General features: G+C 48.5%; 18 non-coding genes across 18 annotated transcripts; all 18 read right to left on the minus strand.

Annotated features, from left to right (window-relative positions):
- Positions 1 to 1,162: 1,162 nt before the first annotated feature.
- TRNAP-AGG (transfer RNA proline (anticodon AGG)) lies at positions 1,163 to 1,234 on the minus strand. The gene has a single exon. It is a non-coding gene; the product is annotated as a tRNA-Pro (tRNA).
- Positions 1,235 to 8,294: 7,060 nt separating this feature from the next.
- On the minus strand, positions 8,295 to 8,366 carry TRNAP-AGG (transfer RNA proline (anticodon AGG)). Its single transcript has one exon. It is a non-coding gene; the product is annotated as a tRNA-Pro (tRNA).
- A 7,061-nt stretch (positions 8,367 to 15,427) lies between these two features.
- On the minus strand, positions 15,428 to 15,499 carry TRNAP-AGG (transfer RNA proline (anticodon AGG)). The gene has a single exon. It is a non-coding gene; the product is annotated as a tRNA-Pro (tRNA).
- Positions 15,500 to 22,571: 7,072 nt separating this feature from the next.
- Positions 22,572 to 22,643, minus strand: TRNAP-AGG (transfer RNA proline (anticodon AGG)). The gene has a single exon. It is a non-coding gene; the product is annotated as a tRNA-Pro (tRNA).
- Positions 22,644 to 25,670: 3,027 nt separating this feature from the next.
- TRNAV-CAC (transfer RNA valine (anticodon CAC)) lies at positions 25,671 to 25,743 on the minus strand. Its single transcript has one exon. It is a non-coding gene; the product is annotated as a tRNA-Val (tRNA).
- A 3,487-nt stretch (positions 25,744 to 29,230) lies between these two features.
- TRNAV-CAC (transfer RNA valine (anticodon CAC)) lies at positions 29,231 to 29,303 on the minus strand. Its single transcript has one exon. It is a non-coding gene; the product is annotated as a tRNA-Val (tRNA).
- A 3,500-nt stretch (positions 29,304 to 32,803) lies between these two features.
- TRNAV-CAC (transfer RNA valine (anticodon CAC)) lies at positions 32,804 to 32,876 on the minus strand. Its single transcript has one exon. It is a non-coding gene; the product is annotated as a tRNA-Val (tRNA).
- Positions 32,877 to 33,264: 388 nt separating this feature from the next.
- Positions 33,265 to 33,336, minus strand: TRNAP-AGG (transfer RNA proline (anticodon AGG)). Its single transcript has one exon. It is a non-coding gene; the product is annotated as a tRNA-Pro (tRNA).
- A 6,607-nt stretch (positions 33,337 to 39,943) lies between these two features.
- Positions 39,944 to 40,016, minus strand: TRNAV-CAC (transfer RNA valine (anticodon CAC)). The gene has a single exon. It is a non-coding gene; the product is annotated as a tRNA-Val (tRNA).
- Positions 40,017 to 47,089: 7,073 nt separating this feature from the next.
- On the minus strand, positions 47,090 to 47,162 carry TRNAV-CAC (transfer RNA valine (anticodon CAC)). Its single transcript has one exon. It is a non-coding gene; the product is annotated as a tRNA-Val (tRNA).
- Positions 47,163 to 47,550: 388 nt separating this feature from the next.
- Positions 47,551 to 47,622, minus strand: TRNAP-AGG (transfer RNA proline (anticodon AGG)). Its single transcript has one exon. It is a non-coding gene; the product is annotated as a tRNA-Pro (tRNA).
- A 3,047-nt stretch (positions 47,623 to 50,669) lies between these two features.
- On the minus strand, positions 50,670 to 50,742 carry TRNAV-CAC (transfer RNA valine (anticodon CAC)). Its single transcript has one exon. It is a non-coding gene; the product is annotated as a tRNA-Val (tRNA).
- A 3,971-nt stretch (positions 50,743 to 54,713) lies between these two features.
- Positions 54,714 to 54,785, minus strand: TRNAP-AGG (transfer RNA proline (anticodon AGG)). Its single transcript has one exon. It is a non-coding gene; the product is annotated as a tRNA-Pro (tRNA).
- Positions 54,786 to 57,835: 3,050 nt separating this feature from the next.
- On the minus strand, positions 57,836 to 57,908 carry TRNAV-CAC (transfer RNA valine (anticodon CAC)). The gene has a single exon. It is a non-coding gene; the product is annotated as a tRNA-Val (tRNA).
- Positions 57,909 to 58,296: 388 nt separating this feature from the next.
- TRNAP-AGG (transfer RNA proline (anticodon AGG)) lies at positions 58,297 to 58,368 on the minus strand. Its single transcript has one exon. It is a non-coding gene; the product is annotated as a tRNA-Pro (tRNA).
- A 3,511-nt stretch (positions 58,369 to 61,879) lies between these two features.
- On the minus strand, positions 61,880 to 61,951 carry TRNAP-AGG (transfer RNA proline (anticodon AGG)). Its single transcript has one exon. It is a non-coding gene; the product is annotated as a tRNA-Pro (tRNA).
- A 3,510-nt stretch (positions 61,952 to 65,461) lies between these two features.
- Positions 65,462 to 65,533, minus strand: TRNAP-AGG (transfer RNA proline (anticodon AGG)). Its single transcript has one exon. It is a non-coding gene; the product is annotated as a tRNA-Pro (tRNA).
- A 3,050-nt stretch (positions 65,534 to 68,583) lies between these two features.
- On the minus strand, positions 68,584 to 68,656 carry TRNAV-CAC (transfer RNA valine (anticodon CAC)). Its single transcript has one exon. It is a non-coding gene; the product is annotated as a tRNA-Val (tRNA).
- Between the last annotated feature and the right edge of the window lie 1,303 nt (positions 68,657 to 69,959).

A 69,959-nucleotide genomic window follows, 5' to 3' on the forward strand; every position in this document is an offset into this window, starting at 1 on the left:
GGGGCAGTGTCTTCTTTGCCCAAAAGGTGGCAGGAGAGCCTCACTTCAAACGATAGAATCAACTGCTTAAGTAGAAAGCAGCATGGTAGTTACTGTCATAAAGTGCAGCTCTAACAGAAGGTGTGCCTGAGACGCCCCTTCCAGTGATACACAGAATTTTGATTGAGGGCCAAGCCGATGGGTTGGTGGATTTCTACTCACATGCCACAGCAGCTTCCAAAGATAGTGGTGTGAGGAGCTGGCTCTGCAAGCAGAGCAAGATTTAAGGGAAGAAAATACACCTGTCAGAAGTGGGATTTGAACCCACGCCTCCATGAAGAGACCAGAAGGCTCAGCTTCACTGAAGATCAAGCTCTCTTGAGTCTGGCGCCTTAGACCACTCGGCCATCCTGACAGCCAAAGCAGTGTGCAGGTCGGACTCTTCAGTCTGCACTTGTTGATTTTGCCGCTTGCAATGTTCCTATCAAAGTCACAGCTTTAAAGGCCCCACAATATAACATGGCCAAGAAAAAAAAAAAAAAACAGAACAAGAAACAATGCACATGCACGACCACCGAGGGATGCAGATAACTTTTTAGCGTCCTGCAATAGTAAAGCACGTTTTACACAGGTCACAAGTTTTTAAAGGTCATTTCTGTCTAAGTGTGCATTGAGAGAGACTGAGGTTTTAGGGAGCAAACACAAAAGCTGCTGCTGCCAAGTGTTTCTGCCCGGTCTCAAACCGGGGACTTTTCGCGTGTGAGGCGAATGTGATAACCACTACACTACAGAAACAAGCTTGCTGATTTGACTGAAGGAGCACAGTTCCCCTCATATGTTTGCACGATTTCCTCTATACTTTATCAGCAGTTGCTCGGAATGCGAGGGGTAAGTGCGAAAATTGCAGCGGTGTCGGACAGCATGCATACACTCAGACGTCCTGAAAAATCCCACAGCTGCGGGCAGAGACAGACAAATATCTGATGCCTAAATGCCAGGAAGGAGAGCCTGTGAAATCATCACACAGGGCGCACTGAGAGCAAGCAGGAAGGAAGCCAAGGTATTGTAATCCATTTTTCGCCTGAGGCAAAAAATATGTTTTGCGCAACAATGCTTCGAGTGGAATGAGAAATGTTGAGGGGTTGTGTATTTTGAGCAGGATTTGATTGTTTTCCGCTAAAATGGGCTCGTCCGGGATTTGAACCCGGGACCTCTCGCACCCTAAGCGAGAATCATACCCCTAGACCAACGTGCCTGGGCACAGAAATGCAACGGCTCCGACCCTGCTCGGAGGGTTGGTGACAGAGAGTGGGAGACTACATCCCAAAGCAAGAAACTGCACATGGTGCTCTCTTCTGCAGTACGACTAGAGTCATTTGCATGGTCTTCATCGAACATGACATAAAAAGCCTCTATTCTTTAGACATTTTGGCCCAGATTTACAAGAAAATGACTAAGCGCGACGCTGTGCCAAATTTGCAAGCCCCACGCGCCGTCATTTTCAAAATGCAGGAAAGCGCCGTATTTAGTAGAATACAGCGCACCCCTGTGCTTCCCCCTGCGCCAGCTCTAAATTAGCTGCTGAGCGCCAACGCAGCCGTTCTTGCACCATGGTACAAGGATGACTGCGTTGAGGGGGAAATTGTTTTTGTGCAGGAAGGGACACCTTCCTGCCCAAAAAAAAAATCTTCAATGGTGATTTGCTCTTACTTCTATGTGTGCTGCAGAATGCATCACACATAGAAAGAGCAAAAACAAGGAGAAATGAAAACATTTCTCCTCAGTGCGCCACTCTAACGACACCCCTGGGATGGCGTTGGATTTTGGCGCTGACGCAGATTTACGCCAACTCCTAAATCTGGAGCAGCATCAAAATGCTATGGTGTTGCTGTGGCACACTCCCAACAACACCCATTTCACGCCCCTTCCAGGGAACGCGCTGCGTGCTAAGGGGCCGTATTTACAAGGTGGTGTTAAGCCACAAAAAGTGGCTGAACGCCATCTTGTAAATACCACGCAGTGCATAGTGCCACCGGGGCGTCACTAAAAGTGATGCTCCGGTGGCGATAGGGCCTTGTAAGTCTGGCACTTTATTTGCTCAAGGTGTGTGTTCTTGGTGAGGGCAGGAAAGCTATTTTCGCTCTCGTACCTTCCTTCCTTGGCTGGCTTGAATGCTGTAGGCTCAGGCTTCATTGCAAAGGTCAAACAGTGAGCAACTGACTGCTGCAAGCTGGCGCACCTCCTCTTGGTGAGCTGTGACAGATGCCCCAGGAGCGTAGTACCTCACGATGGTGAGGGATAGACACAGTCTCTTTTATCTCAGCTTGCCTGTCAGGTGAGGCAGGAAATGCAAATACTGTGAAAAAGCCCAGCGACTCGAACCAGGGACCTTTCGCATGTGAGGTGCGCATGATAACCACTACACTACACAAACAGACACACTTGCCGGCTTGCTTCATGTGGCTATGCATTGTACTGGAACCACCTCACTATGGAAACAGACACACCTGCTTGCTTTATGTGGCTATGCATTGGACTGGGATGCAAGGATGAGGGCCAATGTTCATGACGCTCAAAGCTGAGCCTTCCGGAACACGATCTCTTCCCTTGGAAGAAAGGAACTGGGATCACTTTCATTCCAAGAGGTGATTTCAGAACTGGACCCGAAATTACCATGGAGAAGCACTGTGCATTTAATGTTCCTACGAGCACTGCTGCTCCAGCACAGAAAAGCAGTTGCAAAGAAATCTCGCATACCTTCATGATGCTGAACCGTCTCGACGCCAGTATAAAGCATGTATTGCATTGCAACATGACATCTTACAAGAGTGAAAAGCAGAAATACTCCTGTTTAAAACACAGACTGAACCTATAAAGGTAGGGGTTTGTCTGGGATTTGAACCGAGGTCCTCTCACACCCGAAGCGAGAATCATACCCCTATACCAACTAGACTGCCGCTGCATAGTCATTTGAAACATCTTCTGAAGCGTCTTTCAGAAAAGCAGGGCCATTTGGAGGCTCTCTCTCTCTAAGCGTGCCATAGCAATTGATGTTTTCTGTCAAGGATTTTTTGTTTGTCTCTAGCAAGGCAAGAGGTAGTCAAAATGCCCTGTGCCAGTGAGCTGAACTAGGGCACTGATGTGAAAAGCAGACCCTTTCTGTTAGTTGTAACCCGCTGCAAGTCATGGACCCTTGCACCTTAGACTTCCCAACCAGAAGCACTGAAGGGCCTGCTAGCTCTTGAGCCAGAGGAGCATGCCTCTTGGATTCAAGCATACTTGCTCGATCAGCGCTCGATCAGGCGAGATTTATATTAGTGGCTCATAGGCCTGAAACACTCACCTGGGAGACGCAGGGTGGCTGATTTCCCGGAATGGCCCTTGATGGGGAAATCACCTCCTTTCCCCCGCCTCATTTCAGAATTGTGTGCTAGTCGCATGACAGTGTTCAGGGGTTCATGGGTACTGCCTACTCCCAGCTGCCTCTCTGTCTTCTTCATGTAAATTGCAAGTCACGAGGAGGCACCATTGCCAATATGCTCCGCCCACCTAACCAAGAAACCTAGTTTGAGCTTGTCTGCCTGTGTTGTTGCAGGGGCAGTATCTTCTTTGCCCAAAAGGTGGCAGGAGAGCCTCACTTCAAACGATAGAATCAACTGCTTAAGTAGAAAGCAGCATGGTAGTTACTGTCATAAAGTGCAGCTCTAACAGAAGGTGTGCCTGAGACGCCCCTTCCAGTAATACACAGAATTTTGATTGAGGGCCCAGCCGATGGGTTGGTGGATTTCTACTCACATGCCACAGCAACTTCCAAAGATAGTGGTGTGAGGAGCTGGCTCTGCAAGCAGAGCAAGATTTAAGGGAAGAAAATACACATGTCAGAAGTGGGATTTGAACCCACGCCTCCATGAAGAGACCAGAAGGCTCAGCTTCACTGAAGATCAAGCTCTCTTGAGTCTGGCGCCTTAGACCACTCGACCATCCTGACAGCCAAAACAGTGTGCAGGTCGGACTCTTCAGTCTGCACTTGTTGATTTTGCCACTTGCAATGTTCCTATCAAAGTCACAGCTTTAAAGGCCCCACAATATAACATGGCCAAGAAAAAAAAAAAACAGAACAAGAAACAATGCACATGCACGACCACCGAGGGATACAGATAACTTTTTAGCGTCCTGCAATAGTAAAGCACGTTTTACACAGGTCACAAGTTTTTAAAGGTCATTTCTGTCTAAGTGTGCATTGAGAGAGACTGAGGTTTTAGGGAGCAAACACAAAAGCTGCTGCTGCCAAGTGTTTCTGCCCGGTCTCAAACCGGGGACTTTTCGCGTGTGAGGCGAACGTGATAACCACTACACTACAGAAACAAGCTTGCTGATTTGACTGAAGGAGCACAGTTCCCCTCATATGTTTGCACGATTTCCTCTATACTTTATCAGCAGTTGCTCGGAATGCGAGGGGTAAGTGTGAAAATTGCAGCGGTGTCAGCCAGCATGCATACACTCAGACGTCCTGAAAAATCCCACAGCTGCGGGCAGAGACAGACAAATATCTGATGCCTAAATGCCAGGAAGGAGAGCCTGTGAAATCATCACACAGGGCGCACTGAGAGCAAGCAGGAAGGAAGCCAAGGCATTGTAATCCATTTTTCGCCTGAGGCAAAAAATATGTTTTGCGCAACAATGCTTCGAGTGGAATGAGAAATGTTGAGGGGTTGTGTATTTTGAGCAGGATTTGATTGTTTTCCGCTAAAATGGGCTCGTCTGGGATTTGAACCCGGGACCTCTCACACCCTAAGCGAAAATCATACCCCTAGACCAACGAGCCTGGGCACAGAAATGCAACGGCTCCGACCCTGCTCGGAGGTTTGGTGACAGAGAGTGGGAGACTTCATCCCAAAGCAAGAAACTGCACATGGTGCTCTCTTCTGCAGTACGACTAGAGTCATTTGCATGGTCTTCATCGAACATGACATAAAAAGCCTCTATCCTTTAGACATTTTGGCCCAGATTTACAAGAAAATGACTAAGCGCGACGCTGTTCCAAATTTGCAAGCCCCACGCGCCGCCATTTTCAAAATGCAGGGAAGCGCCATATTTAGTAGAATACAGCGCACCCCTGTGCTTCCCCCTGCGCCAGCTCTAAATTAGCTGCTGAGCGCCAATGCAGCCGTTCTTGCACCATGGTACAAGGATGACTGCGTTGAGGGGGAAAATGTTTTTGTGCAGGAAGGGACACCTTCCTGCCCAAAAACAAAATCTTCAATGGTGATTTGCTCTTACTTCTATGTGTGCTGCAGAATGCATCACACATAGAAAGAGCAAAAACAAGGAGAAATGAAAACATTTCTTCTCAGTGCGCCACTCTAACGACACCCCTGGGATGGCGTTGGATTTTGGCGCTGACGCAGATTTACGCCAACTCCTAAATCTGGAGCAGCATCAAAATGCTATGGTGTTGCTGTGGCACACTCCCAACAACACCCATTGCACGCCCCTTCCAGGGAACGCGCTGCGTGCTAAGGGGCCGTATTTACAAGGTGGTGTTAAGCCACAAAAAGTGGCTGAACGCCATCTTGTAAATACCGCGCAGTGCATAGTGCCACCGGGGCGTCACTAAAAGTGATGCTCCGGTGGCGATAGGGCCTTGTAAGTCTGGCACTTTATTTGCTCAAGGTGTGTGTTCTTGGTGAGGGCAGGAAAGCTATTTTCGCTCTCGTACCTTCCTTCCTTGGCTGGCTTGAATGCTGTAGGCTCAGGCTTCATTGCAAAGGTCAAACAGTGAGCAACTGACTGCCGTAAGCTGGCGCAACTCCTCTTGGTGAGCTGTGACAGATGCCCCAGGAGCGTAGTACCTCACGATGGTGAGGGATAGACACAGTCTCTTTTATCTCAGCTTGCCTGTCAGGTGAGGCAGGAAATGCAAATACTGTGAAAAAGCCCAGCAACTCGAACCAGGGACCTTTCGCATGTGAGGTGCGCATGATAACCACTACACTACACAAACAGACACACTTGCCGGCTTGCTTCATGTGGCTATGCATTGTACTGGAACCACCACACTATGGACACAGACACACCTGCTTGCTTTATGTGGCTATGCATTGGACTGGGATGCAAGGATGAGGGCCAATGTTCATGACGCTCAAAGCTGAGCCTTCCGGAACACGATCTCTTCCCTTGGAAGAAAGGAACTGGGATCACTTTCATTCCAAGAGGTGATTTCAGAACTGGACCCGAAATTACCATGGAGAAGCAGTGTGCATTTAATGTTCCTACGAGCACTGCTGCTCCAGCACAGAAAAGCAGTTGCAAAGAAATCTCGCATACCTTCATGATGCTGAACCGTCTCGACGCCAGTATAAAGCATGTATTGCATTGCAACATGACATCTTACAAGAGTGAAAAGCAGAAATACTCCTGTTTAAAACACAGACTGAACCTATAAAGGTAGGGGTTTGTCTGGGATTTGAACTGAGGTCCTCTCACACCCGAAGCGAGAATCATACCCCTATACCAACTAGACTGCCGCTGCATAGTCATTTGAAACATCTTCTGAAGCGTCTTTCAGAAAAGCAGGGCCATTTGGAGGCTCTCTCTCTCTAAGCGTGCCATAGCAATTGATGTTTTCTGTCAAGGATTTTTTGTTTGTCTCTAGCAAGGCAAGAGGTAGTCAAAATGCCCTGTGCCAGTGAGCTGAACTAGGGCACTGATGTGAAAAGCAGACCCTTTCTGGTAGTTGTAACCCGCTGCAAGTCATGGACCCTTGCACCTTAGACTTCCCAACCAGAAGCACTGAAGGGCCTACTAGCTCTTGAGCCAGAGGAGCATGCCTCTTGGATTCAAGCACACTTGCTCGATCAGGCGAGATTTATATTAGTGGCTCATAGGCCTGAATCACTCACCTGGGAGACGCAGGGTGGCTGATTTCCCGGAATGGCCCTTGATGGGGAAATCACCTCCTTTCCCCCGCCTCATTTCAGAATTGTGTGCTAGTCGCAAGACAGTGTTCAGGGGTTCATGGGTACTGCCTACTCCCAGCTGCCTCTCTGTCTTCTTCCTGTAAATTGCAAGTCACGAGGAGGCACCATTGCCAATATGCTCCGCCCACCTAACCAAGAAACCTAGTTTGAGCTTGTCTGCCTGTGTTGTTGCAGGGGCAGTGTCTTCTTTGCCCAAAAGGTGGCAGGAGAGCCTCACTTCAAACGATAGAATCAACTGCTTAAGTAGAAAGCAGCATGGTAGTTACTGTCATAAAGTGCAGCTCTAACAGAAGGTGTGCCTGAGACGCCCCTTCCAGTGCTACACAGAATTTTGATTGAGGGCCCAGCCGATGGGTTGGTGGATTTCTACTCACATGCCACAGCAGCTTCCAAAGATAGTGGTGTGAGGAGCTGGCTCTGCAAGCAGAGCAAGATTTAAGGGAAGAAAATACACCTGTCAGAAGTGGGATTTGAACCCACGCCTCCATGAAGAGACCAGAAGGCTCAGCTTCACTGAAGATCAAGCTCTCTTGAGTCTGGCGCCTTAGACCACTCGGCCATCCTGACAGCCAAAGCAGTGTGCAGGTCGGACTCTTCAGTCTGCACTTGTTGATTTTGCCGCTTGCAATGTTCCTATCAAAGTCACAGCTTTAAAGGCCCCACAATATAACATGGCCAAGAAAAAAAAAAATAAACAGAACAAGAAACAATGCACATGCACGACCACCGAGGGATGCAGATAACTTTTTAGCGTCCTGCAATAGTAAAGCACGTTTTACACAGGTCACAAGTTTTTAAAGGTCATTTCTGTCTAAGTGTGCATTGAGAGAGACTGAGGTTTTAGGGAGCAAACACAAAAGCTGCTGCTGCCAAGTGTTTCTGCCCGGTCTCAAACCGGGGACTTTTCGCGTGTGAGGCGAATGTGATAACCACTACACTACAGAAACAAGCTTGCTGATTTGACTGAAGGAGCACAGTTCCCCTCATATGTTTGCACGATTTCCTCTATACTTTATCAGCAGTTGCTCGGAATGCGAGGGGTAAGTGTGAAAATTGCAGCGGTGTCGGACAGCATGCATACACTCAGACGTCCTGAAAAATCCCACAGCTGCGGGCAGAGACAGACAAATATCTGATGCCTAAATGCCAGGAAGGAGAGCCTGTGAAATCATCACACAGGGCGCACTGAGAGCAAGCAGGAAGGAAGCCAAGGTATTGTAATCCATTTTTCGCCTGAGGCAAAAAATATGTTTTGCGCAACAATGCTTCGAGTGGAATGAGAAATGTTGAGAGGTTGTGTATTTTGAGCAGGATTTGATTGTTTTCCGCTAAAATGGGCTCGTCCGGGATTTGAACCCGGGACCTCTCGCACCCTAAGCGAGAATCATACCCCTAGACCAACGAGCCTGGGCACAGAAATGCAACGGCTCCGACCCTGCTCGGAGGGTTGGTGACAGAGAGTGGGAGACTACATCCCAAAGCAAGAAACTGCACATGGTGCTCTCTTCTGCAGTACGACTAGAGTCATTTGCATGGTCTTCATCGAACATGACATAAAAAGCCTCTATTCTTTAGACATTTTGGCCCAGATTTACAAGAAAATGACTAAGCGCGACGCTGTGCCAAATTTGCAAGCCCCACGCGCCGTCATTTTCAAAATGCAGGAAAGCGCCGTATTTAGTAGAATACAGCGCACCCCTGTGCTTCCCCCTTCGCCAGCTCTAAATTAGCTGCTGAGCGCCAACGCAGCCGTTCTTGCACCATGGTACAAGGATGACTGCGTTGAGGGGGAAATTGTTTTTGTGCAGGAAGGGACACCTTCCTGCCCAAAAAAAAAATCTTCAATGGTGATTTGCTCTTACTTCTATGTGTGCTGCAGAATGCATCACACATAGAAAGAGCAAAAACAAGGAGAAATGAAAACATTTCTCCTCAGTGCGCCACTCTAACGACACCCCTGGGATGGCGTTGGATTTTGGCGCTGACGCAGATTTACGCCAACTCCTAAATCTGGAGCAGCATCAAAATGCTATGGTGTTGCTGTGGCACACTCCCAACAACACCCATTGCACGCCCCTTCCAGGGAACGCGCTGCGTGCTAAGGGGCCGTATTTACAAGGTGGTGTTAAGCCACAAAAAGTGGCTGAACGCCATCTTGTAAATACCGCGCAGTGCATAGTGCCACCGGGGCGTCACTAAAAGTGATGCTCCGGTGGCGATAGGGCCTTGTAAGTCTGGCACTTTATTTGCTCAAGGTGTGTGTTCTTGGTGAGGGCAGGAAAGCTATTTTCGCTCTTGTACCTTCCTTCCTTGGCTGGCTTGAATGCTGTAGGCTCAGGCTTCATTGCAAAGGTCAAACAGTGAGCAACTGACTGCCGTAAGCTGGCGCACCTCCTCTTGGTGAGCTGTGACAGATGCCCCAGGAGCGTAGTACCTCACGATGGTGAGGGATAGACACAGTCTCTTTTATCTCAGCTTGCCTGTCAGGTGAGGCAGGAAATGCAAATACTGTGAAAAAGCCCAGCGACTCGAACCAGGGACCTTTCGCATGTGAGGTGCGCATGATAACCACTACACTACACAAACAGACACACTTGCCGGCTTGCTTCATGTGGCTATGCATTGTACTGGAACCACCTCACTATGGAAACAGACACACCTGCTTGCTTTATGTGGCTATGCATTGGACTGGGATGCAAGGATGAGGGCCAATGTTCATGACGCTCAAAGCTGAGCCTTCCGGAACACGATCTCTTCCCTTGGAAGAAAGGAACTGGGATCACTTTCATTCCAAGAGGTGATTTCAGAACTGGACCCGAAATTACCATGGAGAAGCACTGTGCATTTAATGTTCCTACGAGCACTGCTGCTCCAGCACAGAAAAGCAGTTGCAAAGAAATCTCGCATACCTTCATGATGCTGAACCGTCTCGACGCCAGTATAAAGCATGTATTGCATTGCAACATGACATCTTACAAGAGTGAAAAGCAGAAATACTCCTGTTTAAAACACAGACTGAACCTATAAAGGTAGGGGTTTGTCTGGGATTTGAACCGAGGTCCTCTCACACCCGAAGCGAGAATCATACCCCTATACCAACTAGACTGCCGCTGCATAGTCATTTGAAACATCTTCTGAAGCGTCTTTCAGAAAAGCAGGGCCATTTGGAGGCTCTCTCTCTCTAAGCGTGCCATAGCAATTGATGTTTTCTGTCAAGGATTTTTTGTTTGTCTCTAGCAAGGCAAGAGGTAGTCAAAATGCCCTGTGCCAGTGAGCTGAACTAGGGCACTGATGTGAAAAGCAGACCCTTTCTGTTAGTTGTAACCCGCTGCAAGTCATGGACCCTTGCACCTTAGACTTCCCAACCAGAAGCACTGAAGGGCCTGCTAGCTCTTGAGCCAGAGGAGCATGCCTCTTGGATTCAAGCATACTTGCTCGATCAGCGCTCGATCAGGCGAGATTTATATTAGTGGCTCATAGGCCTGAAACACTCACCTGGGAGACGCAGGGTGGCTGATTTCCCGGAATGGCCCTTGATGGGGAAATCACCTCCTTTCCCCCGCCTCATTTCAGAATTGTGTGCTAGTCGCATGACAGTGTTCAGGGGTTCATGGGTACTGCCTACTCCCAGCTGCCTCTCTGTCTTCTTCATGTAAATTGCAAGTCACGAGGAGGCACCATTGCCAATATGCTCCGCCCACCTAACCAAGAAACCTAGTTTGAGCTTGTCTGCCTGTGTTGTTGCAGGGGCAGTATCTTCTTTGCCCAAAAGGTGGCAGGAGAGCCTCACTTCAAACGATAGAATCAACTGCTTAAGTAGAAAGCAGCATGGTAGTTACTGTCATAAAGTGCAGCTCTAACAGAAGGTGTGCCTGAGACGCCCCTTCCAGTAATACACAGAATTTTGATTGAGGGCCCAGCCGATGGGTTGGTGGATTTCTACTCACATGCCACAGCAACTTCCAAAGATAGTGGTGTGAGGAGCTGGCTCTGCAAGCAGAGCAAGATTTAAGGGAAGAAAATACACATGTCAGAAGTGGGATTTGAACCCACGCCTCCATGAAGAGACCAGAAGGCTCAGCTTCACTGAAGATCAAGCTCTCTTGAGTCTGGCGCCTTAGACCACTCGACCATCCTGACAGCCAAAACAGTGTGCAGGTCGGACTCTTCAGTCTGCACTTGTTGATTTTGCCACTTGCAATGTTCCTATCAAAGTCACAGCTTTAAAGGCCCCACAATATAACATGGCCAAGAAAAAAAAAAAAACAGAACAAGAAACAATGCACATGCACGACCACCGAGGGATACAGATAACTTTTTAGCGTCCTGCAATAGTAAAGCACGTTTTACACAGGTCACAAGTTTTTAAAGGTCATTTCTGTCTAAGTGTGCATTGAGAGAGACTGAGGTTTTAGGGAGCAAACACAAAAGCTGCTGCTGCCAAGTGTTTCTGCCCGGTCTCAAACCGGGGACTTTTCGCGTGTGAGGCGAACGTGATAACCACTACACTACAGAAACAAGCTTGCTGATTTGACTGAAGGAGCACAGTTCCCCTCATATGTTTGCACGATTTCCTCTATACTTTATCAGCAGTTGCTCGGAATGCGAGGGGTAAGTGTGAAAATTGCAGCGGTGTCAGCCAGCATGCATACACTCAGACGTCCTGAAAAATCCCACAGCTGCGGGCAGAGACAGACAAATATCTGATGCCTAAATGCCAGGAAGGAGAGCCTGTGAAATCATCACACAGGGCGCACTGAGAGCAAGCAGGAAGGAAGCCAAGGCATTGTAATCCATTTTTCGCCTGAGGCAAAAAATATGTTTTGCGCAACAATGCTTCGAGTGGAATGAGAAATGTTGAGGGGTTGTGTATTTTGAGCAGGATTTGATTGTTTTCCGCTAAAATGGGCTCGTCTGGGATTTGAACCCGGGACCTCTCACACCCTAAGCGAGAATCATACCCCTAGACCAACGAGCCTGGGCACAGAAATGCAACGGCTCCGACCCTGCTCGGAGGTTTGGTGACAGAGAGTGGGAGACTTCATCCCAAAGCAAGAAACTGCACATGGTGCTCTCTTCTGCAGTACGACTAGAGTCATTTGCATGGTCTTCATCGAACATGACATAAAAAGCCTCTATCCTTTAGACATTTTGGCCCAGATTTACAAGAAAATGACTAAGCGCGACGCTGTTCCAAATTTGCAAGCCCCACGCGCCGCCATTTTCAAAATGCAGGGAAGCGCCATATTTAGTAGAATACAGCGCACCCCTGTGCTTCCCCCTGCGCCAGCTCTAAATTAGCTGCTGAGCGCCAATGCAGCCGTTCTTGCACCATGGTACAAGGATGACTGCGTTGAGGGGGAAAATGTTTTTGTGCAGGAAGGGACACCTTCCTGCCCAAAAACAAAATCTTCAATGGTGATTTGCTCTTACTTCTATGTGTGCTGCAGAATGCATCACACATAGAAAGAGCAAAAACAAGGAGAAATGAAAACATTTCTTCTCAGTGCGCCACTCTAACGACACCCCTGGGATGGCGTTGGATTTTGGCGCTGACGCAGATTTACGCCAACTCCTAAATCTGGAGCAGCATCAAAATGCTATGGTGTTGCTGTGGCACACTCCCAACAACACCCATTGCACGCCCCTTCCAGGGAACGCGCTGCGTGCTAAGGGGCCGTATTTACAAGGTGGTGTTAAGCCACAAAAAGTGGCTGAACGCCATCTTGTAAATACCGCGCAGTGCATAGTGCCACCGGGGCGTCACTAAAAGTGATGCTCCGGTGGCGATAGGGCCTTGTAAGTCTGGCACTTTATTTGCTCAAGGTGTGTGTTCTTGGTGAGGGCAGGAAAGCTATTTTCGCTCTCGTACCTTCCTTCCTTGGCTGGCTTGAATGCTGTAGGCTCAGGCTTCATTGCAAAGGTCAAACAGTGAGCAACTGACTGCCGTAAGCTGGCGCAACTCCTCTTGGTGAGCTGTGACAGATGCCCCAGGAGCGTAGTACCTCACGATGGTGAGGGATAGACACAGTCTCTTTTATCTCAGCTTGCCTGTCAGGTGAGGCAGGAAATGCAAATACTGTGAAAAAGCCCAGCAACTCGAACCAGGGACCTTTCGCATGTGAGGTGCGCATGATAACCACTACACTACACAAACAGACACACTTGCCGGCTTGCTTCATGTGGCTATGCATTGTACTGGAACCACCACACTATGGACACAGACACACCTGCTTGCTTTATGTGGCTATGCATTGGACTGGGATGCAAGGATGAGGGCCAATGTTCATGACGCTCAAAGCTGAGCCTTCCGGAACACGATCTCTTCCCTTGGAAGAAAGGAACTGGGATCACTTTCATTCCAAGAGGTGATTTCAGAACTGGACCCGAAATTACCATGGAGAAGCAGTGTGCATTTAATGTTCCTACGAGCACTGCTGCTCCAGCACAGAAAAGCAGTTGCAAAGAAATCTCGCATACCTTCATGATGCTGAACCGTCTCGACGCCAGTATAAAGCATGTATTGCATTGCAACATGACATCTTACAAGAGTGAAAAGCAGAAATACTCCTGTTTAAAACACAGACTGAACCTATAAAGGTAGGGGTTTGTCTGGGATTTGAACTGAGGTCCTCTCACACCCGAAGCGAGAATCATACCCCTATACCAACTAGACTGCCGCTGCATAGTCATTTGAAACATCTTCTGAAGCGTCTTTCAGAAAAGCAGGGCCATTTGGAGGCTCTCTCTCTCTAAGCGTGCCATAGCAATTGATGTTTTCTGTCAAGGATTTTTTGTTTGTCTCTAGCAAGGCAAGAGGTAGTCAAAATGCCCTGTGCCAGTGAGCTGAACTAGGGCACTGATGTGAAAAGCAGACCCTTTCTGGTAGTTGTAACCCGCTGCAAGTCATGGACCCTTGCACCTTAGACTTCCCAACCAGAAGCACTGAAGGGCCTACTAGCTCTTGAGCCAGAGGAGCATGCCTCTTGGATTCAAGCACACTTGCTCGATCAGGCGAGATTTATATTAGTGGCTCATAGGCCTGAATCACTCACCTGGGAGACGCAGGGTGGCTGATTTCCCGGAATGGCCCTTGATGGGGAAATCACCTCCTTTCCCCCGCCTCATTTCAGAATTGTGTGCTAGTCGCAAGACAGTGTTCAGGGGTTCATGGGTACTGCCTACTCCCAGCTGCCTCTCTGTCTTCTTCATGTAAATTGCAAGTCACGAGGAGGCACCATTGCCAATATGCTCCGCCCACCTAACCAAGAAACCTAGTTTGAGCTTGTCTGCCTGTGTTGTTGCAGGGGCAGTGTCTTCTTTGCCCAAAAGGTGGCAGGAGAGCCTCACTTCAAACGATAGAATCAACTGCTTAAGTAGAAAGCAGCATGGTAGTTACTGTCATAAAGTGCAGCTCTAACAGAAGGTGTGCCTGAGACGCCCCTTCCAGTGCTACACAGAATTTTGATTGAGGGCCCAGCCGATGGGTTGGTGGATTTCTACTCACATGCCACAGCAGCTTCCAAAGATAGTGGTGTGAGGAGCTGGCTCTGCAAGCAGAGCAAGATTTAAGGGAAGAAAATACACCTGTCAGAAGTGGGATTTGAACCCACGCCTCCATGAAGAGACCAGAAGGCTCAGCTTCACTGAAGATCAAGCTCTCTTGAGTCTGGCGCCTTAGACCACTCGGCCATCCTGACAGCCAAAGCAGTGTGCAGGTCGGACTCTTCAGTCTGCACTTGTTGATTTTGCCGCTTGCAATGTTCCTATCAAAGTCACAGCTTTAAAGGCCCCACAATATAACATGGCCAAGAAAAAAAAAAATAAACAGAACAAGAAACAATGCACATGCACGACCACCGAGGGATGCAGATAACTTTTTAGCGTCCTGCAATAGTAAAGCACGTTTTACACAGGTCACAAGTTTTTAAAGGTCATTTCTGTCTAAGTGTGCATTGAGAGAGACTGAGGTTTTAGGGAGCAAACACAAAAGCTGCTGCTGCCAAGTGTTTCTGCCCGGTCTCAAACCGGGGACTTTTCGCGTGTGAGGCGAATGTGATAACCACTACACTACAGAAACAAGCTTGCTGATTTGACTGAAGGAGCACAGTTCCCCTCATATGTTTGCACGATTTCCTCTATACTTTATCAGCAGTTGCTCGGAATGCGAGGGGTAAGTGTGAAAATTGCAGCGGTGTCGGACAGCATGCATACACTCAGACGTCCTGAAAAATCCCACAGCTGCGGGCAGAGACAGACAAATATCTGATGCCTAAATGCCAGGAAGGAGAGCCTGTGAAATCATCACACAGGGCGCACTGAGAGCAAGCAGGAAGGAAGCCAAGGTATTGTAATCCATTTTTCGCCTGAGGCAAAAAATATGTTTTGCGCAACAATGCTTCGAGTGGAATGAGAAATGTTGAGGGGTTGTGTATTTTGAGCAGGATTTGATTGTTTTCCGCTAAAATGGGCTCGTCCGGGATTTGAACCCGGGACCTCTCGCACCCTAAGCGAGAATCATACCCCTAGACCAACGAGCCTGGGCACAGAAATGCAACGGCTCCGACCCTGCTCGGAGGGTTGGTGACAGAGAGTGGGAGACTACATCCCAAAGCAAGAAACTGCACATGGTGCTCTCTTCTGCAGTACGACTAGAGTCATTTGCATGGTCTTCATCGAACATGACATAAAAAGCCTCTATTCTTTAGACATTTTGGCCCAGATTTACAAGAAAATGACTAAGCGCGACGCTGTGCCAAATTTGCAAGCCCCACGCGCCGTCATTTTCAAAATGCAGGAAAGCGCCGTATTTAGTAGAATACAGCGCACCCCTGTGCTTCCCCCTTCGCCAGCTCTAAATTAGCTGCTGAGCGCCAACGCAGCCGTTCTTGCACCATGGTACAAGGATGACTGCGTTGAGGGGGAAATTGTTTTTGTGCAGGAAGGGACACCTTCCTGCCCAAAAAAAAAATCTTCAATGGTGATTTGCTCTTACTTCTATGTGTGCTGCAGAATGCATCACACATAGAAAGAGCAAAAACAAGGAGAAATGAAAACATTTCTCCTCAGTGCGCCACTCTAACGACACCCCTGGGATGGCGTTGGATTTTGGCGCTGACGCAGATTTACGCCAACTCCTAAATCTGGAGCAGCATCAAAATGCTATGGTGTTGCTGTGGCACACTCCCAACAACACCCATTGCACGCCCCTTCCAGGGAACGCGCTGCGTGCTAAGGGGCCGTATTTACAAGGTGGTGTTAAGCCACAAAAAGTGGCTGAACGCCATCTTGTAAATACCGCGCAGTGCATAGTGCCACCGGGGCGTCACTAAAAGTGATGCTCCGGTGGCGATAGGGCCTTGTAAGTCTGGCACTTTATTTGCTCAAGGTGTGTGTTCTTGGTGAGGGCAGGAAAGCTATTTTCGCTCTTGTACCTTCCTTCCTTGGCTGGCTTGAATGCTGTAGGCTCAGGCTTCATTGCAAAGGTCAAACAGTGAGCAACTGACTGCCGTAAGCTGGCGCACCTCCTCTTGGTGAGCTGTGACAGATGCCCCAGGAGCGTAGTACCTCACGATGGTGAGGGATAGACACAGTCTCTTTTATCTCAGCTTGCCTGTCAGGTGAGGCAGGAAATGCAAATACTGTGAAAAAGCCCAGCGACTCGAACCAGGGACCTTTCGCATGTGAGGTGCGCATGATAACCACTACACTACACAAACAGACACACTTGCCGGCTTGCTTCATGTGGCTATGCATTGTACTGGAACCACCTCACTATGGAAACAGACACACCTGCTTGCTTTATGTGGCTATGCATTGGACTGGGATGCAAGGATGAGGGCCAATGTTCATGACGCTCAAAGCTGAGCCTTCCGGAACACGATCTCTTCCCTTGGAAGAAAGGAACTGGGATCACTTTCATTCCAAGAGGTGATTTCAGAACTGGACCCGAAATTACCATGGAGAAGCACTGTGCATTTAATGTTCCTACGAGCACTGCTGCTCCAGCACAGAAAAGCAGTTGCAAAGAAATCTCGCATACCTTCATGATGCTGAACCGTCTCGACGCCAGTATAAAGCATGTATTGCATTGCAACATGACATCTTACAAGAGTGAAAAGCAGAAATACTCCTGTTTAAAACACAGACTGAACCTATAAAGGTAGGGGTTTGTCTGGGATTTGAACCGAGGTCCTCTCACACCCGAAGCGAGAATCATACCCCTATACCAACTAGACTGCCGCTGCATAGTCATTTGAAACATCTTCTGAAGCGTCTTTCAGAAAAGCAGGGCCATTTGGAGGCTCTCTCTCTCTAAGCGTGCCATAGCAATTGATGTTTTCTGTCAAGGATTTTTTGTTTGTCTCTAGCAAGGCAAGAGGTAGTCAAAATGCCCTGTGCCAGTGAGCTGAACTAGGGCACTGATGTGAAAAGCAGACCCTTTCTGTTAGTTGTAACCCGCTGCAAGTCATGGACCCTTGCACCTTAGACTTCCCAACCAGAAGCACTGAAGGGCCTGCTAGCTCTTGAGCCAGAGGAGCATGCCTCTTGGATTCAAGCACACTTGCTCGATCAGCGCTCGATCAGGCGAGATTTATATTAGTGGCTCATAGGCCTGAAACACTCACCTGGGAGACGCAGGGTGGCTGATTTCCCGGAATGGCACTTGATGGGGAAATCACCTCCTTTCCCCCGCCTCATTTCAGAATTGTGTGCTAGTCGCATGACAGTGTTCAGGGGTTCATGGGTACTGCCTACTCCCAGCTGCCTCTCTGTCTTCTTCATGTAAATTGCAAGTCACGAGGAGGCACCATTGCCAATATGCTCCGCCCACCTAACCAAGAAACCTAGTTTGAGCTTGTCTGCCTGTGTTGTTGCAGGGGCAGTATCTTCTTTGCCCAAAAGGTGGCAGGAGAGCCTCACTTCAAACGATAGAATCAACTGCTTAAGTAGAAAGCAGCATGGTAGTTACTGTCATAAAGTGCAGCTCTAACAGAAGGTGTGCCTGAGACGCCCCTTCCAGTAATACACAGAATTTTGATTGAGGGCCCAGCCGATGGGTTGGTGGATTTCTACTCACATGCCACAGCAACTTCCAAAGATAGTGGTGTGAGGAGCTGGCTCTGCAAGCAGAGCAAGATTTAAGGGAAGAAAATACACATGTCAGAAGTGGGATTTGAACCCACGCCTCCATGAAGAGACCAGAAGGCTCAGCTTCACTGAAGATCAAGCTCTCTTGAGTCTGGCGCCTTAGACCACTCGACCATCCTGACAGCCAAAACAGTGTGCAGGTCGGACTCTTCAGTCTGCACTTGTTGATTTTGCCACTTGCAATGTTCCTATCAAAGTCACAGCTTTAAAGGCCCCACAATATAACATGGCCAAGAAAAAAAAAAAAACAGAACAAGAAACAATGCACATGCACGACCACCGAGGGATACGGATAACTTTTTAGCGTCCTGCAATAGTAAAGCACGTTTTACACAGGTCACAAGTTTTTAAAGGTCATTTCTGTCTAAGTGTGCATTGAGAGAGACTGAGGTTTTAGGGAGCAAACACAAAAGCTGCTGCTGCCAAGTGTTTCTGCCCGGTCTCAAACCAGGGACTTTTCACGTGTGAGGCGAACGTGATAACCACTACACTACAGAAACAAGCTTGCTGATTTGACTGAAGGAGCACAGTTCCCCTCATATGTTTGCACGATTTCCTCTATACTTTATCAGCAGTTGCTCGGAATGCGAGGGGTAAGTGTGAAAATTGCAGCGGTGTCAGCCAGCATGCATACACTCAGACGTCCTGAAAAATCCCACAGCTGCGGGCAGAGACAGACAAATATCTGATGCCTAAATGCCAGGAAGGAGAGCCTGTGAAATCATCACACAGGGCGCACTGAGAGCAAGCAGGAAGGAAGCCAAGGCATTGTAATCCATTTTTCGCCTGAGGCAAAAAATATGTTTTGCGCAACAATGCTTCGAGTGGAATGAGAAATGTTGAGGGGTTGTGTATTTTGAGCAGGATTTGATTGTTTTACGCTAAAATGGGCTCGTCTGGGATTTGAACCCGGGACCTCTCCCACCCTAAGCGAGAATCATACCCCTAGACCAACGAGCCTGGGCACAGAAATGCAACGGCTCCGACCCTGCTCGGAGGTTTGGTGACAGAGAGTGGGAGACTTCATCCCAAAGCAAGAAACTGCACATGGTGCTCTCTTCTGCAGTACGACTAGAGTCATTTGCATGGTCTTCATCGAACATGACATAAAAAGCCTCTATCCTTTAGACATTTTGGCCCAGATTTACAAGAAAATGACTAAGCGCGACGCTGTTCCAAATTTGCAAGCCCCACGCGCCGCCATTTTCAAAATGCAGGGAAGCGCCATATTTAGTAGAATACAGCGCACCCCTGTGCTTCCCCCTGCGCCAGCTCTAAATTAGCTGCTGAGCGCCAATGCAGCCGTTCTTGCACCATGGTACAAGTATGACTGCGTTGAGGGGGAAAATGTTTTTGTGCAGGAAGGGACACCTTCCTGCCCAAAAACAAAATCTTCAATGGTGATTTGCTCTTACTTCTATGTGTGCTGCAGAATGCATCACACATAGAAAGAGCAAAAACAAGGAGAAATGAAAACATTTCTTCTCAGTGCGCCACTCTAACGACACCCCTGGGATGGCGTTGGATTTTGGCGCTGACGCAGATTTACGCCAACTCCTAAATCTGGAGCAGCATCAAAATGCTATGGTGTTGCTGTGGCACACTCCCAACAACACCCATTGCACGCCCCTTCCAGGGAACGCGCTGCGTGCTAAGGGGCCGTATTTACAAGGTGGTGTTAAGCCACAAAAAGTGGCTGAACGCCATCTTGTAAATACCGCGCAGTGCATAGTGCCACCGGAGCGTCACTAAAAGTGATGCTCCGGTGGCGATAGGGCCTTGTAAGTCTGGCACTTTATTTGCTCAAGGTGTGTGTTCTTGGTGAGGGCAGGAAAGCTATTTTCGCTCTCGTACCTTCCTTCCTTGGCTGGCTTGAATGCTGTAGGCTCAGGCTTCATTGCAAAGGTCAAACAGTGAGCAACTGACTGCCGTAAGCTGGCGCAACTCCTCTTGGTGAGCTGTGACAGATGCCCCAGGAGCGTAGTACCTCACGATGGTGAGGGATAGACACAGTCTCTTTTATCTCAGCTTGCCTGTCAGGTGAGGCAGGAAATGCAAATACTGTGAAAAAGCCCAGCAACTCGAACCAGGGACCTTTCGCATGTGAGGTGCGCATGATAACCACTACACTACACAAACAGACACACTTGCCGGCTTGCTTCATGTGGCTATGCATTGTACTGGAACCACCACACTATGGACACAGACACACCTGCTTGCTTTATGTGGCTATGCATTGGACTGGGATGCAAGGATGAGGGCCAATGTTCATGACGCTCAAAGCTGAGCCTTCCGGAACACGATCTCTTCCCTTGGAAGAAAGGAACTGGGATCACTTTCATTCCAAGAGGTGATTTCAGAACTGGACCCGAAATTACCATGGAGAAGCACTGTGCATTTAATGTTCCTACGAGCACTGCTGCTCCAGCACAGAAAAGCAGTTGCAAAGAAATCTCGCATACCTTCATGATGCTGAACCGTCTCGACGCCAGTATAAAGCATGTATTGCATTGCAACATGACATCTTACAAGAGTGAAAAGCAGAAATACTCCTGTTTAAAACACAGACTGAACCTATAAAGGTAGGGGTTTGTCTGGGATTTGAACCGAGGTCCTCTCACACCCGAAGCGAGAATCATACCCCTATACCAACTAGACTGCCGCTGCATAGTCATTTGAAACATCTTCTGAAGCGTCTTTCAGAAAAGCAGGGCCATTTGGAGGCTCTCTCTCTCTAAGCGTGCCATAGCAATTGATGTTTTCTGTCAAGGATTTTTTGTTTGTCTCTAGCAAGGCAAGAGGTAGTCAAAATGCCCTGTGCCAGTGAGCTGAACTAGGGCACTGATGTGAAAAGCAGACCCTTTCTGGTAGTTGTAACCCGCTGCAAGTCATGGACCCTTGCACCTTAGACTTCCCAACCAGAAGCACTGAAGGGCCTACTAGCTCTTGAGCCAGAGGAGCATGCCTCTTGGATTCAAACACACTTGCTCGATCAGCGCTCGATCAGGCGAGATTTATATTAGTGGCTCATAGGCCTGAAACACTCACCTGGGAGACGCAGGGTGGCTGATTTCCCGGAATGGCCCTTGATGGGGAAATCACCTCCTTTCCCCCGCCTCATTTCAGAATTGTGTGCTAGTCGCAAGACAGTGTTCAGGGGTTCATGGGTACTGCCTACTCCCAGCTGCCTCTCTGTCTTCTTCATGTAAATTGCAAGTCACGAGGAGGCACCATTGCCAATATGCTCCGCCCACCTAACCAAGAAACCTAGTTTGAGCTTGTCTGCCTGTGTTGTTGCAGGGGCAGTGTCTTCTTTGCCCAAAAGGTGGCAGGAGAGCCTCACTTCAAACGATAGAATCAACTGCTTAAGTGGAAAGCAGCATGGTAGTTACTGTCATAAAGTGCAGCTCTAACAGAAGGTGTGCCTGAGACGCCCCTTCCTGTAATACACAGAATTTTGATTGAGGGCCCAGCCGATGGGTTGGTGGATTTCTACTCACATGCCACAGCAGCTTCCAAAGATAGTGGTGTGAGGAGCTGGCTCTGCAAGCAGAGCAAGATTTAAGGGAAGAAAATACACCTGTCAGAAGTGGGATTTGAACCCACGCCTCCATGAAGAGACCAGAAGGCTCAGCTTCACTGAAGATCAAGCTCTCTTGAGTCTGGCGCCTTAGACCACTCGGCCATCCTGACAGCCAAAACAGTGTGCAGGTCGGACTCTTCAGTCTGCACTTGTTGATTTTGCCGCTTGCAATGTTCCTATCAAAGTCACAGCTTTAAAGGCCCCACAATATAACATGGCCAAGAAAAAAAAAAAAAAACAGAACAAGAAACAATGCACATGCACGACCACCGAGGGATGCAGACAACTTTTTAGCGTCCTGCAATAGTAAAGCACGTTTTACACAGGTCACAAGTTTTTAAAGGTCATTTCTGTCTAAGTGTGCATTGAGAGAGACTGAGGTTTTAGGGAGCAAACACAAAAGCTGCTACTGCCAAGTGTTTCTGCCCGGTCTCAAACCGGGGACTTTTCGCGTGTGAGGCGAATGTGATAACCACTACACTACAGAAACAAGCTTGCTGATTTGACTGAAGGAGCACAGTTCCCCTCATATGTTTGCACGATTTCCTCTATACTTTATCAGCAGTTGCTCGGAATGCGAGGGGTAAGTGTGAAAATTGCAGCGGTGTCGGCCAGCATGCATACACTCAGACGTCCTGAAAAATCCCACAGCTGCGGGCAGAGACAGACAAATATCTGATGCCTAAATGCCAGGAAGGAGAGCCTGAGAAATCATCACACAGGGCGCACTGAGAGCAAGCAGGAAGGAAGCCAAGGTATTGTAATCCATTTTTCGCCTGAGGCAAAAAATATGTTTTGCGCAACAATGCTTCGAGTGGAATGAGAAATGTTGAGGGGTTGTGTATTTTGAGCAGGATTTGATTGTTTTCCGCTAAAATGGGCTCGTCCGGGATTTGAACCCGGGACCTCTCGCACCCTAAGCGAGAATCATACCCCTAGACCAACGAGCCTGGGCACAGAAATGCAACGGCTCCGACCCTGCTCGGAGGGTTGGTGACAGAGAGTGGGAGACTACATCCCAAAGCAAGAAACTGCACATGGTGCTCTCTTCTGCAGTACGACTAGAGTCATTTGCATGGTCTTCATCGAACATGACATAAAAAGCCTCTATTCTTTAGACATTTTGGCCCAGATTTACAAGAAAATGACTAAGCGCGACGCTGTGCCAAATTTGCAAGCCCCACGCGCCGTCATTTTCAAAATGCAGGAAAGCGCCGTATTTAGTAGAATACAGCGCACCCCTGTGCTTCCCCCTGCGCCAGCTCTAAATTAGCTGCTGAGCGCCAACGCAGCCGTTCTTGCACCATGGTACAAGGATGACTGCGTTGAGGGGGAAATTGTTTTTGTGCAGGAAGGGACACCTTCCTGCCCAAAAAAAAAATCTTCAATGGTGATTTGCTCTTACTTCTATGTGTGCTGCAGAATGCATCACACATAGAAAGAGCAAAAACAAGGAGAAATGAAAACATTTCTCCTCAGTGCGCCACTCTAACGACACCCCTGGGATGGCGTTGGATTTTGGCGCTGACGCAGATTTACGCCAACTCCTAAATCTGGAGCAGCATCAAAATGCTATGGTGTTGCTGTGGCACACTCCCAACAACACCCATTGCACGCCCCTTCCAGGGAACGCGCTGCGTGCTAAGGGGCCGTATTTACAAGGTGGTGTTAAGCCACAAAAAGTGGCTGAACGCCATCTTGTAAATACCGCGCAGTGCATAGTGCCACCGGGGCGTCACTAAAAGTGATGCTCCGGTGGCGATAGGGCCTTGTAAGTCTGGCACTTTATTTGCTCAAGGTGTGTGTTCTTGGTGAGGGCAGGAAAGCTATTTTCGCTCTCGTACCTTCCTTCCTTGGCTGGCTTGAATGCTGTAGGCTCAGGCTTCATTGCAAAGGTCAAACAGTGAGCAACTGACTGCCGTAAGCTGGCGCACCTCCTCTTGGTGAGCTGTGACAGATGCCCCAGGAGCGTAGTACCTCACGATGGTGAGGGATAGACACAGTCTCTTTTATCTCAGCTTGCCAGTCAGGAGAGGCAGGAAATGCAAATACTGTGAAAAAGCCCAGCGACTCGAACCAGGGACCTTTCGCATGTGAGGTGCGCATGTTAACCACTACACTACACAAACAGACACACTTGCCGGCTTGCTTCATGTGGCTATGCATTGTACTGGAACCACCTCACTATGGAAACAGACACACCTGCTTGCTTTATGTGGCTATGCATTGGACTGGGATGCAAGGATGAGGGCCAATGTTCATGACGCTCAAAGCTGAGCCTTCCGGAACACGATCTCTTCCCTTGGAAGAAAGGAACTGGGATCACTTTCATTCCAAGAGGTGATTTCAGAACTGGACCCGAAATTACCATGGAGAAGCACTGTGCATTTAATGTTCCTACGAGCACTGCTGCTCCAGCACAGAAAAGCAGTTGCAAAGAAATCTCGCATACCTTCATGATGCTGAACCGTCTCGACGCCAGTATAAAGCATGTATTGCATTGCAACATGACATCTTACAAGAGTGAAAAGCAGAAATACTCCTGTTTAAAACACAGACTGAACCTATAAAGGTAGGGGTTTGTCTGGGATTTGAACCGAGGTCCTCTCACACCCGAAGCGAGAATCATACCCTTTTACCAACTAGACTGCCGCTGCATAGTCATTTGAAACATCTTCTGAAGCGTCTTTCAGAAAAGCAGGGCCATTTGGAGGCTCTCTCTCTCTAAGCGTGCCATAGCAATTGATGTTTTCTGTCAAGGATTTTTTGTTTGTCTCTAGCAAGGCAAGAGGTAGTCAAAATGCCCTGTGCCAGTGAGCTGAACTAGGGCACTGATGTGAAAAACAGACCCTTTCTGTTAGTTGTAACCCGCTGCAAGTCATGGACCCTTGCACCTTAGACTTCCCAACCAGAAGCACTGAAGGGCCTGCTAGCTCTTGAGCCAGAGGAGCATGCCTCTTGGATTCAAGCACACTTGCTCGATCAGGCGAGATTTATATTAGTGGCTCATAGGCCTGAAACACTCACCTGGGAGACGCAGGGTGGCTGATTTCCCGGAATGGCCCTTGATGGGGAAATCACCTCCTTTCCCCCGCCTCATTTCAGAATTGTGTGCTAGTCGCATGACAGTGTTCAGGGGTTCATGGGTACTGCCTACTCCCAGCTGCCTCTCTGTCTTCTTCATGTAAATTGCAAGTCACGAGGAGGCACCATTGCCAATATGCTCCGCCCACCTAACCAAGAAACCTAGTTTGAGCTTGTCTGCCTGTGTTGTTGCAGGGGCAGTATCTTCTTTGCCCAAAAGGTGGCAGGAGAGCCTCACTTCAAACGATAGAATCAACTGCTTAAGTAGAAAGCAGCATGGTAGTTACTGTCATAAAGTGCAGCTCTAACAGAAGGTGTGCCTGAGACGCCCCTTCCAGTAATACACAGAATTTTGATTGAGGGCCCAGCCGATGGGTTGGTGGATTTCTACTCACATGCCACAGCAGCTTCCAAAGATAGTGGTGTGAGGAGCTGGCTCTGCAAGCAGAGCAAGATTTAAGGGAAGAAAATACACATGTCAGAAGTGGGATTTGAACCCACGCCTCCATGAAGAGACCAGAAGGCTCAGCTTCACTGAAGATCAAGCTCTCTTGAGTCTGGCGCCTTAGACCACTCGACCATCCTGACAGCCAAAACAGTGTGCAGGTCGGACTCTTCAGTCTGCACTTGTTGATTTTGCCACTTGCAATGTTCCTATCAAAGTCACAGCTTTAAAGGCCCCACAATATAACATGGCCAAGAAAAAAAAAAAAACAGAACAAGAAACAATGCACAAGCACGACCACCGAGGGATACAGATAACTTTTTAGCGTCCTGCAATAGTAAAGCACGTTTTACACAGGTCACAAGTTTTTAAAGGTCATTTCTGTCTAAGTGTGCATTGAGAGAGACTGAGGTTTTAGGGAGCAAACACAAAAGCTGCTGCTTCCAAGTGTTTCTGCCCAGTCTCGAACCGGGGACCGTTCGCGTGTGAGGCGAACGTGATAACCACTACACTACAGAAACAAGCTTGCTGGTTTGACTGAAGGAGCACAGTTCCCCTCATATGTTTGCACGATTTCCTCTATACTTTATCAGCAGTTGCTCGGAATGCGAGGGGTAAGTGTGAAAATTGCAGCGGTGTCAGCCAGCATGCATACACTCATACGTCCTGAAAAATCCCACAGCTGCGGGCAGAGACAGACAAATATCTGATGCCTAAATGCCAGGAAGGAGAGCCTGTGAAATCATCACACAGGGCGCACTGAGAGCAAGCAGGAAGGAAGCCAAGGCATTGTAATCCATTTTTCGCCTGAGGCAAAAAATATGTTTTGCGCAACAATGCTTCGAGTGGAATGAGAAATGTTGAGGGGTTGTGTATTTTGAGCAGGATTTGATTGTTTTCCGCTAAAATGGGCTCGTCTGGGATTTGAACCCGGGACCTCTCACACCCTAAGCGAGAATCATACCCCTAGACCAACGAGCCTGGGCACAGAAATGCAACGGCTCCGACCCTGCTCGGAGGTTTGGTGACAGAGAGTGGGAGACTTCTTCCCAAAGCAAGAAACTGCACATGGTGCTCTCTTCTGCAGTACGACTAGAGTCATTTGCATGGTCTTCATCGAACATGACATAAAAAGCCTCTATCCTTTAGACATTTTGGCCCAGATTTACAAGAAAATGACTAAGCGCGACGCTGTTCCAAATTTGCAAGCCCCACGCGCCGCCATTTTCAAAATGCAGGGAAGCGCCATATTTAGTAGAATACAGCGCACCCCTGTGCTTCCCCCTGCGCCAGCTCTAAATTAGCTGCTGAGCGCCAATGCAGCCGTTCTTGCACCATGGTACAAGGATGACTGCGTTGAGGGGGAAAATGTTTTTGTGCAGGAAGGGACACCTTCCTGCCCAAAAACAAAATCTTCAATGGTGATTTGCTCTTACTTCTATGTGTGCTGCAGAATGCATCACACATAGAAAGAGCAAAAACAAGGAGAAATGAAAACATTTCTTCTCAGTGCGCCACTCTAACGACACCCCTGGGATGGCGTTGGATTTTGGCGCTGACGCAGATTTACGCCAACTCCTAAATCTGGAGCAGCATCAAAATGCTATGGTGTTGCTGTGGCACACTCCCAACAACACCCATTGCACGCCCCTTCCAGGGAACGCGCTGCGTGCTAAGGGGCCGTATTTACAAGGTGGTGTTAAGCCACAAAAAGTGGCTGAACGCCATCTTGTAAATACCGCGCAGTGCATAGTGCCACCGGGGCGTCACTAAAAGTGATGCTCCGGTGGCGATAGGGCCTTGTAAGTCTGGCACTTTATTTGCTCAAGGTGTGTGTTCTTGGTGAGGGCAGGAAAGCTATTTTCGCTCTCGTACCTTCCTTCCTTGGCTGGCTTGAATGCTGTAGGCTCAGGCTTCATTGCAAAGGTCAAACAGTGAGCAACTGACTGCCGTAAGCTGGCGCAACTCCTCTTGGTGAGCTGTGACAGATGCCCCACGAGCGTAGTACCTCACGATGGTGAGGGATAGACACAGTCTCTTTTATCTCAGCTTGCCTGTCAGGTGAGGCAGGAAATGCAAATACTGTGAAAAAGCCCAGCGACTCGAACCAGGGACCTTTCGCATGTGAGGTGCGCATGATAACCACTACACTACACAAACAGACACACTTGCCGGCTTCCTTCATGTGGCTATGCATTGTACTGGAACCACCACACTATGGAAACAGACACACCTGCTTGCTTTATGTGGCTATGCATTGGACTGGGATGCAAGGATGAGGGCCAATGTTCATGACGCTCAAAGCTGAGCCTTCCGGAACACGATCTCTTCCCTTGGAAGAAAGGAACTGGGATCACTTTCATTCCAAGAGGTGATTTCAGAACTGGACCCGAAATTACCATGGAGAAGCACTGTGCATTTAATGTTCCTACGAGCACTGCTGCTCCAGCACAGAAAAGCAGTTGCAAAGAAATCTCGCATACCTTCATGATGCTGAACCGTCTCGACGCCAGTATAAAGCATGTATTGCATTGCAACATGACATCTTACAAGAGTGAAAAGCAGAAATACTCCTGTTTAAAACACAGACTGAACCTATAAAGGTAGGGGTTTGTCTGGGATTTGAACCGAGGTCCTCTCACACCCGAAGCGAGAATCATACCCTTTTACCAACTAGACTGCCGCTGCATAGTCATTTGAAACATCTTCTGAAGCGTCTTTCAGAAAAGCAGGGCCATTTGGAGGCTCTCTCTCTCTAAGCGTGCCATAGCAATTGATGTTTTCTGTCAAGGATTTTTTGTTTGTCTCTAGCAAGGCAAGAGGTAGTCAAAATGCCCTGTGCCAGTGAGCTGAACTAGGGCACTGATGTGAAAAACAGACCCTTTCTGTTAGTTGTAACCCGCTGCAAGTCATGGACCCTTGCACCTTAGACTTCCCAACCAGAAGCACTGAAGGGCCTGCTAGCTCTTGAGCCAGAGGAGCATGCCTCTTGGATTCAAGCACACTTGCTCGATCAGGCGAGATTTATATTAGTGGCTCATAGGCCTGAAACACTCACCTGGGAGACGCAGGGTGGCTGATTTCCCGGAATGGCCCTTGATGGGGAAATCACCTCCTTTCCCCCGCCTCATTTCAGAATTGTGTGCTAGTCGCATGACAGTGTTCAGGGGTTCATGGGTACTGCCTACTCCCAGCTGCCTCTCTGTCTTCTTCATGTAAATTGCAAGTCACGAGGAGGCACCATTGCCAATATGCTCCGCCCACCTAACCAAGAAACCTAGTTTGAGCTTGTCTGCCTGTGTTGTTGCAGGGGCAGTATCTTCTTTGCCCAAAAGGTGGCAGGAGAGCCTCACTTCAAACGATAGAATCAACTGCTTAAGTAGAAAGCAGCATGGTAGTTACTGTCATAAAGTGCAGCTCTAACAGAAGGTGTGCCTGAGACGCCCCTTCCAGTAATACACAGAATTTTGATTGAGGGCCCAGCCGATGGGTTGGTGGATTTCTACTCACATGCCACAGCAGCTTCCAAAGATAGTGGTGTGAGGAGCTGGCTCTGCAAGCAGAGCAAGATTTAAGGGAAGAAAATACACATGTCAGAAGTGGGATTTGAACCCACGCCTCCATGAAGAGACCAGAAGGCTCAGCTTCACTGAAGATCAAGCTCTCTTGAGTCTGGCGCCTTAGACCACTCGACCATCCTGACAGCCAAAACAGTGTGCAGGTCGGACTCTTCAGTCTGCACTTGTTGATTTTGCCACTTGCAATGTTCCTATCAAAGTCACAGCTTTAAAGGCCCCACAATATAACATGGCCAAGAAAAAAAAAAAAACAGAACAAGAAACAATGCACAAGCACGACCACCGAGGGATACAGATAACTTTTTAGCGTCCTGCAATAGTAAAGCACGTTTTACACAGGTCACAAGTTTTTAAAGGTCATTTCTGTCTAAGTGTGCATTGAGAGAGACTGAGGTTTTAGGGAGCAAACACAAAAGCTGCTGCTTCCAAGTGTTTCTGCCCAGTCTCGAACCGGGGACCGTTCGCGTGTGAGGCGAACGTGATAACCACTACACTACAGAAACAAGCTTGCTGGTTTGACTGAAGGAGCACAGTTCCCCTCATATGTTTGCACGATTTCCTCTATACTTTATCAGCAGTTGCTCGGAATGCGAGGGGTAAGTGTGAAAATTGCAGCGGTGTCAGCCAGCATGCATACACTCATACGTCCTGAAAAATCCCACAGCTGCGGGAAGAGACAGACAAATATCTGATGCCTAAATGCCAGGAAGGAGAGCCTGTGAAATCATCACACAGGGCGCACTGAGAGCAAGCAGGAAGGAAGCCAAGGCATTGTAATCCATTTTTCGCCTGAGGCAAAAAATATGTTTTGCGCAACAATGCTTCGAGTGGAATGAGAAATGTTGAGGGGTTGTGTATTTTGAGCAGGATTTGATTGTTTTCCGCTAAAATGGGCTCGTCTGGGATTTGAACCCGGGACCTCTCACACCCTAAGCGAGAATCATACCCCTAGACCAACGAGCCTGGGCACAGAAATGCAACGGCTCCGACCCTGCTCGGAGGTTTGGTGACAGAGAGTGGGAGACTTCTTCCCAAAGCAAGAAACTGCACATGGTGCTCTCTTCTGCAGTACGACTAGAGTCATTTGCATGGTCTTCATCGAACATGACATAAAAAGCCTCTATCCTTTAGACATTTTGGCCCAGATTTACAAGAAAATGACTAAGCGCGACGCTGTTCCAAATTTGCAAGCCCCACGCGCCGCCATTTTCAAAATGCAGGGAAGCGCCATATTTAGTAGAATACAGCGCACCCCTGTGCTTCCCCCTGTGCCAGCTCTAAATTAGCTGCTGAGCGCCAATGCAGCCGTTCTTGCACCATGGTACAAGGATGACTGCGTTGAGGGGGAAAATGTTTTTGTGCAGGAAGGGACACCTTCCTGCCCAAAAACAAAATCTTCAATGGTGATTTGCTCTTACTTCTATGTGTGCTGCAGAATGCATCACACATAGAAAGAGCAAAAACAAGGAGAAATGAAAACATTTCTTCTCAGTGCGCCACTCTAACGACACCCCTGGGATGGCGTTGGATTTTGGCGCTGACGCAGATTTACGCCAACTCCTAAATCTGGAGCAGCATCAAAATGCTATGGTGTTGCTGTGGCACACTCCCAACAACACCCATTGCACGCCCCTTCCAGGGAACGCGCTGCGTGCTAAGGGGCCGTATTTACAAGGTGGTGTTAAGCCACAAAAAGTGGCTGAACGCCATCTTGTAAATACCGCGCAGTGCATAGTGCCACCGGGGCGTCACTAAAAGTGATGCTCCGGTGGCGATAGGGCCTTGTAAGTCTGGCACTTTATTTGCTCAAGGTGTGTGTTCTTGGTGAGGGCAGGAAAGCTATTTTCGCTCTCGTACCTTCCTTCCTTGGCTGGCTTGAATGCTGTAGGCTCAGGCTTCATTGCAAAGGTCAAACAGTGAGCAACTGACTGCCGTAAGCTGGCGCAACTCCTCTTGGTGAGCTGTGACAGATGCCCCACGAGCGTAGTACCTCACGATGGTGAGGGATAGACACAGTCTCTTTTATCTCAGCTTGCCTGTCAGGTGAGGCAGGAAATGCAAATACTGTGAAAAAGCCCAGCGACTCGAACCAGGGACCTTTCGCATGTGAGGTGCGCATGATAACCACTACACTACACAAACAGACACACTTGCCGGCTTCCTTCATGTGGCTATGCATTGTACTGGAACCACCACACTATGGAAACAGACACACCTGCTTGCTTTATGTGGCTATGCATTGGACTGGGATGCAAGGATGAGGGCCAATGTTCATGACGCTCAAAGCTGAGCCTTCCGGAACACGATCTCTTCCCTTGGAAGAAAGGAACTGGGATCACTTTCATTCCAAGAGGTGATTTCAGAACTGGACCCGAAATTACCATGGAGAAGCACTGTGCATTTAATGTTCCTACGAGCACTGCTGCTCCAGCACAGAAAAGCAGTTGCAAAGAAATCTCGCATACCTTCATGATGCTGAACCGTCTCGACGCCAGTATAAAGCATGTATTGCATTGCAACATGACATCTTACAAGAGTGAAAAGCAGAAATACTCCTGTTTAAAACACAGACTGAACCTATAAAGGTAGGGGTTTGTCTGGGATTTGAACCGAGGTCCTCTCACACCCGAAGCGAGAATCATACCCTTTTACCAACTAGACTGCCGCTGCATAGTCATTTGAAACATCTTCTGAAGCGTCTTTCAGAAAAGCAGGGCCATTTGGAGGCTCTCTCTCTCTAAGCGTGCCATAGCAATTGATGTTTTCTGTCAAGGATTTTTTGTTTGTCTCTAGCAAGGCAAGAGGTAGTCAAAATGCCCTGTGCCAGTGAGCTGAACTAGGGCACTGATGTGAAAAGCAGACCCTTTCTGTTAGTTGTAACCCGCTGCAAGTCATGGACCCTTGCACCTTAGACTTCCCAACCAGAAGCACTGAAGGGCCTGCTAGCTCTTGAGCCAGAGGAGAATGCCTCTTGGATTCAAGCACACTTGCTCGATCAGCGCTCGATCAGGCGAGATTTATATTAGTGGCTCATAGGCCTGAAACACTCACCTGGGAGACACAGGGTGACTGATTTCCCGGAATGGCCCTTGATGGGGAAATCACCTCCTTTCCCCCGCCTCATTTCAGAATTGTGTGCTAGTCGCAAGACAGTGTTCAGGGGTTCATGGGTACTGCCTACTCCCAGCTGCCTCTCTGTCTTCTTCATGTAAATTGCAAGTCACGAGGAGGCACCATTGCCAATATGCTCCGCCCACCTAACCAAGAATCCTAGTTTTAGCTTGTCTGCCTGTGTTGTTGCAGGGGCAGTGTCTTCTTTGCCCAAAAGGTGGCAGGAGAGCCTCACTTCAAACGATAGAATCAACTGCTTAAGTAGAAAGCAGCATGGTAGTTACTGTCATAAAGTGCAGCTCTAACAGAAGGTGTGCCTGAGACGCCCCTTCCAGTAATACACAGAATTTTGATTGAGGGCCCAGCCGATGGGTTGGTGGATTTCTACTCACATGCCACAGCAGCTTCCAAAGATAGTGGTGTGAGGAGCTGGCTCTGCAAGCAGAGCAAGATTTAAGGGAAGAAAATACACCTGTTAGAAGTGGGATTTGAACCCACGCCTCCATGAAGAGACCAGAAGGCTCAGCTTCACTGAAGATCAAGCTCTTTTGAGTCTGGCGCCTTAGACCACTCGGCCATCCTGACAGCCAAAACAGTGTGCAGGTCGGACTCTTCAGTCTGCACTTGTTGATTTTGCCGCTTGCAATGTTCCTATCAAAGTCACAGCTTTAAAGGCCCCACAATATAACATGGCCAAGAAAAAAAAAAAAAAACAGAACAAGAAACAATGCACATGCACGACCACCGAGGGATGCAGATAACTTTTTAGCGTCCTGCAATAGTAAAGCACGTTTTACACAGGTCACAAGTTTTTAAAGGTCATTTCTGTCTAAGTGTGCATTGAGAGAGACTGAGGTTTTAGGGAGCAAACACAAAAGCTGCTGCTTCCAAGTGTTTCTGCCCGGTCTCGAACCGGGGACCTTTCGCGTGTGAGGCGAACGTGATAACCACTACACTACATAAACAAGCTTGCTGGTTTGACTGAAGGAGCACAGTTCCCCTCATATGTTTGCACGATTTCCTCTATACTTTATCAGCAGTTGCTCGGAATGCGAGGGGTAAGTGTGAAAATTGCAGCGGTGTCAGCCAGCATGCATACACTCAGACGTCCTGAAAAATCCCACAGCTGCGGGCAGAGACAGACAAATATCTGATGCCTAAATGCCAGGAAGGAGAGCCTGTGAAATCATCACACAGGGCGCACTGAGAGCAAGCATGAAGGAAGCCAAGGCATTGTAATCCATTTTTCGCCTGAGGCAAAAAATATGTTTTGCGCAACAATGCTTCGAGTGGAATGAGAAATGTTGAGGGGTTGTGTATTTTGAGCAGGATTTGATTGTTTTCCGCTAAAATGGGCTCGTCTGGGATTTGAACCCGGGACCTCTCGCACCCTAAGCGAGAATCATACCCCTAGACCAACGAGCCTGGGCACAGAAATGCAACGGCTCCGACCCTGCTCGGAGGTTTGGTGACAGAGAGTGGGAGACTACATCCCAAAGCAAGAAACTGCACATGGTGCTCTCTTCTGCAGTACGACTAGAGTCATTTGCATGGTCTTCATCGAACATGACATAAAAAGCCTCTATCCTTTAGACATTTTGGCCCAGATTTACAAGAAAATGACTAAGCGCGACGCTGTGCCAAATTTGCAAGCCCCACGCGCCGTCATTTTCAAAATGCAGGAAAGCGCCGTATTTAGTAGAATACAGCGCACCCCTGTGCTTCCCCCTGCGCCAGCTCTAAATTAGCTGCTGAGCGCCAACGCAGCCGTTCTTGCACCACGGTACAAGGATGACTGCGTTGAGGGGGAAATTGTTTTTGTGCAGGAAGGGACACCTTCCTGCCCAAAAAAAAAATCTTCAATGGTGATTTGCTCTTACTTCTATGTGTGCTGCAGAATGCATCACACATAGAAAGAGCAAAAACAAGGAGAAATGAAAACATTTCTCCTCAGTGCGCCACTCTAACGACACCCCTGGGATGGCGTTGGATTTTGGCGCTGACGCAGATTTACGCCAACTCCTAAATCTGGAGCAGCATCAAAATGCTATGGTGTTGCTGTGGCACACTCCCAACAACACCCATTGCACGCCCCTTCCAGGGAACGCGCTGCGTGCTAAGGGGCCGTATTTACAAGGTGGTGTTAAGCCACAAAAAGTGGCTGAACGCCATCTTGTAAATACCGCGCAGTGCATAGTGCCACCGGGGCGTCACTAAAAGTGATGCTCAGGTGGCGATAGGGCCTTGTAAGTCTGGCACTTTATTTGCTCAAGGTGTGTGTTCTTGGTGAGGGCAGGAAAGCTATTTTCGCTCTCGTACCTTCCTTCCTTGGCTGGCTTGAATGCTGTAGGCTCAGGCTTCATTGCAAAGGTCAAACAGTGAGCAACTGACTGCCGTAAGCTGGCGCACCTCCTCTTGGTGAGCTGTGACAGATGCCCCAGGAGCGTAGTACCTCACGATGGTGAGGGATAGACACAGTCTCTTTTATCTCAGCTTGCCTGTCAGGGGAGGCAGGAAATGCAAATACTGTGAAAAAGCCCAGCGACTCGAACCAGGGACCTTTCGCATGTGAGGTGCGCATGATAACCACTACACTACACAAACAGACACACTTGCCGGCTTGCTTCATGTGGCTATGCATTGTACTGGAACCACCTCACTATGGAAACAGACACACCTGCTTGCTTTATGTGGCTATGCATTGGACTGGGATGCAAGGATGAGGGCCAATGTTCATGACGCTCAAAGCTGAGCCTTCCGGAACACGATCTCTTCCCTTGGAAGAAAGGAACTGGGATCACTTTCATTCCAAGAGGTGATTTCAGAACTGGACCCGAAATTACCATGGAGAAGCACTGTGCATTTAATGTTCCTACGAGCACTGCTGCTCCAGCACAGAAAAGCAGTTGCAAAGAAATCTCGCATACCTTCATGATGCTGAACCGTCTCGACGCCAGTATAAAGCATGTATTGCATTGCAACATGACATCTTACAAGAGTGAAAAGCAGAAATACTCCTGTTTAAAACACAGACTGAACCTATAAAGGTAGGGGTTTGTCTGGGATTTGAACCGAGGTCCTCTCACACCCGAAGCGAGAATCATACCCCTATACCAACTAGACTGCCGCCGCATAGTCATTTGAAACATCTTCTGAAGCGTCTTTCAGAAAAGCAGGGCCATTTGGAGGCTCTCTCTCTCTAAGCGTGCCATAGCAATTGATGTTTTCTGTCAAGGATTTTTTGTTTGTCTCTAGCAAGGCAAGAGGTAGTCAAAATGCCCTGTGCCAGTGAGCTGAACTAGGGCACTGATGTGAAAAGCAGACCCTTTCTGTTAGTTGTAACCCGCTGCAAGTCATGGACCCTTGCACCTTAGACTTCCCAACCAGAAGCACTGAAGGGCCTGCTAGCTCTTGAGCCAGAGGAGCATGCCTCTTGGATTCAAGCACACTTGCTCGATCAGCGCTCGATCAGGCGAGATTTATATTAGTGGCTCATAGGCCTGAAACACTCACCTGGGAGACGCAGGGTGGCTGATTTCCCGGAATGGCCCTTGATGGGGAAATCACCTCCTTTCCCCCGCCTCATTTCAGAATTGTGTGCTAGTCGCATGACAGTGTTCAGGGGTTCATGGGTACTGCCTACTCCCAGCTGCCTCTCTGTCTTCTTCATGTAAATTGCAAGTCACGAGGAGGCACCATTGCCAATATGCTCCGCCCACCTAACCAAGAAACCTAGTTTGAGCTTGTCTGCCTGTGTTGTTGCAGGGGCAGTATCTTCTTTGCCCAAAAGGTGGCAGGAGAGCCTCACTTCAAACGATAGAATCAACTGCTTAAGTAGAAAGCAGCATGGTAGTTACTGTCATAAAGTGCAGCTCTAACAGAAGGTGTGCCTGAGACGCCCCTTCCAGTAATACACAGAATTTTGATTGAGGGCCCAGCCGATGGGTTGGTGGATTTCTACTCACATGCCACAGCAGCTTCCAAAGATAGTGGTGTGAGGATCTGGCTCTGCAAGCAGAGCAAGATTTAAGGGAAGAAAATACACCTATCAGAAGTGGGATTTGAACCCACGCCTCCATGAAGAGACCAGAAGGCTCAACTTCACTGAAGATCAAGCTCTCTTGAGTCTGGCGCCTTAGACCACTCGGCCATCCTGACAGCCGAAACAGTGTGCAGGTCGGACTCTTCAGTCTGCACTTGTTGATTTTGCCGCTTGCAATGTTCCTATCAAAGTCACAGCTTTAAAGGCCCCACAATATAACATGGCCAAGAAAAAAAAAAAAAAACAGAACAAGAAACAATGCACATGCACGACCACCGAGGGATGCAGATAACTTTTTAGCGTCCTGCAATAGTAAAGAACGTTTTACACAGGTCACAAGTTTTTAAAGGTCATTTCTGTCTAAGTGCGCATTGAGAGAGACTGAGGTTTTAGGGAGCAAGCACAAAAGCTGCTGCTTCCAAGTGTTTCTGCCCGATCTCGAACCGGGGACCTTTCACGTGTGAGGCAAACGTGATAACCACTACACTACAGAAACAAGCTTGCTGGTTTGACTGAAGGAGCACAGTTCCCCTCATATGTTTGCACGATTTCCTCTATACTTTATCAGCAGTTGCTCGGAATGCGAGGGGTAAGTGTGAAAATTGCAGCGGTGTCAGCCAGCATGCATACACTCAGACGTCCTGAAAAATCCCACAGCTGCGGGCAGAGACAGACAAATATCTGATGCCTAAATGCCAGGAAGGAGAGCCTGTGAAATCATCACACAGGGCGCACTGAGAGCAAGCAGGAAGGAAGCCAAGGCATTGTAATCCATTTTTCGCCTGAGGCAAAAAATATGTTTTGCGCAACAATGCTTCGAGTGGAATGAGAAATGTTGAGGGGTTGTGTATTTTGAGCAGGATTTGATTGTTTTCCGCTAAAATGGGCTCGTCCGGGATTTGAACCTGGACCTCGCGCCCCCTAAGCGAGAATCATACCCCTGGACCAACGAGCCTCGGCACAGAAATGCAACGGCTCCGACCCTGCTCGGAGGTTTGGTGACAGAGAGTGGGAGACTACATCCCAAAGCAAGAAACTGCACATGGTGCTCTCTTCTGCAGTACGACTAGAGTCATTTGCATGGTCTTCATCGAACATGACATAAAAAGCCTCTATCCTTTAGACATTTTGGCCCAGATTTACAAGAAAATGACTAAGCGCGACGCTGTGCCAAATTTGCAAGCCCCACGCGCCGTCATTTTCAAAATGCAGGGAAGCGCCGTATTTAGTAGAATACAGCGCACCCCTGTGCTTCCCCCTGCGCCAGCTCTAAATTAGCTGCTGAGCGCCAATGCAGCCGTTCTTGCACCATGGTACAAGGATGACTGCGTTGAGGGGGAAATTGTTTTTGTGCAGGAAGGGACACCTTCCTGCCCAAAAAAAAAATCTTCGATGGTGATTTGCTCTTACTTCTATGTGAGCTGCAGAATGCATCACACATAGAAAGAGCAAAAACAAGGAGAAATGAAAACATTTGTCCTCAGTGCGCCACTCTAACGACACCCCTGGGATGGCGTTGGATTTTGGCGCTGACGCAGATTTACGCCAACTCCTAAATCTGGAGCAGCATCAAAATGCTATGGTGTTGCTGTGGCACACTCCCAACAACACCCATTGCACGCCCCTTCCAGGGAACGCGCTGCGTGCTAAGGGGCCGTATTTACAAGGTGGTGTTAAGCCACGAAAAGTGGCTGAACGCCATCTTGTAAATACCGCGCAGTGCATAGTGCCACCGGGGCGTCACTAAAAGTGATGCTCCGGTGGCGATAGGGCCTTGTAAGTCTGGCACTTTATTTGCTCAAGGTGTGTGTTCTTGGTGAGGGCAGGAAAGCTATTTTCGCTGTCGTACCTTCCTTCCTTGGCTGGCTTGAATGCTGTAGGCTCAGGCTTCATTGCAAAGGTCAAACAGTGAGCAACTGACTGCCGTAAGCTGGCGCAACTCCTCTTGGTGAGCTGTGACAGATGCCCCAGCAGCGTAGTACCTCACGATGGTGAGGGATAGACACAGTCTCTTTTATCTCAGCTTGCCTGTCAGGTGAGGCAGGAAATGCAAATACTGTAAAAAAGCCCAGCGACTCGATCCAGGGACCTTTCGCACGTGAGGTGCGCATGATAACCACTACACTACACAAACATACACACTTGCCGGCTTGCTTTATATGGCTATGCATTGTACTGGAACCACCACACTATGGAAACAGACACACCTGCTTGCTTTATGTGGCTATGCATTGGACTGGGATGCATGGATGAGGGCCAATGTTCATGACGCTCATAGCTGAGTCTTCCGGAACACGATCTCTTCCCTTGGAAGAAAGGAACTGGGATCACTTTCATTCCAAGAGGTGATTTCAGAACTGGACCCGAAATTACCATGGAGAAGCACTGTGCATTTAATGTTCCTACGAGCACTGCTGCTCCAGCACAGAAAAGCAGTTGCAAAGAAATCTCGCATACCTTCATGATGCTGAACCGTCTTGACGCCAGTATAAAGCATGTATTGCATTGCAACATGACATCTTACAAGAGTGAAAAGCAGAAATACTCCTGTTTAAAACACAGACTGAACCTATAAAGGTAGGGGTTTGTCTGGGATTTGAACCGAGGTCCTCTCACACCCGAAGCGAGAATCATACCCCTATACCAACTAGACTGCCGCTGCATAGTCATTTGAAACATCTTCTGAAGCGTCTTTCAGAAAAGCAGGGCCATTTGGAGGCTCTCTCTCTCTAAGCGTGCCATAGCAATTGATGTTTTCTGTCAAGGATTTTTTGTTTGTCTCTAGCAAGGCAAGAGATAGTCAAAATGCCCTGTGCCAGTGAGCTGAACTAGGGCACTGATGTGAAAAGCAGACCCTTTCTGGTAGTTGTAACCCGCTGCAAGTCATGGACCCTTGCACCTTAGACTTCCCAACCAGAAGCACTGAAGGGCCTGCTAGCTCTTGCGCCAGAGGAGCATGCCTCTTGGATTCAAGCACACTTGCTCGATCAGCGCTCGATCAGGCGAGATTTATATTAGTGGCTCATAGGCCTGAAACACTCACCTGGGAGACGCAGGGTGGCTGATTTCCCGGAATGGCCCTTGATGGGGAAATCACCTCCTTTCCCCCGCCTCATTTCAGAATTGTGTGCTAGTCGCAAGACAGTGTTCAGGGGTTCATGGGTACTGCCTACTCCCAGCTGCCTCTCTGTCTTCTTCATGTAAATTGCAAGTCACGAGGAGGCACCATTGCCAATATGCTCCGCCCACCTTACCAAGAAACCTAGTTTGAGCTTGTCTGCCTGTGTTGTTGCAGGGGCAGTGTCTTCTTTGCACAAAAGGTGGCAGGAGAGCCTCACTTCAAACGATAGAATCAACTGCTTAAGTAGAAACCAGCATGGTAGTTACTGTCATAAAGTGCAGCTCTAACAGAAGGTGTGCCTGAGACGCCGCTTCCAGTAATACACAGAATTTTGATTGAGGGCCCAGCCGATGGGTTGGTGGATTTCTCCTCACATGCCACAGCAGCTTCCAAAGATAGTGGTGTGAGGAGCTGGCTCTGCAAGCAGAGCAAGATTTAAGGGAAGAAAATACAGCTGTCAGAAGTGGGATATGAACCCACGCCTCCATGAAGAGACCAGAAGGCTCAGCTTCACTGAAGACTCTCTTGAGTCTGGCGCCTTAGACCACTCGGCCATCCTGACAGCCAAAACAGTGTGCAGGTCGGACTCTTCAGTCTGCACTTGTTGATTTTGCCGCTTGCAATGTTCCTATCAAAGTCACAGCTTTAAAGGCCCCACAATATAACATGGCCAAGAAAAAAAAAAAAAAACAGAACAAGAAACAATGCACATGCACGACCACCGAGGGATGCAGATAACTTTTTAGCGTCCTGCAATAGTAAAGCACATTTTACACAGGTCACAAGTTTTTAAAGGTCATTTCTGTCTAAGTGTGCATTGAGAGAGACTGAGGTTTTAGGGAGCAAACACAAAAGCTGCTGCTTCCAAGTGTTTCTGCCCGGTCTCGAACCGGGGACCTTTCGCGTGTGAGGCAAACGTGATAACCACTACACTACAGAAACAAGCTTGCTGGTTTGACTGAAGGAGCACAGTTCCCCTCATATGTTTGCACGATTTCCTCTATACTTTATCAGCAGTTGCTCGGAATGCGAGGGGTAAGTGTGAAAATTGCAGCGGTGTCAGCCAGCATGTATACACTCAGACGTCCTGAAAAATCCCACAGCCGCGGGCAGAGACAGACAAATATCTGATGCCTAAATGCCAGGAAAGAGAGCCTGTGAAATCATCACACAGGGCGCACTGAGAGCAAGCAGGAAGGAACCCAAGGCATTGTAATCCATTTTTCGCCTGAGGCAAAAAATATGTTTTGCGCAACAATGCTTCGAGTGGAATGAGAAATGTTGAGGGGTTGTGTATTTTGAGCAGGATTTGATTGTTTTCCGCTAAAATGGGATCGTCCGGGATTTGAACCCGGGACCTCTCGCACCCTAAGCGAGAATCATACCCCTAGACCAACGAGCCTGGGCACAGAAATGTAATGGCTCCGACCCTGCTCGGAGGTTTGGTGGCAGAGAGTGGGAGACTACATCCCAAAGCAAGAAACTGCACATGGTGCTCTCTTCTGCAGTACGACTAGAGTCATTTGCATGGTCTTCATCGAACATGACATAAAAAGCCTCTATCCTTTAGACATTTTGGCCCAGATTTACAAGAAAATGACTAAGCGCGACGCTGTGCCAAATTTGCAAGCCCAACGCGCCGTCATTTTCAAAATGCAGGGAAGCGCCGTATTTAGTAGAATACAGCGCACCCCTGTGCTTCCCCCTCCGCCAGCTCTAAATTAGCTGCTGAGCGCCAATGCAGCCGTTCTTGCACCATGGTACAAGGATGACTGCGTTGAGGGGGAAATTGTTTTTGTGCAGGAAGGGACACCTTCCTGCCCCAAAAAAAAATCTTCAATGGTGATTTGCTCTTACTTCTATGTGTGCTGCAGAATGCATCACACATAGAAAGAGCGAAAACAAGGAGAAATGAAAACATTTCTCCTCAGTGCGCCACTCTAACGACACCCCTGGGATGGCGTTGGATTTTGGCGCTGACGCAGATTTACGCCAACTCCTAAATCTGGAGCAGCATCAAAATGCTATGGTGTTGCTGTGGCACACTCCCAACAACACCCATTGCACGCCCCTTCCAGGGAACGCGATGCGTGCTAAGGGGCCATATTTACAAGGTGGTGTTAAGCCACAAAAAGTGGCTGAACGCCATCTTGTAAATACCGCGCAGTGCATAGTGCCACCGGGGCGTCACTAAAAGTGATGCTCCGGTGGCGATAGGGCCTTGTAAGTCTGGCACTTTATTTGCTCAAGGTGTGTGTTCTTGGTGAGGGCAGGAAAGCTATTTTCGCTCTCGTACCTTCCTTCCTTGGCTGGCTTGAATGCTGTAGGCTCAGGCTTCATTGCAAAGGTCAAACAGTGAGCAACTGACTGCCGTAAGCAGGCGCAACTCCTCTTGGTGAGCTGTGACAGATGCCCCAGGAGCGTAGTACCTCACGATGGTGAGGGATAGACACAGTCTCTTTTATCTCAGCTTGCCTGTCAGGTGAGGCAGGAAATGCAAATACTGTGAAAAAGCCCAGCGACTCGAACCAGGGACCTTTCGCATGTGAGGTTGCGCATGATAACCACTACACTACACAAACAGACACACTTGCCGGCTTGCTTCATGTGGCTATGCATTGTACTGGAACCACCACACTATGGAAACAGATACACCTGCTTGCTTTATGTGGCTATGCATTAGACTGGGATGCAAGGATGAGGGCCAATGTTCATGACGCTCAAAGCTGAGCCTTCCGGAACACGATCTCTTCCCTTGGAAGAAAGGAACTGGGATCACTTTCATTCCAAGAGGTGATTTCAGAACTGGACCCGAAATTACCATGGAGAAGCACTGTGCATTTAATGTTCCTACGAGCACTGCTGCTCCAGCACAGAAAAGCAGTTGCAAAGAAATCTCGCATACCTTCATGATGCTGAACCGTCTCGACGCCAGTATAAAGCATGTATTGCATTGCAACATGACATCTTACAAGAGTGAAAAGCAGAAATACTCCTGTTTAAAACACAGACTGAACCTATAAAGGTAGGGGTTTGTCTGGGATTTGAACCGAGGTCCTCTCACACCCGAAGCGAGAATCACACCCCTATACCAACTAGACTGCCGCTGCATAGTCATTTGAAACATCTTCTGAAGTGTCTTTCCGAAAAGCAGGGCCATTTGGAGGCTCTCTCTCTCTAAGCGTGCCATAGCAATTGATGTTTTCTGTCAAGGATTTTTTGTTTGTCTCTAGCAAGGCAAGAGGTAGTCAAAACGCCCTGTGCCAGTGAGCTGAACTAGGGCACTGATGTGAAAAGCAGACCCTTTCTGGTAGTTGTAACCCGCTGCAAGTCATGGACCCTTGCACCTTAGACTTCCCAACCAGAAGCACTGAAGGGCCTGCTAGCTCTTGAGCCAGAGGAGCATGCCTCTTGGATTCAAGCACACTTGCTCGATCAGCGCTCGATCAGGCGAGATTTATATTAGTGGCTCATAGGCCTGAAACACTCACCTGGGAGACGCAGGGTGGCTGATTTCCCGGAATGGCCCTTGATGGGGAAATCACCTCCTTTCCCCCGCCTCATTTCAGAATTGTGTGCTAGTCGCAAGACAGTGTTCAGGGGTTCATGGGTACTGCCTACTACCAGCTGCCTCTCTGTCTTCTTCATGTAAATTGCAAGTCACGAGGAGGCACCATTGCCAATATGCTCCGCCCACCTTACCAAGAAACCTAGTTTGAGCTTGTCTGCCTGTGTTGTTGCAGGGGCAGTGTCTTCTTTGCCCAAAAGGTGGCAGGAGAGCCTCACTTCAAACGACAGAATCAACTGCTTAAGTAGAAACCAGCATGGTAGTTACTGTCATAAAGTGCAGCTCTAACAGAAGGTGTCCCTGAGACGCCCCTTCCAGTAATACACAGAATTTTGATTGAGGACCCAGCCGATGGGTTGGTGGATTTCTCCTCACATGCCACAGCAGCTTCCAAAGATAGTGGTGTGAGGAGCTGGCTCTGCAAGCAGAGCAAGATTTAAGGGAAGAAAATACACCTGTCAGAAGTGGGATTTGAACCCACGCCTCCATGAAGAGACCAGAAGGCTCAGCTTCACTGAAGATCAAGCTCTCTTGAGTCTGGCGCCTTAGACCACTCGGCCATCCTGACAGCCAAAACAGTGTGCAGGTCGGACTCTTCAGTCTGCACTTGTTGATTTTGCCGCTTGCAATGTTCCTATCAAAGTCACAGCTTTAAAGGCCCCACAATATAACATGGCCAAGAAAAAAAAAAAAAAACAGAACAAGAAACAATGCACATGCACGACCACCGAGGGATGCAGATAACTTTTTAGCGTCCTGCAATAGTAAAGCACATTTTACACAGGTCACAAGTTTTTAAAGGTCATTTCTGTCTAAGTGTGCATTGAGAGAGACTGAGGTTTTAGGGAGCAAACACAAAAGCTGCTGCTTCCAAGTGTTTCTGCCCGGTCTCGAACTGGGGACTTTTCGCGTGTGAGGCAAACGCGATAACCACTACACTATAGAAACAAGCTTGCTGGTTTGACTGAAGGAGCACAGTTCCCCTCATATGTTTGCACGATTTCCTCTATACTTTATCAGCAGTTGCTCGGAATGCGAGGGGTAAGTGTGAAAATTGCAGCGGTGTCAGCCAGCATGCATACACTCAGACGTCCTGAAAAATCCCACAGCTGCGGGCAGAGACAGACAAATATCTGATGCCTAAATGCCAGGAAAGAGTGCCTGTGAAATCATCACACAGGGCGCACTGAGAGCAAGCAGGAAGGAAGCCAAGGCATTGTAATCCATTTTTCGCCTGAGGCAAAAAATATGTTTTTCGCAACAGTGCTTCGAGTGGAATGAGAAATGTTGAGGGGTTGTGTATTTTGAGGAGGATTTGATTGTTTTCTGCTAAAATGGGCTCGTCTGGGATTTGAACCCGGGACCTCTCGCACCCTAAGCGAGAATCATACCCCTAGACCAACGTGCCTGGGGACAGAAATGCAACGGCTCCGACCCTGCTCGGAGGTTTGGTGACAGAGAGTGGGAGACTACATCCCAAAGCAAGAAACTGCACATGGTGCTCTCTTCTGCAGTACGACTAGAGTCATTTGCATGGTCTTCATCGAACATGACATAAAAAGCCTCTATCCTTTAGACATTTTGGCCCAGATTTACAAGAAAATGACTAAGCGCGACGCTGTGCCAAATTTTCAAGCCCCACGCGCCGTCATTTTCAAAATGCAGGGAAGCACCGTATTTAGTAGAATACAGCGCACCCCTGTGCTTCCCCCTCCGCCAGCTCTAAATTAGCTGCTGAGCGCCAATGCAGCCGTTCTTGCACCATGGTACAAGGATGACTGCGTTGAGGGGGAAATTGTTTTTGTGCAGGAAGGGACACCTTCCTGCCCAAAAAAAAAATCTTCAATGGTGATTTGCTCTTACTTCTATGTGTGCTGCAGAATGCATCACACATAGAAAGAGCAAAAACAAGGAGAAATGAAAACATTTCTCCTCAGTGCGCCACTCTAACGACACACCTGGGATGGCGTTGGATTTTGGCGCTGACGCAGACTTACGCCAACTCCTGAATCTGGAGCAGCATCAAAATGCTATGGTGTTGCTGTGGCACACTCCCAACAACACCCATTGCACGCCCCTTCCAGGGAACGCGCTGCGTGCTAAGGGGCCGTATTTACAAGGTGGTGTTAAGCCACAAAAAGTGGCTGAACGCCATCTTGTAAATACCGTGCAGTGCATAGTGCCACCGGGGCATCACTAAAAGTGATGCTCCGGTGGCGATAGGGCCTTGTAAGTCTGGCACTTTATTTGCTCAAGGTGTGTGTTCTTGGTGAGGGCAGGAAAGCTATTTTCGCTCTCGTACCTTCCTTCCTTGGCTGGCTTGAATGCTGAAGGCTCAGGCTTCATTGCAAAGGTCAAACAGTGAGCAACTGACTGCCGTAAGCTGGCGCAACTCCTCTTGGTGAGCTGTGACAGATGCCCCAGGAGCGTAGTACCTCACAATGGTGAGGGATAGACACAGTCTCTTTTATCTCAGCTTGCCTGTCAGGTGAGGCAGGAAATGCAAATACTGTGAAAAAGCCCAGCGACTCGAACCAGGGACCTTTCGCATGTGAGGTGCGCATGATAACCACTACACTACACAAACAGACACACTTGCCGGCTTCCTTCATGTGGCTATGCATTGTACTGGAACCACCACACTATGGAAACAGACACACCTGCTTGCTTTATGTGGCTATGCATTGGACTGGGATGCAAGGATGAGGGCCAATGTTCATGACGCTCAAAGCTGAGCCTTCCGGAACACAATCTCTTCCCTTGGAAGAAAGGAACTGGGATCACTTTCATTCCAAGAGGTGATTTCAGAACTGGACCCGAAATTACCATGGAGAAGCACTGTGCATTTAATGTTCCTACGAGCACTGCTGCTCCAGCACAGAAAAGCAGTTGCAAAGAAATCTCGCATACCTTCATGATGCTGAACCGTCTCGACGCCAGTATAAAGCATGTATTGCATTGCAACATGACATCTTACAAGAGTGAAAAGCAGAAATACTCCTGTTTAAAACACAGACTGAACCTATAAAGGTAGGGGTTTGTCTGGGATTTGAACCGAGGTCCTCTCACACCCGAAGCGAGAATCATACCCCTATACCAACTAGACTGCCGCTGCATAGTCATTTGAAACATCTTCTGAAGCGTCTTTCCGAAAAGCAGGGCCATTTGGAGGCTCTCTCTCTCTAAGCGTGCCATAGCAATTGATGTTTTCTGTCAAGGATTTTTTGTTTGTCTCTAGCAAGGCAAGAGGTAGTCAAAATGCCCTGTGCCAGTGAGCTGAACTAGGGCACTGATGTGAAAAGCAGACCCTTTCTGGTAGTTGTAACCCGCTGCAAGTCATGGACCCTTGCACCTTAGACTTCCCAACCAGAAGAACTGAAGGGCCTGCTAGCTCTTGAGCCAGAGGAGCATGCCTCTTGGATTCAACACACTTGCTCGATCAGCGCTCGATCAGGCGAGATTTATATTAGTGGCTCATAGGCCTGAAACACTCACCTGGGAGACGCAGGGTGGCTGATTTCCCGGAATGGCCCTTGATGGGGAAATCACCTCCTTTACCCCGCCTCATTTCAGAATTGTGTGCTAGTCGCAAGACAGTGTTCAGGGGTTCATGGGTACTGCCTACTCCCAGCTGCCTCTCTGTCTTCTTCATGTAAATTGCAAGTCACGAGGAGGCACCATTGCCAATATGCTCCACCCACCTAACCAAGAAACCTAGTTTGAGCTTGTCTGCCTGTGTTGTTGCAGGGGCAGTGTCTTCTTTGCCCAAAAGGTGGCAGGAGAGCCTCACTTCAAACGATAGAATCAACTGCTTAAGTAGAAACCAGCATGGTAGTTACTGTCATAAAGTGCAGCTCTAACAGAAGGTGTGCCTGAGACGCCCCTTCCAGTAATACACAGAATTTTGATTGAGGGCCCAGCCGATGGGTTGGTGGATTTCTCCTCACATGCCACATCAGCTTCCAAAGATAGTGGTGTGAGGAGCTGGCTCTGCAAGCAGAGCAAGATTTAAGGGAAGAAAATACACCTGTCAGAAGTGGGATTTGAACCCACGCCTCCATGAAGAGACCAGAAGGCTCAGCTTCACTGAAGATCAAGCTCTCTTGAGTCTGGCGCCTTAGACCACTCGGCCATCCTGACAGCCAAAACAGTGTGCAGGTCGGACTCTTCAGTCTGCACTTGTTGATTTTGCCGCTTGCAATGTTCCTATCAAAGTCACAGCTTTAAAGGCCCCACAATATAACATGGCCAAGAAAAAAAAAAAAAAACAGAACAAGAAACAATGCACATGCACGACCACCGAGGGATGCAGATAACTTTTTAGCGTCCTGCAATAGTAAAGCACGTTTTACACAGGTCACAAGTTTTTAAAGGTCATTTCGGTCTAAGTGTGCATTGAGAGAGACTGAGGTTTTAGGGAGCAAACACAAAAGCTGCTGCTTCCAAGTGTTTCTGCCCGGTTTCGAACCGGGGACCTTTCGCGTGTGAGGCGAACGTGATAACCACTACACTACAGAAACAAGCTTGCTGGTTTGACTGAAGGAGCACAGTTCCCCTCATATGTTTGCACGATTTCCTCTATACTTTATCAGCAGTTGCTCGGAATGCGAGGGGTAAGTGTGAAAATTGCAGCGGTGTCAGCCAGCATGCATACACTCAGACGTCCTGAAAAATCCCACAGCTGTGGGCAGAGACAGACAAATATCTGATGCCTAAATGTCAGGAAGGAGAGCCTGTGAAATCATCACACAGGGCGCACTGAGAGCAAGCAGAAAGGAAGCCAAGGCATTGTAATCCATTTTTCACCTGAGGCAAAAAATATGTTTTGCGCAACAATGCTTCGAGTGGAATGAGAAATGTTGAGGGGTTGCGTATTTTGAGCAGGATTTGATTGTTTTCCACTAAAGTGGGCTCGTCCGGGATTTGAACCCGGGACCTCTCGCACCCTAAGCGAGAATCATACCCCTAGACCAACGAGCCTGGGCACAGACCTGCAACGGCTCCGACCCTGCTCGGAGGTTTGGTGACAGAGAGTGGGAGACTACATCCCAAAGCAAGAAACTGCACATGGTGCTCTCTTCTGCAGTACGACTAGAGTCATTTGCATGGTCTTCATCGAACATGACATAAAAAGCCTCTATCCTTTAGACATTTTGGCCCAGATTTACAAGAAAATGACTAAGCGCGACGCTGTGCCAAATTTTCAAGCCCCACGCGCCGTCATTTTCAAAATGCAGGGAAGCGCCGTATTTAGTAGAATACAGCGCACCCCTGTGCTTCCCCCTGCGCCAGCTCTAAATTAGCTGCTGAGTGCCAATGCAGCCGTTCTTGCACCATGGTACAAGGATGACTGCGTTGAGGGGGAAATTGTTTTTGTGCAGGAAGGGACACCTTCCTGCCCCAAAAAAAAATCTTCAATGGTGATTTGCTCTTACTTCTATGTGTGCTGCAGAATGCATCAAACATAGAAAGAGCAAAAACAAGGAGAAATGAAAACATTTCTCCTCAGTGCGCCACTCTAACGACACCCCTGGGATGGCGTTGGATTTTGGCGCTGACGCAGATTTACGCCAACTCCTAAATCTGGAGCAGCATCAAAATGCTATGGTGTTGCTGTGGCACACTCCCAACAACACCCATTGCACGCCCCTTCCAGGGAACGCGCTCCGTGCTAAGGGGACGTATTTACAAGGTGGTGTTAAGCCACAAAAAGTGGCTGAACGCCATCTTGTAAATACCGCGCAGTGCATAGTGCCACCGGGGCGTCACTAAAAGTGATGCTCCGGTGGCGATAGGGCCTTGTAAGTCTGGCACTTTATTTGCTCAAGGTGTGTGTTCTTGGTGAGGGCAGGAAAGCTATTTTCGCTCTCGTACCTTCCTTCCTTGGCTGGCTTGAATGCTGTAGGCTCAGGCTTCATTGCAAAGGTCAAACAGTGAGCAACTGACTGCCGTAAGCTGGCGCAACTCCTCTTGGTGAGCTGTGACAGATGCCCCAGGAGCGTAGTACCTCACGATGGTGAGGGATAGACACAGTCTCTTTTATCTCAGCTTGCCTGTCAGGTGAGGCAGGAAATGCAAGTACTGTGAAAAAGCCCAGCGACTCGAACCAGGGACCTTTCGCATGTGAGGTGCGCATGATAACCACTACACTACAAAAACAGACACACTTGCCGGCTTGCTTCATGTGGCTATGCATTGTACTGGAACCACCACACTATGGAAACAGACACACCTGCTTGCTTTATGTGGCTATGCATTGGACTGGGATGCAAGGATGAGGGCCAATGTTCATGACGCTCAAAGCTGAGCCTTCCGGAACACGATCTCTTCCCTTGGAAGAAAGGAACTGGGATCACTTTCATTCCAAGAGGTGATTTCAGAACTGGACCCGAAATTACCATGGAGAAGCACTGTGCATTTAATGTTCCTACGAGCACTGCTGCTCCAGCACAGAAAAGCAGTTGCAAAGAAATCTCGCATACCTTCATGATGCTAAACCGTCTCGACGCCAGTATAAAGCATGTATTGCAATGCAACATGACATCTTACAAGAGTGAAAAGCAGAAATACTCCTGTTTAAAACACAGACTGAACCTATAAAGGTAGGGGTTTGTCTGGGATTTGAACCGAGGTCCTCTCACACCCGAAGCGAGAATCATACCCCTATACCAACTAGACTGCCGCTGCATAGTCATTTGAAACATCTTCTGAAGCGTCTTTCCGAAAAGCAGGCCATTTGGAGGCTCTCTCTCTCTAAGCATGCCATAGCAATTGATGTTTTCTGTCAAGGATTTTTTGTTTGTCTCTAGCAAGGCAAGAGGTAGTCAAAATGCCCTGTGCCAGTGAGCTGAACTAGGGCACTGATGTGAAAAGCAGACCCTTTCTGGTAGTTGTAACCCGCTGCAAGTCATGGACCCTTGCACCTTAGACTTCCCAACCAGAAGCACTGAAGGGCCTGCTAGCTCTTGAGCCAGAGGAGCATGCCTCTTGGATTCAAGCACACTTGCTCGATCAGCGCTCGATCAGGCTTGATCAGGCGACATTTATATTAGTGGCTCATAGGCCTGAAACACTCACCTGGGAGACGCAGGGTGGCTGATTTCCCGGAATGGCCCTTGATGGGGAAATCACCTCCTTTCCCCCGCCTCATTTCAGAATTGTGTGCTAGTCGCAAGACAGTGTTCAGGGGTTCATGGGTACTGCCTACTCCCAGCTGCCTCTCTGTCTTCTTCATGTAAATTGCAAGTCACGAAGAGGCACCATTGCCAATATGCTCCACCCACCTTACCAAGAAACCTAGTTTGAGCTTGTCTGCCTGTGTTGTTGCAGGGGCAGTGTCTTCTTTGCCCAAAAGGTGGCAGGAGAGCCTCACTTCAAACGATAGAATCAACTGCTTAAGTAGAAACCAGCATGGTAGTTACTGTCATAAAGTGCAGCTCTAACAGAAGGTGTGCCTGAGACGCCCCTTCCAGTAATACACAGAATTTTGATTGAGGGCCCAGCCGATGGGTTGGTGGATTTCTCCTCACATGCCACAGCAGCTTCCAAAGATAGTGGTGTGAGGAGCTGGCTCTGCAAGCAGAGCAAGATTTAAGGGAAGAAAATACACCTGTCAGAAGTGGGATTTGAACCCACGCCTCCATGAAGAGACCAGAAGGCTCAGCTTCACTGAAGATCAAGCTCTCTTGAGTCTGGCGCCTTAGACCACTCGGCCATCCTGACAGCCAAAACAGTGTGCAGGTCGGACTCTTCAGTCTGCACTTGTTGATTTTGCCGCTTGCAATGTTCCTATCAAAGTCACAGCTTTAAAGGCCCCACAATATAACATGGCCAAGAAAAAAAAAAAAACAGAACAAGAAACAATGCACATGCACGACCACCGAGGGATGCAGATAACTTTTTAGCGTCCTGCAATAGTAAAGCACGTTTTACACAGGTCACAAGTTTTTCAAGGTAATTTCTGTCTAAGTGTGCATTGAGAGAGACTGAGGTTTTAGGGAGCAAACACAAAAGCTGCTGCTTCCAAGTGTTTCTGCCCGGTCTCGAACCAGGGACCTTTCACGTGTGAGGCAAACGTGATAACCACTACACTACAGAAACAAGCTTGCTGGTTTGACTGAAGGAGCACAGTTCCCCTCATATGTTTGCACGATTTCCTCTATACTTTATCAGCAGTTGCTCGGAATGCGAGGGGTAAGTGTGAAAATTGCAGCGGTGTCAGCCAGCATGCATACACTCAGACGTCCTGAAAAATCCCACAGCTGCGGGCAGAGACAGACAAATATCTGATGCCTAAATGCCAGGAAAGAGAGCCTGTGAAATCATCACACAGGGCGCACTGAGAGCAAGCAGGAAGGAAGCCAAGGCATTGTAATCCATTTTTCGCCTGAGGCAAAAAATATGTTTTGCGCAACAATGCTTCGAGTGGAATGAGAAATGTTGAGGGGTTGTGTATTTTGAGCAGGATTTGATTGTTTTCCACTAAAATGGGTTCGTCTGGGATTTGAACCCGGGACCTCTCGCACCCTAAGAGAGAATCATACCCCTAGACCAACGAGCCTGGGCACAGAAGTGCAACGGCTCCGACCCTGCTCGGAGGTTTGGTGACAGAGAGTGGGAGACTACATCCCAAAGCAAGAAACTGCACATGGTGCTCTCTTCTGCAGTACGACTAGAGTCATTTGCATGGTCTTCATCGAACATGACATAAAAAGCCTCTATCCTTTAGACATTTTGGCCCAGATTTACAAGAAAATGACTAAGCGCGACGCTGTGCCAAATTTTCAAGCCCCACGCGCCGTCATTTTCAAAATGCAGGGAAGCGCCGTATTTAGTAGAATACAGCGCACCCCTGTGCTTCCCCCTGCGCCAGCTCTAAATTAGCTGCTGAGCGCCAATGCAGCCGTTCTTGCACCATGGTACAAGGATGACTGCGTTGAGGGGGAAATTGTTTTTGTGCAGGAAGGGACACCTTCCTGCCCAAAAAAAAAATCTTCAATGGTGATTTGCTCTTACTTCTATGTGTGCTGCAGAATGCATCAAACATAGAAAGAGCAAAAACAAGGAGAAATGAAAACATTTCTCCTCAGTGCGCCACTCTAACGACACCCCTGGGATGGCGTTGGATTTTGGCACTGACGCAGATTTACGCCAACTCCTAAATCTGGAGCAGCATCAAAATGCTATGGTGTTGCTGTGGCACACTCCCAACAACACCCATTGCACGCCCCTTCCAGGGAACGCACTGCGTGCTAAGGGGCCGTATTTACAAGGTGGTGTTAAGCCACAAAAAGTGGCTGAACGCCATCTGGTAAATACCGCGCAGTGCATAGTGCCACCGGGGCGTCACTAAAAGTGATGCTCCGGTGGCGATAGGGCCTTGTAAGTCTGGCACTTTATTTGCTCAAGGTGTGTGTTCTTGGTGAGGGCAGGAAAGCTATTTTCGCTCTCGTACCTTCCTTCCTTGGCTGGCTTGAATGCTGTAGGCTCAGGCTTCATTGCAAAGGTCAAACAGTGAGCAACTGACTGCCGTAAGCTGGCGCAACTCCTCTTGGTGAGCTGTGACAGATGCCCCAGGAGCGTAGTACCTCACGATGGTGAGGGATAGACACAGTCTCTTTTATCTCAGCTTGCCTGTCAGGTGAGGCAGGAAATGCAAATACTGTGAAAAAGCCCAGCGACTCGAACCAGGGACCTTTCGCATGTGAGGTGTGCATGATAACCACTACACTACACAAACAGACACACTTGCCTGCTTGCTTCATGTGGCTATACATTGTACTGGAACCACCACACTATGGAAACAGACACACCTGCTTGCTTTATGTGGCTATGCATTGGACTGGGATGCAAGGATGAGGGCCAATGTTCATGACGCTCAAAGCTGAGCCTTCCGGAACACGATCTCTTCCCTTGGAAGAAAGGAACTGGGATCACTTTCATTCCAAGAGGTGATTTCAGAACTGGACCCGAAATTACCATGGAGAAGCACTGTGCATTTAATGTTCCTACGAGCACTGCTGCTCCAGCACAGAAAAGCAGTTGCAAAGAAATCTTGCATACCTTCATGATGCTGAACCGTCTCGACGCCAGTATAAAGCATGTATTGCATTGCAACATGACATCTTACAAGAGTGAATAGCAGAAATACTCCTGTTTAAAACACAGACTGAACCTATAAAGGTAGGGGTTTGTCTGGGATTTGAACCAAGGTCCTCTCACACCCGAAGCGAGAATCATACCCCTATACCAACTAGACTGCCGCTGCATAGTCATTTGAAACATCTTCTGAAGCGTCTTTCAGAAAAGCAGGGCCATTTGGAGGCTCTCTCTCTCTAAGCGTGCCATAGCAATTGATGTTTTCTGTCAAGGATTTTTTGTTTGTCTCTAGCAAGGCAAGAGGTAGTCAAAATGCCCTGTGCCAGTGAGCTGAACTAGGGCACTGATGTGAAAACCAGACCATTTCTGGTAGTTGTAACCCGCTGCAAGTCATGGACCCTTGCACCTTAGATTTCCGAACCAAAAGCACTGAAGGGCCTGCTAGCTCTTGAGCCAGAGGAGCATGCCTCTTGGATTCAAACACACTTGCTCGATCAGCGCTCGATCAGGCTTGATCAGGCGAGATTTATATTAGTGGCTCATAGGCCTGAAACACTCACCTGGGAGACGCAGGGTGGCTGATTTCCCGGAATGGCCCTTGATGGGGAAATCACCTCCTTTCCCCCGCCTCATTTCAGAATTGTGTGCTAGTCGCAAGACAGTGTTCAGGGGTTCATGGGTACTGCCTACTCCCAGCTGCCTCTCTGTCTTCTTCATGTAAATTGCAAGTCACGAGGAGGCACCATTGCCAATATGCTCCGCCCACCTAACCAAGAAACCTAGTTTGAGCTTGTCTGCCTGTGTTGTTGCAGGGGCAGTGTCTTCTTTGCCCAAAAGGTGGCAGGAGAGCCTCACTTCAAACGATAGAATCAACTGCTTAAGTAGAAACCAGCATGGTAGTTACTGTCATAAAGTGCAGCTCTAACAGAAGGTGTGCCTGAGACGCCCCTTCCAGTAATACACAGAATTTTGATTGAGGGCCCAGCCGATGGGTTGGTGGATTTCTCCTCACATGCCACAGCAGCTTCCAAAGATAGTGGTGTGAGGAGCTGGCTCTGCAAGCAGAGCAAGATTTAAGGGAAGAAAATACACCTGTCAGAAGTGGGATTTGAACCCACGCCTCCATGAAGAGACCAGAAGGCTCAGCTTCACTTAAGATCAAGCTTTCTTGAGTCTGGTGCCTTAGACCACTCGGCCATCCTGACAGCCAAAACAGTGTGCAGGTCGGACTCTTCAGTCTGCACTTGTTGATTTTGCCGCTTGCAATGTTCCTATCAAAGTCACAGCTTTAAAGGCCCCACAATATAACATGGCCAAGAAAAAAAAAAAAAAACAGAACAAGAAACAATGCACATGCACGACCACCGAGGGATGCAGATAACTTTTTAGCGTCCTGCAATAGTAAAGCACGTTTTACACAGGTCACAAGTTTTTAAAGGTCATTTCTGTCTAAGTGTGCATTGAGAGAGACTGAGGTTTTAGGGAGCAAACACAAAAGCTGCTGCTTCCAAGTGTTTCTGCCCCGTCTCGAACCGGGGACCTTTCGCGTGTGAGGCGAACGTGATAACCACTAAACTACAGAAACAAGCTTGCTGGTTTGACTGAAGGAGCACAGTTCCCCTCATATGTTTGCACGATTTCCTCTATACTTTATCAGCAGTTGCTCGGAATGCGAGGGGTAAGTGTGAAAATTGCAGCGGTGTCAGCCAGCATGCATACACTCAGACGTCCTGAAAAATCCCACAGCTGCGGGCAGAGACAGACAAATATCTGATGCCTAAATGCCAGGAAGGAGAGCCTGTGAAATCATCACACAGGGTGCACTGAGAGCAAGCAGGAAGGAAGCCAAGGCATTGTAATCCATTTTTCGCCTGAGGCAAAAAATATGTTTTGCGCAACAAAGCTTCGAGTGGAATGAGAAATGTTGAGGGGTTGTGTATTTTGAGCAGGATTTGATTGTTTTCTGCTAAAATGGGTTCGTCCGGGATTTGAACCCGGGACCTCTCGCACCCTAAGCGAGAATCATACCCCTAGACCAACGAGCCTGGGCACAGAAATGCAACGGCTCCGACCCTGCTCGGAGGTTTGGTGACAGAGAGTGGGAGACTACATCCCAAAGCAAGAAACTGCACATGGTGCTCTCTTCTGCAGTACGACTAGAGTCATTTGCATGGTCTTGATCGAACATGACATAAAAAGCCTCTATCCTTTAGACATTTTGGCCCAGATTTACAAGAAAATGACTAAGCGCGACGCTGTGCCAAATTTGCAAGCCCCACGCGCCGTCATTTTCAAAATGCAGGGAAGCGCCGTATTTAGTAGAATACAGCGCACCCCTGTGCTTCCCCCTGCGCCAGCTCTAAATTAGCTGCTGAGCGCCAATGCAGCCGTTCTTGCACCATGGTACAAGGATGACTGCGTTGAGGGGGAAATTGTTTTTGTGCAGGAAGGGACACCTTCCTGCCCAAAAAAAAAATCTTCAATGGTGATTTGCTCTTACTTCTATGTGTGCTGCAGAATGCATCACACATAGAAAGAGCAAAAACAAGGAGAAATGAAAACATTTCTCCTCAGTGCGCCACTCTAACGACACCCCTGGGATGGCGTTGGATTTTGGCGCTGACGCAGATTTACGCCAACTCCTAAATCTGGAGCAGCATCAAAATGCTATGGTGTTGCTGTGGCACACTCCCAACAACACCCATTGCACGCCCCTTCCAGGGAACGCGCTCCGTGCTAAGGGGACGTATTTACAAGGTGGTGTTAAGCCACAAAAAGTGGCTGAACACCATCTTGTAAATACCGCGCAGTGCATAGTGCCACCGGGGCGTCACTAAAAGTGATGCTCCGGTGGCGATAGGGCCTTGTAAGTCTGGCACTTTATTTGCTCAAGGTGTGTGTTCTTGGTGAGGGCAGGAAAGCTATTTTCGCTCTCGTACCTTCCTTCCTTGGCTGGCTTGAATGCTGTAGGCTCAGGCTTCATTGCAAAGGTCAAACAGTGAGCAACTGACTGCCGTAAGCTGGCGCAACTCCTCTTGGTGAGCTGTGACAGATGCCCCAGGAGCGTAGTACCTCACGATGGTGAGGGATAGACACAGTCTCTTTTATCTCAGCTTGCCTGTCAGGTGAGGCAGGAAATGCAAGTACTGTGAAAAAGCCGAGCGACTCGAACCAGGGACCTTTCGCATGTGAGGTGCGCATGATAACCACTACACTACAAAAACAGACACACTTGCCGGCTTGCTTCATGTGGCTATGCATTGTACTGGAACCACCACACTATGGAAACAGACACACCTGCTTGCTTTATGTGGCTATGCATTGGACTGGGATGCAAGGATGAGGGCCAATGTTCATGACGCTCAAAGCTGAGCCTTCCGGAACATGATCTCTTCCCTTGGAAGAAAGGAACTGGGATCACTTTCATTCCAAGAGGTGATTTCAGAACTGGACCCGAAATTACCATGGAGAAGCACTGTGCATTTAATGTTCCTACGAGCACTGCTGCTCCAGCACAGAAACGCAGTTGCAAAGAAATCTCGCATACCTTCATGATGCTAAACCGTCTCGACGCCAGTATAAAGCATGTATTGCATTGCAACATGACATCTTACAAGAGTGAAAAGCAGAAATACTCCTGTTTAAAACACAGACTGAACCTATAAAGGTAGGGGTTTGTCTGGGATTTGAACCGAGGTCCTCTCACACCCGAAGCGAGAATCATACCCCTATACCAACTAGACTGCCGCTGCATAGTCATTTGAAACATCTTCTGAAGCGTCTTTCAGAAAAGCAGGGCCATTTGGAGGCTCTCTCTCTCTAAGCGTGCCATAGCAATTGATGTTTTCTGTCAAGGATTTTTTGTTTGTCTCTAGCAAGGCAAGAGGTAGTCAAAATGCCCTGTGCCAGTGAGCTGAACTAGGGCACTGATGTGAAAAGCAGACCCTTTCTGGTAGTTGTAACCCGCTGCAAGTCATGGACCCTTGCACCTTAGACTTCCCAACCAGAAGCACTGAAGGGCCTGCTAGCTCTTGAGCCAGAGGAGCATGCCTCTTGGATTCAAGCACACTTGCTCGATCAGCGCTCGATCAGGCTTGATCAGGCGACATTTATATTAGTGGCTCATAGGCCTGAAACACTCACCAGGGAGACGCAGGGTGGCTGATTTCCCGGAATGGCCCTTGATGGGGAAATCACCTCCTTTCCCCCGCCTCATTTCAGAATTGTGTGCTAGTCGCAAGACAGTGTTCAGGGGTTCATGGGTACTGCCTACTCCCAGCTGCCTCTCTGTCTTCTTCATGTAAATTGCAAGTCACGAAGAGGCACCATTGCCAATATGCTCCACCCACCTTACCAAGAAACCTAGTTTGAGCTTGTCTGCCTGTGTTGTTGCAGGGGCAGTGTCTTCTTTGCCCGAAAGGTGGCAGGAGAGCCTCACTTCAAACGATAGAATCAACTGCTTAAGTAGAAACCAGCATGGTAGTTACTGTCATAAAGTGCAGCTCTAACAGAAGGTGTGCCTGAGACGCCCCTTCCAGTAATACACAGAATTTTGATTGAGGGCCCAGCCGATGGGTTGGTGGATTTCTCCTCACATGCCACAGCAGCTTCCAAAGATAGTGGTGTGAGGAGCTGGCTCTGCAAGCAGAGCAAGATTTAAGGGAAGAAAATACACCTGTCAGAAGGGGGATTTGAACCCACGCCTCCATGAAGAGACCAGAAGGCTCAGCTTCACTGAAGATGAAGCTCTCTTGAGTCTGGCGCCTTAGACCACTCGGCCACCCTGACAGCCAAAGCAGTGTGCAGGTCGGACTCTTCAGTCTGCACTTGTTGATTTTGCCGCTTGCAATGTTCCTATCAAAGTCACAGCTTTAAAGGCCCCACAATATAACATGGCCAAGAAAAAAAAAAAAAAACAGAACAAGAAACAATGCACATGCACGACCACCGAGGGATGCAGATAACTTTTTAGCGTCCTGCAATAGTAAAGCACGTTTTACACAGGTCACAAGTTTTTCAAGGTAATTTCTGTCTAAGTGTGCATTGAGAGAGACTGAGGTTTTAGGGAGCAAACACAAAAGCTGCTGCTTCCAAGTGTTTCTGCCCTGTCTCGAACCGGGGACCTTTCGCGTGTGAGGCGAACGTGATAACCACTACACTACAGAAACAAGCTTCCTGGTTTGACTGAAGGAGCACAGTTCCCCTCATATGTTTGCACGATTTCCTCTATACTTTATCAGCAGTTGCTCGGAATGCGAGGGGTAAGTGTGAAAATTGCAGCGGTGTCAGCCAGCATGCATACACTCAGACGTCCTGAAAAATCCCACAGCTGCGGGCAGAGACAGACAAATATCTGATGCCTAAATGCCAGGAAGGAGAGCCTGTTAAATCATCACACAGGGCGCACTGAGAGCAAGCAGGAAGGAAGCCAAGGCATTGTAATCCATTTTTCGCCTGAGGCAAAAAATATGTTTTGCGCAACAATGCTTCGAGTGGAATGAGAAATGTTGAGGGGTTGTGTATTTTGAGCAGGATTTGATTGTTTTCCGCAAAAATGGGCTCGTCCGGGATTTGAACCCGGGACCTCTCGCACCCTAAGCGAGAATCATACCCCTAGACCAACGAGCCTGGGCACACAAATGCAACAGCTCCGACCCTGCTCGGAGGTTTGGTGACAGAGAGTGGGAGACTACATCCCAAAGCAAGAAACTGCACATGGTGCTCTCTTCTGCAGTACGACTAGAGTCATTTGCATGGTCTTCATCGAACATGACATAAAAAGCCTCTATCCTTTAGACATTTTGGCCCAGATTTACAAGAAAATGACTAAGCGCGACGCTGTGCCAAATTTGCAAGCCCCACGCGCCGTCATTTTCAAAATGCAGGGAAGCGCCGTATTTAGTAGAATACAGCGCACCCCTGTGCTTCCCCCTGCGCCAGCTCTAAATTAGCTGCTGAGCGCCAATGCAGCCGTTCTTGCACCATGGTACAAGGATGACTGCGTTGAGGGGGAAATTGTTTTTGTGCAGGAAGGGACACCTTCCTGCCCAAAAAAAAAATCTTCAATGGTGATTTGCTCTTACTTCTATGTGTGCTGCAGAATGCATCACACATAGAAAGAGCAAAAACAAGGAGAAATGAAAACATTTCTCCTCAGTGCGCCACTCTAACGACACCCCTGGGATGGCGTTGGATTTTGGCGCTGACGCAGATTTACGCCAACTCCTAAATCTGGAGCAGCATCAAAATGCTATGGTGTTGCTGTGGCACACTCCCAACAACACCCATTGCACGCCCCTTCCAGGGAACGCGCTGCGTGCTAAGGGGCCGTATTTACAAGGTGGTGTTAAGCCACAAAAAGTGGCTGAACGCCATCTTGTAAATACCGCGCAGTGCATAGTGCCACCGGGGCGTCACTAAAAGTGATGCTCCGGTGGCGATAGGGCCTTGTAAGTCTGGCACTTTATTTGCTCAAGGTGTGTGTTCTAGGTGAGGGCAGGAAAGTTATTTTCGCTCTTGTACCTTCCTTCCTTTGCTGGCTTGAATGCTGTAGGCTCAGGCTTCATTGCAACGGTCAAACAGTGAGCAACTGACTGCCGTAAGCTGGCGCAACTCCTCTTGGTGAGCTGTGACAGATGCACCAGGAGCGTAGTACCTCACGATGGTGAGGGATAGACACAGTCTCTTTTATCTCAGCTTGCCTGTCAGGTGAGGCAGGAAATGCAAGTACTGTGAAAAAGCCCAGCGACTCGAACCAGGGACCTTTCGCATGTGAGGTGCGCATGATAACCACTACACTACACAAACAGACACACTTGCCGGCTTGCTTCATGTGGCTATGCATTGTACTGGAACCACCACACTATGGAAACAGACACACCTGCTTGCTTTATGTGGCTATGCATTGGACTGGGATGCAAGGATGAGGGCCAATGTTCATGACGCTCAAAGCTGAGCCTTCGGGAACACGATCTCTTCCCTTGGAAGAAAGGAACTGGGATCACTTTCATTCCAAGAGGTGATTTCAGAACTGGACCCGAAATTACCATGGAGAAGCACTGTGCATTTAATGTTCCTACGAGCACTGCTGCTCCAGCACAGAAAAGCAGTTGCAAAGAAATCTTGCATACCTTCATGATGCTAAACCGTCTCAACGCCAGTATAAAGTATGTATTGCATTGCAACATGACATCTTACAAGAGTGAAAAGCAGAAATACTCCTGTTTAAAACACAGACTGAACCTATAAAGGTAGGGGTTTGTCTGGGATTTGAACCGAGGTCCTCTCACACCCGAAGCGAGAATCATACCCCTATACCAACTAGACTGCCGCTGCATAGTCATTTGAAACATCTTCTGAAGCGTCTTTCCGAAAAGCAGGGCCATTTGGAGGCTCTCTCTCTCTAAGCGTGCCATAGCAATTGATGTTTTCTGTCAAGGATTTTTTGTTTGTCTCTAGCAAGGCAAGAGGTAGTCAAAATGCCCTGTGCCAGTGAGCTGAGCTAGGGCACTGATGTGAAAAGCAGACCCTTTCTGGTAGTTGTAACCCGCTGCAAGTCATGGACCCTTGCACCTTAGACTTCCCAACCAGAAGCACTGAAGGGCCTGCTAGCTCTTGAGCCAGAGGAGCATGCCTCTTGGATTCAAGCACACTTGCTCGATCAGCACTCGATCAGGCTTGATCAGGCGAGATTTATATTAGTGGCTCATAGGCCTGAAACACTCACCTGGGAGACGCAGGGTGGCTGATTTCCCGGAATGGCCCTTGATGGGGAAATCACCTCCTTTCCCCCGCCTCATTTCAGAATTGTGTGCTAGTCGCAAGACAGTGTTCAGGGGTTCATGGGTACTGCCTACTCCCAGCTGCCTCTCTGTCTTCTTCATGTAAATTGCAAGTCACGAAGAGGCACCATTGCCAATATGCTCCGCCCACCTTACCAAGAAACCTAGTTTGAGCTTGTCTGCCTGTGTTGTTGCAGGGGCAGTGTCTTCTTTGCCCAAAAGGTGGCAGGAGAGCCTCACTTCAAACGATAGAATCAACTGCTTAAGTAGAAACCAGCATGGTATTTACTGTCATAAAGTGCAGCTCTAACAGAAGGTGTGCCTGAGACGCCCCTTCCAGTAATACACAGAATTTTGATTGAGGGCCCAGCCGATGGGTTGGTGGATTTCTCCTCACATGCCACAGCAGCTTCCAAAGATAGTGGTGTGAGGAGCTGGCTCTGCAAGCAGAGCAAGATTTAAGGGAAGAAAATACACCTGTCAGAAGTGGGATTTGAACCCACGCCTCCATGAAGAGACAAGAAGGCTCAGCTTCACTGAAGATCAAGCTCTCTTGAGTTTGGCGCCTTAGACCACTCGGCCATCCTGACAGCCAAAACAGTGTGCAGGTCGGACTCTTCAGTCTGCACTTGTTGATTTTGCCGCTTGCAATGTTCCTATCAAAGTCACAGCTTTAAAGGCCCCTCAATATAACATGGCCAAGAAAAAAAAAAAAAAACAGAACAAGAAACAATGCACATGCACGACCACCGAGGGATGCAGATAACTTTTTAGCGTCCTGCAATAGTAAAGCACGTTTTACACAGGTCACAAGTTTTTAAAGGTCATTTCTGTCTAAGTGTGCATTGAGAGAGACTGAGGTTTTAGGGAGCAAACACAAAAGCTGCTGCTTCCAAGTGTTTCTGCCCTGTCTTGAAACGGGGACCTTTCGCGTGTGAGGCGAACGTGATAACCACTACACTACACAAACAAGCTTGCTGGTTTGACTGAAGGAGCACAGTTCCCCTCATATGTTTGCACGATTTCCTCTATACTTTATCAGCAGTTGCTCGGAATGCGAGGGGTAAGTGTGAAAATTGCAGCGGTGTCAGCCAGCATGCATACACTCAGACGTCCTGAAAAATCCCACAGCTGCGGGCAGAGACAGACAAATATCTGATGCCTAAATGCAAGGAAGGAGAGCCTGTGAAATCATCACACAGGGCGCACTGAGAGCAAGCAGGAAGGAAGCCAAGGCATTGTAATCCATTTTTCGCCTGAGGCAAAAAATATGTTTTGCGCAACAATGCTTCGAGTGGAATGAGAAATGTTGAGGGGTTGTGTATTTTGAGCAGGATTTGATTGTTTTCCGCTAAAATGGGCTCGTCCGGGATTTGAACCCGGGACCTCTCGCACCCTAAGCAAGAATCATACCCCTAGACCAACGAGCCTGGGCACAGAAATGCAACGGCTCCGACCCTGCTCGGAGGTTTGGTGACAGAGAGTGGGAGACTACATCCCAAAGCAAGAAACTGCACATGGTGCTCTCTTCTGCAGTACGACTAGAGTCATTTGCATGGTCTTCATCGAACATGACATAAAAAGCCTCTATCCTTTAGACATTTTGGCCCAGATTTACAAGAAAATGACTAAGCGCGACGCTGTGCCAAATTTGCAAGCCCCTCGCGCCGTCATTTTCAAAATGCAGGGAAGCGCCGTATTTAGTAGAATACAGCACACCCCTGTGCTTCCCCCTGCGCCAGCTCTAAATTAGCTGCTGAGCGCCAATGCAGCCGTTCTTGCACCATGGTACAAGGATGACTGCGTTGAGGGGGAAATTGTTTTTGTGCAGGAAGGGACACCTTCCTGCCCAAAAAAAAAATCTTCAATGGTGATTTGCTCTTACTTCTATGTGTGCTGCAGAATGCATCACACATAGAAAGAGCAAAAACAAGGAGAAATGAAAACATTTCTCCTCAGTGCGCCACTCTAATGACACCCCTGGGATGGCGTTGGATTTTGGCGCTGACGCAGATTTACGCCAACTCCTAAATCTGGAGCAGCATCAAAATGCTATGGTGTTGCTGTGGCACACTCCCAACAACACCCATTGCACGCCCCTTCCAGGGAACGCGCTGCGTACTAAGGGGCCGTATTTACAAGGTGGTGTTAATCCACAAAAAGTGGCTGAACGCCATCTTGTAAATACCGCGCAGTGCATAGTGCCACCGGGGCGTCACTAAAAGTGATGCTCCGGTGGCGATAGGGCCTTGTAAGTCTGGCACTTTATTTGCTCAAGGTGTGTGTTCTTGGTGAGGGCAGGAAAGCTATTTTCGCTCTCGTACCTTCCTTCCTTGGCTGGCTTGAATGCTGTAGGCTCAGGCTTCATTGCAAAGGTCAAACAGTGAGCAACTGACTGCCGTAAGCTGGCGCAACTCCTCTTGGTGAGCTGTGACAGATGCCCCAGGAGCGTAGTACCTCACGATGGTGAGGGATAGACACAGTCTCTTTTACCTCAGCTTGCCTGTCAGGTAAGGCAGGAAATGCAAATACTGTGAAAAAGCCCAGCGACTCGAACCAGGGACCTTTCGCATGTGAGGTGTGCATGATAACCACTACACTACACAAACAGACACACTTGCCGGCTTGCTTCATGTGGCTATACATTGTACTGGAACCACCACACTATGGAAACAGACACACCTGCTTGCTCTATGTGGCTATGCATTGGACTGGGATGCAAGGATGAGGGCCAATGTTCATGACGCTCAAAGCTGAGCCTTCCGGAACACGATCTCTTCCCTTGGAAGAAAGGAACTGGGATCACTTTCATTCCAAGAGGTGATTTCAGAACTGGACCCGAAATTACCATGGAGAAGCACTGTGCATTTAATGTTCCTACGAGCACTGCTGCTCCAGCACAGAAAAGCAGTTGCAAAGAAATCTCGCATACCTTCATGATGCTGAACCGTCTCGACGCCAGTATAAAGCATGTATTGCATTGCAACATGACATCTTACAAGAGTGAAAAGCAGAAATACTCCTGTTTAAAACACAGACTGAACCTATAAAGGTAGGGGTTTGTCTGGGATTTGAACCGAGGTCCTCTCACACCCGAAGCGAGAATCATACCCCTATACCAACTAGACTGCCGCTGCATAGTCATTTGAAACATCTTCTGAAGCGTCTTTCAGAAAAGCAGGGCCATTTGGAGGCTCTCTCTCTCTAAGCGTGCCATAGCAATTGATGTTTTCTGTCAAGGATTTTTTGTTTGTCTCTAGCAAGGCAAGAGGTAGTCAAAATGCCCTGTGCCAGTGAGCTGAACTAGGGCACTGGTGTGAAAAGCAGACCCTTTCTGGTAGTTGTAACCCGCTGCAAGTCATGGACCCTTGCACCTTAGACTTCCCAACCAGAAGCACTGAAGGGCCTGCTAGCTCTTGAGCCAGAGGAGCATGCCTCTTGGATTCAAGCACACTTGCTCGATCAGCGCTCGATCAACCTCAATCAGGCGAGATTTATATTAGTGGCTCATAGGCCTGAAACACTCACCTGGGAGACGCAGGGTGGCTGATTTCCCGGAATGGCCCTTGATGGGGAAATCACCTCCTTTCCCCCGCCTCATTTCAGAATTGTGTGCTAGTCGCAAGACAGTGTTCAGGGGTTCATGGGTACTGCCTACTCCCAGCTGCCTCTCTGTCTTCTTCATGTAAATTGCAAGTCACGAGGAGGCACCATTGCCAATATGCTCCGCCCACCTAACCAAGAAACCTAGTTTGAGCTTGTCTGCCTGTGTTGTTGCAGGGGCAGTCTCTTCTTTGCCCAAAAGGTGGCAGGAGAGCCTCACTTCAAACGATAGAATCAACTGCTTAAGTAGAAACCAGCATGGTAGTTACTGTCATAAAGTGCAGCTCTAACAGAAGGTGTGCCTGAGACGCCCCTTCCAGTAATACACAGAATTTTGATTGAGGGCCCAGCCGATGGGTTGGTGGATTTCTCCTCACATGCCACAGCAGCTTCCAAAGATAGTGGTGTGAGGAGCTGGCTCTGCAAGCAGAGCAAGATTTAAGGGAAGAAAATACACCTGTCAGAAGTGGGATTTGAACCCACGCCTCCATGAAGAGACCAGAAGACTCAGCTTCACTGAAGATCAAGCTCTCTTGAGTCTGGCCCCTTAGACCACTCGGCCATCCTGACAGCCAAAACAGTGTGCAGGTCGGACTCTTCAGTCTGCACCTGTTGATTTTGCCGCTTGCAATGTTCCTATCAAAGTCACAGCTTTAAAGGCCCCACAATATAACATGGCCAAGAAAAAAAAAAAAAACAGAACAAGAAACAATGCACATGCACGACCACCGAGGGATGCAGATAACTTTTTAGCGTCCTGCAATAGTAAAGCACATTTTACACAGGTCACAAGTTTTTAAAGGTCATTTCCGTCTAACTGTGCATTGAGAGAGACTGAGGTTTTAGGGAGCAAAAACAAAAGCTGCTGCTTTCAAGTGTTTCTGCCCGGTCTCGAACCGGAGACCTTTCGCGTGTGAGGCGAACGTGATAACCACAACACTACAGAAACAAGCTTGCTGGTTTGACTGAAGGACCACAGTTCCCCTCATATGTTTGCACGATTTCCTCTATACTTTATCAGCAGTTGCTCGGAATGCGAGGGGTAAGTGTGAAAATTGCAGCGGTGTCAGCCAGCATGCATACACTCAGACGTCCTGAAAAATCCCACAGCTGCGGGCAGAGACAGACAAATATCTGATGCCTAAATGCCAGGAAAGAGAGCCTGTGAAATCATCACACAGGGCGCACTGAGAGCAAGCAGGAAGGAAGCCAAGGCATTGTAATCCATTTTTCGCCTGAGGCAAAAAATATGTATTGCGCAACAATGCTTCGAGTGGAATGAGAAATGTTGAGGGGTTGTGTACTTTGAGCAGGATTTGATTGTTTTCCGCTAAAATGGGCTCGTCCGGGATTTGAACCCGGGACCTCTCGCACCCTAAGCGAGAATCATACCCCTAGACCAACGAGCCTGGGCACAGAAGTGCAACGGCTCCGACCCTGCTCGGAGGTTTGGTGACAGAGAGTGGGAGACTACATCCCAAAGCAAGAAACTGCACATGGTGCTCTCTTCTGCAGTACGACTAGAGTCATTTGCATGGTCTTCATCGAACATGACATAAAAAGCCTCTATCCTTTAGACATTTTGGCCCAGATTTACAAGAAAATGACTAAGCGCGACGCTGTGCCAAATTTTCAAGCCCCACGCGCCGTCATTTTCAAAATGTAGGGAAGCGCCGTATTTAGTAGAATACAGCGCACCCCTGTGCTTCCCCCTGCACCAGCTCTAAATTAGCTGCTGAGCGCCAATGCAGCCGTTCTTGCACCATGGTACAAGGATGACTGCGTTGAGGGGGAAATTGTTTTTGTGCAGGAAGGGACACCTTCCTGCCCAAAAAAAAAATCTTCAATGGTGATTTGCTCTTACTTCTATGTGTGCTGCAGAATGCATCACACATAGAAAGAGCAAAAACAAGGAGAAATGAAAACATTTCTCCTCAGTGTGCCACTCTAACGACACCCCTGGGATGGCGTTGGATTTTGGCGCTGACGCAGATTTACGCCAACTCCTAAATCTGGAGCAGCATCAAAGTGCTATGGTGTTGCTGTGGCACACTCCCAACAACACCCATTGCACGCCCCTTCCAGGGAACGCGCTGCGTGCTAAGGGGCCGTATTTACAAGGTGGTGTTAAGCCACAAAAAGTGGCTGAACGCCATCTTGTAAATACCGCGCAGTGCATAGTGCCACCGGGGCGTCACTAAAAGTGATGCTCCCGTGGCGATAGGGCGTTGTAAGTCTGGCACTTTATTTGCTCAAGGTGTGTGTTCTTGGTGAGGGCAGGAAAGCTATTTTCGCTCTCGTACCTTCCTTCCTTGGCTGGCTTGAATGCTGTAGGCTCAGGCTTCATTGCAAAGGTCAAACAGTGAGCAACTGACTGCCGTAAGCTGGCGCAACTCCTCTTGGTGAGCTGTGACAGATGCCCCAGGAGCGTAGTACCTCACGATGGTGAGGGATAGACACAGTCTCTTTTATCTCAGCTTGCCTGTCAGGTGAGGCAGGAAATGCAAATACTGTGAAAAAGCCCAGCGACTCGAACCAGGGACCTTTCGCATGTGAGGTGTGCATGATAACCACTACACTACACAAACAGACACACTTGCCGGCTTGCTTCATGTGGCTATACATTGTACTGGAACCACCACACTATGGAAACAGACACACCTGCTTGCTCTATGTGGCTATGCATTGGACTGGGATGCAAGGATGAGGGCCAATGTTCATGACGCTCAAAGCTGAGCCTTCCGGAACACGATCTCTTCCCTTGGAAGAAAGGAACTGGGATCACTTTCATTCCAAGAGGTGATTTCAGAACTGGACCCGAAATTACCATGGAGAAGCACTGTGCATTTAATGTTCCTACGAGCACTGCTGCTCCAGCACAGAAAAGCAGTTGCAAAGAAATCTTGCATACCTTCATGATGCTGAACCGTCTCGACGCCAGTATAAAGCATGTATTGCATTGCAACATGACATCTTACAAGAGTGAAAAGCAGAAATACTCCTGTTTAAAACACAGACTGAACCTATAAAGGTAGGGGTTTGTCTGGGATTTGAACCAAGGTCCTCTCACACCCGAAGCGAGAATCATACCCCTATACCAACTAGACTGCCGCTGCATAGTCATTTGAAACATCTTCTGAAGCGTCTTTCAGAAAAGCAGGGCCATTTGGAGGCTCTCTCTCTCTAAGCGTGCCATAGCAATTGATGTTTTCTGTCAAGGATTTTTTGTTTGTCTCTAGCAAGGCAAGAGGTAGTCAAAATGCCCTGTGCCAGTGAGCTGAACTAGGGCACTGATGTGAAAAGCAGACCCTTTCTGGTAGTTGTAACCCGCTGCAAGTCATGGACCCTTGCACCTTAGACTTCCCAACCAGAAGCACTGAAGGGCCTGCTAGCTCTTGAGCCAGAGGAGCATGCCTCTTGGATTCAAGCACACTTGCTCGATCAGCGCTCGATCAGCGCTCGATCAGGCGAGATTTATATTAGTGGCTCATAGGCCTGAAACACTCACCTGGGTACGCAGGGTGGCTGATTTCCCGGAATGGCCCTTGATGGGGAAATCACCTCCTTTCCCCCGCCTCATTTCAGAATTGTGTGCTAGTCGCAAGACAGTGTTCAGGGGTTCATGGGTACTGCCTACTCCCAGCTGCCTCTCTGTCTTCTTCATGTAAATTGCAAGTCACGAGGAGGCACCATTGCCAATATGCTCCGCCCACCTTACCAAGAAACCTAGTTTGAGCTTGTCTGCCTGTGTTGTTGCAGGGGCAGTGTCTTCTTTGCCCAAAAGGTGGCAGGAGAGCCTCACTTCAAACAATAGAATCAACTGCTTAAGTAGAAACCAGCATGGTAGTTACTGTCATAAAGTGCAGCTCTAACAGAAGGTGTGCCTGAGACGCCCCTTCCAGTAATACACAGAATTTTGATTGAGGGCCCAGCCGATGGGTTGGTGGATTTCTCCTCACATGCCACAGCAGCTTCCAAAGATAGTGGTGTGAGGAGCTGGCTCTGCAAGCAGAGCAAGATTTAAGGGAAGAAAATAAACCTGTCAGAAGTGGGATTTGAACCCACGCCTCCATGAAGAGACCAGAAGGCTCAGCTTCACTGAAGATCAAGCTCTCTTGAGTCTGGCGCCTTAGACCACTCGGCAATCCTGACAGCCAAAACAGTGTGCAGGTCGGACTCGTCAGTCTGCACTTGTTGATTTTGCCGCTTGCAATGTTCCTATCAAAGTCACAGCTTTAAAGGCCCCACAATATAACATGGCCAACAAAAAAAAAAAAAAACAGAACAAGAAACAATGCAAATGCACGACCACCGAGGGATGCAGATAACTTTTTAGCGTCCTGCAATAGTAAAGCACGTTTTACACAGGTCACAAGTTTTTAAAGGTCAATTCTGTCTAAGTGTGCATTGAGAGAGACTGAGGTTTTAGGGAGCAAACACAAAAGCTGCTGCTTCCAAGTGTTTCTGCCCGGTCTCGAACCGGGGACCTTTCGCGTGTGAGGCGAACGTGATAACCACTACCCTACAGAAACAAGCTTGCTGGTTTGACTGAAGGAGCACAGTTCCCCTCATATGTTTGCACGATTTCCTCTATACTTTATCAGCAGTTGCTCGGAATGCGAGGGGTAAGTGTGAAAATTGCAGCGGTGTCAGCCAGCATGCATACACTCAGACGTCCTGAAAAATCCCACAGCTGTGGGCAGAGTCAGACAAATATCTGATGCCTAAATTCCAGGAAGGAGAGCCTGTGATATCATCACACATGGCGAACTGAGAGCAAGCAGGAAGGAAGCCAAGGCATTGTAATCCATTTTTCGCCTGGGGCAAAAAATATGTTTTGCGCAACAATGCTTCGAGTGGAATGAGAAATGTTGAGGGGTTGTGTATTTTGAGCAGGATTTGATTGTTTTCCGCTAAAATGGGCTCGTCCGGGATTTGAACCCGGGACCTCTCGCACCCTAAGGGAGAATCATACCCCTAGACCAACGAGCCTGGGCACAGAAATGCAACGGCTCCGACCCTGCTCGGAGGTTTGGTGACAGAGAGTGGGAGACTACATCCCAAAGCAAGAAACTGCACATGGTGCTCTCTTCAGCAGTACGACTAGAGTCATTTGCCTGGTCTTGATCGAACATGACATAAAAAGCCTCTATCCTTTAGACATTTTGGCCCAGATTTACAAGAAAATGACTAAGCGCGACGCTGTGCCAAATTTGCAAGCCCCACGCGCCGTCATTTTCAAAATGCAGGGAAGCGCCGTATTTAGTAGAATACAGCGCACCCCTGTGCTTCCCCCTGCGCCAGCTCTAAATTAGCTGCTGAGCGCCAATGCAGCCGTTCTTGCACCATGGTACAAGGATGACTGCGTTGAGGGGAAATTGTTTTTGTGCAGGAAGGGACACCTTCCTGCCCAAAAAAGAAATCTTCAATGGTGATTTGCTCTTACTTCTATGTGTGCTGCAGAATGCATCACACATAGAAAGAGCAAAAACAAGGAGAAATGAAAACATTTCTCCTCAGTGCGCCACTCTAACGACACCCCTGGGATGGCGTTGGATTTTGGCGCTGACGCAGATTTACGCCAACTCCTAAATATGGAGCAGCATCAAAATGCTATGGTGTTGCTGTGGCACACTCCCAACAACACCCATTGCACGCCCCTTCCAGGGAACGCGCTGCGTGCTAAGGGGCCGTATTTACAAGGTGGTGTTAAGCCACAAAAAGTGGCTGAACGCCATCTTGTAAATACCGCGCAGTGCATAGTGCCACCGGGGCGTCACTAAAAGTGATGCTCCGGTGGCGATAGGGCCTTGTAAGTCTGGCACTTTATTTGCT

The sequence above is a fragment of the Pleurodeles waltl genome, unplaced genomic scaffold (genome assembly GCF_031143425.1).
Source record: "Pleurodeles waltl isolate 20211129_DDA unplaced genomic scaffold, aPleWal1.hap1.20221129 scaffold_412, whole genome shotgun sequence".
Classification (NCBI taxonomy): Eukaryota; Metazoa; Chordata; class Amphibia; order Caudata; family Salamandridae; genus Pleurodeles; species Pleurodeles waltl.